Source organism: Astyanax mexicanus, chromosome 14, assembly GCF_023375975.1.
Source record: "Astyanax mexicanus isolate ESR-SI-001 chromosome 14, AstMex3_surface, whole genome shotgun sequence".
Lineage (NCBI taxonomy): Eukaryota > Metazoa > Chordata > Actinopteri > Characiformes > Acestrorhamphidae > Astyanax > Astyanax mexicanus.
Window position 1 is genome coordinate 36,888,993 of NC_064421.1, and position 72,089 is coordinate 36,961,081.

The window sequence follows — 72,089 nt, forward strand, 5'->3', positions numbered from 1 at the left end:
CAAAATAAAAAGTTTCCCGCTGGGTTTCGGAGGGGTTAGGATGTTTGAAAACTCCTAAAATTTGACAGAGCTATTTGGCCTTGGCCATACTTTGACCGTAAGTTGGAATTTCGTAAATTCGTCTTTCATCAGCTCTCTAGCGCCACCTATTTTATATCATATTTATGGAAAGCTCTCAGCCTCTTGATGATTTGCAGATTCAATAAGTCTTTGAAATGATTTAGGAATATTTTGTCGTTTTTCTCATGTGTAGCTAGAGGACTCTACAGCGCCCCCTATTTTGTTTAGGCCATTAAATTAGCTGTAGCTGTCTCAAAATTTCTCCAATATTCTCGATTTTTGGCAACAACATAGAAACTATCATCCCGCACATATTACCCTTTGGCTGGTATTAGCTCCGCCCAACAGGAAGTCGGCCATTTTGAAATTTGTGGAATTTTTACACATTTTTCACGAACTCATTCAAACTCCTCCTAGAGTCTTTGTCAGATTATCTCTAAATTGGGCATGGGTAGGCTCCAGACATACGTGGTGATAAATTGCGAAGGAATAGTCGATAGCTGAAACGATGACGTAATGGCAGGCAATTAATTTAATGGAGAAGCAACACTAAACAAAAGTGAAACCATGACACGGTCATAAAACAGATGATTGAAAATTCATGAAACTTGGCAAAAACACAAGAGACATCATAAGACACGTTTTTAGTATTGGTAAGACTGACTCCGCCCAACAGGAAGTCGGCCATTTTGAAATATGTGCATTTTACACACATTTTTTGCATACTTTGTCGAACTCCTCCTAGGGAATTTGTTGAATACTCTTGATATTTGTCTGTAATAAACTGCTAACATACTTGATTGTAAATTGCAAAGGAATAGTCGATATCTTAAACGAGGACGAAATGGCGGACAGTTGAATTGCTTGAGATGCCCCGTTAAAACAGGAAGTGAATACATTCTGGTGTTAGTAGGTGTTTGAGGAGGTTAAAAAGGTTGAAAACTCTCGAAAATTTACAGGCCTGCTTGATTTAAGCAGTAGTTTGATCTGAAATTAAAATTTCATATATACGTATTTCATTGGCTCTATAGCGCCACCTAGGTTTCAATGCATATTTGACATTACGGGAATGCTCAAAACCTCTTGAAAATTGACAGATTGCATAAGACCTAAAAACACTTTACAAATATTTTGACAATTTTTTCATGTATAGCTAGCGGACTCTACAGCGCCCCCTAATTTGTTCATTTAATAAATTAGCTGTGGATGTGTCAAAATTTGTCTAATCTTCTCAAATTTTGGTAGGAGTGTAGATAGTATGACCCTGCACATATTTGCAATTGGCTTGTATTAGCTCCGCCCAACAGGAAGTCGGCCATATTGGAATTTGTAATATTTTTACACATTTTTCACAAACTCATTTAAACTGCTCCTAAAGTCTTTGTCAGATTACCTCTTACTTCACTGTAAATGAACAACAGACATATTTGAAGATAATTGCCAAAGGATTAGTTGATCGGTAAAACGGTGACCCAATGGCGAGCAATTGAGTCACTAGAGACGCAACACTAAACCAAAGTGAAACCATGACATGGTCAGAAAACAGATTATTGAAAATTCATGAAACTTGGCAAAAACACAAAAGACATCATTACACACATTTTCAGCATTGGTAGGACTGACTCCGCCCAACAGGAAGTCGGCCATTTTGAAATATCTGCATTTTACACACATTTTTTGTGTACATTGTCAAACTACTCCTAGCAAATTTGATGAATTCTCTTAGTATTTGGTAAAAATAAACATTGAACATATCTGATGATAAATTGTGAAGGAATAGTCGATATCTCAAACGAGGACGAAATGGCAGATGGTTGAATTTTTGAGATCCCACATCAAAACAGGAGGTGAAAACCTAGGTAATGCCAGGTGTTTTGAGGAGGTTATAAACGGAGAAAAACTCACAAAATTTGACCAGCCTGCTTATCTAAGGCTGTTGTTTGATGTAGAATTAGAATTTCAAATACATGTATTTTAACAGCGCCATAGCGCCACCTGTATTTTAAATGGATATTTCACATGTTTAACAGGATAGAAAACTCTTGAAAATTGGCACACTCAATAAGACCTCAAAATTACTTTTACCGGTTTCTCGGTTTGGCCCGGTACGATTTGCGCTGTTGTGCGAGGGCCCTACGTTCCCCTGTGACAGGGGGACAACTCGTTATTATTATTATTCTGCCTCTTTGCGTCCATTTTTGAGGCATTTCCGATACTCGAAAACTCACGCATTTTGGCACAGTCCTCAAGCTCGGCGAAAATTTTAAAGTTCCATAGAGGCTGGACTTTGGCGTTGTTCAGGAGCTCTATAGCGCCCCCAAACGTCGGCAGTGGCCGGGATGAAGTTTGTCCAACATGCACCAACTTTGGTACGCTCATTGACCTCCTCATAAACAACAAGAATCACTAGGTTTTATTTGACTCCGCCCAACAGGAAGTCGGCCATTTTGACAGGAAGTTGCAAAATAAAAAGTTTCCCGCTGGGTTTCGGAGGGGTTAGGATGTTTGAAAACTCCTAAAATTTTACAGAGCTATTTGGCTTAGGCCATACTTTGACCGTAAGTTGGAATTTCGTAAATTCGTCTTTCATCAGCTCTCTAGCGCCACCTATTTTATATCATATTTATGAAAAGCTCTCAGCCTCTTGATAATTGGCAGATTCAATAAGTCTTTGAAATGATTTAGGAATATTTTGTCGTTTTTCTCATGTGTAGCTAGAGGACTCTACAGCGCCCCCTATTTTGTTTAGGCCATTAAATTAGCTGTAGCTGTCTCAAAATTTCTCCAATATTCTCGATTTTTGGCAACAACATAGAAACTATCATCCTGCACATATTACCCATTGGCTTGTACTAGCTCTGCCCAACAGGAAGTCGGCCATTTTGAAATTTGTGGAATTTTTACACATTTTTCACGAACTCATTCAAACTCCTCCTAGAGTCTTTGTCATATTACCTCTAAATTTGGTGTGGATAGGCTCCAGACATACATGGTGATAAATTGTGAAGGAATAGTCGATAGCTGAAACGAAGACGTAATGGCGGACAATTAATTTAATGGAGACGCAACACTAGACCAAAGTGAAACCATGACACTGTCATAAAACAGATGATTGAAAAATCATGAAACTTGGTAAAAACACAAGAGACATCATAAGACACGTTTTTAGTATTGGAATGATTGACTCCGCCCAACAGGAAGTCGGCCATTTTGAAATATGTGCATTTTACACACATTTTTTGCATACTTTGTCGAACTCCTCCTAGGGAATTTGTTGAATACTCTTGATATTTGTCAGCAAAAAACTACTACCATCCGTGATGATAAATTGCGAAGGAATAGTCGATATCTTAAACGAGGACGAAATGGCGGACAGTTGAACTGCTTGAGATGCCCCGTTAAAACAGGAAGTGAATACATTCTGGTGTTAGTAGGTGTTTGAGGAGGTTAAAAAGGTTGAAAACTCACAAAACTTTACAGGCCTGCTTGTTTTACGTGGTCCTTTGGTCTGAAATTGAAATTTCATATATACGCATTTCATTGGCTCTATAGCGCCATCTAGGTTTCAATGAATATTTGACATTACGGGAATAATCAAAAGCTCTTGAAAATTGTCAGATTGCATAGGACCTAAAAACACATTACAAATATTGTGATAATTTTTTCATGTGTAGCTAGCTGACTCTACAGCGCCCCCTAATTTGTTCATTTAATAAATTAGCTCTGGATGTGTCAAAATTGGTCTAATGTTCTCCAATTTTGGTAGGAATGTAGATACTGTGACCCTGCACATATTTGCAATTGGCTTGTATTAGCTCCGCCCAACAGGAAGTCGGCCATATTGGAATTTGTAAGATTTTTACACTTTTTTCACAAACTCATTTAAACTGCTCCTAAAGTCTTTGTCAGATTACCTCTTATTTCACTGTAAATGAACAACAGACATATTTGATGAAAATTGCCAAAGGATTAGTTGATCGCTAAAACAGTGACGTAATGGCGGGCAATTGATTGACTAGAGACGCAACACTAAACCAAAATGAAACCATGACACGGTCAGAACACAGATGATTGAAAATTCATGAAACTTGGCAAAAACACAAGAGAAATCATTACACACGTTTTCAGTATTGGTAGGACTGACTCCGCCCAACAGGAAGTCTGCCATTTTGAAATATCTGCATTTTACATACATTTTTTGCGTATGTTGTCAAACTACTCCTAGAAATTTTGTTGAATTCTCTTGGTATTTGGTAAAAATAAACAATGAACATATCTGATGACAAATTGTGAAGGAATAGTCGATATCTTAAACGAGGACGAAATGACGGACGGTTGAATTTTTGAGATGCCACCTCAAAACAGGAAGTTGACACCTAGGTAATGCAAGGTGTTTTGAGGAGGTTATAACTGAGGAAAACTCACAAAATTTGACCGGCCTGCTTATCTGAGGCGTTTCTTTGATCTAGAATTAAAAATTCAAATACATGTGTTTTCACAGCTCTATAGCGCCACCTATATTTTAAATGAATATTTGACATTTTTGGCAGAATAGAAAACTCTTGAAAATTGGCACACTCAATGAGACCTCAAAATTACTTTCACCGGTTTCTCGGTTTGGCCCGGTACGATTTGCGCTGGTGTGCGAGGGCCCTACGTCCCCCTGTGACAGGGGGACAACTCGTTATTATTATTAGGGCCCGAGCACCGAAGGCGCAGGCGAAGCCTGCACCGGAGGTGCAAAGCCCTATTGTTTTTGGTCCGTTTATTAGGGCCCGAGCACCGAAGGCGCAGGCGAAGCCTGCACCGGAGGTGCAAAGCCCTATTGTTTTTGGAATGTTTATTATTATTATTATTTTTATTTTTAAACTTCGCGCCCATTTTTGAGGCCTTTCTGATACTCGAAAACTCTTGCATTTTGGCACAGACGTCAAAGCCGGTGAAAAATTTAAAATTGCATTGTTCACAGGTTTGGCCGTGGATCAGGAGCTCTATAGCGCCCCCAAACGTTGCCAGTGGCCGGGATAAAGTTTGTCCAATGTGCACCAACTTTGGTACGCTCATTGACCTCATTATACCGATCAAGAATCACTTAGATTTATTTGACTCCGCCTAACAGGAAGTCGACCATTTTGGCAGGAAGTCGCAAAATAAAAAGTTTCCCGTGGTGTTTTGGGTGGGTTACGATGTTCGAAAACTCATAAAATTTCACAGGCCTATTGGGCATAGGCTGTACTTTGATGTAAAATTGGAATTTTTCATATTCATAATTTATCAGCTCTCTAGCGCCACCTATTTTATATGACATTTATAGAAAGCTCTTAGCCTCTTCTAAATTAGCAGACCCAATAATGCCTTTAAATGATTTCGAGAAATGTAATCATTTTTCTAATGTGGTGCTAAATGACTCTACAGCGCCCCCTATTTGGTTTAGGCTAATAAATTAGCGGTAGCTGTCTCAAATTTTCCCCAATGTTCAAAATTTTTGGTAGAAACATAGATATTACGATGCCACACATAATACCCATAGGCATGTATTAGCTCCGCCCAACAGGAAGTCGGCCATTTTGAAAAATGTTAAATTTTTAAACATTTTTCACATACTCATTCGAACTCCTCCTAGAGTCTTTGTCGGATTACAACTAAATTGTCTGTGGATAGTCTCCAGACATACGTGGTGCTAAATTGCGAAGGAATAGTCGATAACTGAAACGATGACGTAATGGCGGGCAATTGATTTAATGGAGACACAACACTAAACCAAATAGAAACATGAACATGGTCAGAACACAGCTGCTTGGAAATTCATGAAACTTGGCAAAAACATAAAAGACATCATTACACACATTTTCAGTGTTGATATCATTGACTCCGCCCAACAGGAAGTCGGCCATTTTGAAAAATGTGCATTTTACACACATTTTTTGCATACTTTGTCGAACTCCTCCTAGGAAATTTGTTGAATACTCTTGATATTTGTCAGCAATAAACTACTACCATCCGTGATGATAAATTGCGAAGGAATAGTTGATATCTTAAACGAGGACGAAATGGCGGACAGTTGAATTGCTTGAGATACCCCATTAAAAGAGGAAGTAAATACATTCTGGTGTTAGTAGGTGTTTGAGGAGGTTAAACAGGTTGAACACTCACGTAACTTTACAGGCCTGCTTGATTTAAGCGGTCCTTTGATTAAAAATTTAAATTTCATATATACATATTTCATTGGCTCTATAGCGCCACCTAGGTTTCAATGCATATTTGACATTACGGAAATGCTCAAAAACTCTTGAAAACTGTCAGATTCCATAAGATCTAAAAACACTTTACAAATATTGTGATGATTTTTTCATGTGTAGCTAGCGGACTCTATAGCGCCCCCTAATTCATTCGTTTAATAAATTAGCTGTGGATGTGTCACAATTTGTCTAATCTTCTCAAATTTTGGTAGGAGCGTAGATACTATGACTCTGCACATACTTGCAATTGGTTTGTATTAGCTCCGCCCAACAGGAAGTCGGCCATATTGGATTTTGTAATTTTTTTACACTTTTTTTCACAAACTCATTTAAACTGCTCCTAAAATCTTTGTCAGATTACTTCTAAATTAGCTGAGAATGAACATCAGACACAGTTGATGAAAATTGCCAAAGGAATAGTTGATCGCTAAAACGGTGACGTAATGGCGAGCAATTGATTGAATAGAGACGCAACACTAAACCAAAGTGAAACCATGACACAGTCAGAACACAGATGATTAAAAATTCATGAAACTTGGCAAAAACACAAGAGACATCATTAGACACGTTTTCAGTATTGGTAGGACTGACTCCGCCCAAAAGGAAGTCGGCCATTTTGAAATATCTGAATTTTGCATACATTTTTTGCGTATGTTGTCAAACTACTCCTAGAAATTTTGTTGAATTCTCTTGGTATTTGGTAAATATAAACATTGAACATATCTGATGATAAATTGTGAAGAAATAGTCGATATCTTAAACGAGGAGGGAATGGCGGACGGTTGAATGTTTGAGATGCCACATCAAAACTGGAGGTTGACACATAGGTAATGCTAGGAGTTTTGAGGACGTTATAAGAGAGAAAAGCTCACAAACTTTGACCGGCCTGCTTATCTGAGGCTGTTGTTTGATCTAGAATTAGAATTTCAAATATATGTGTTTTAACAGCTCTATAGTGCCACCTGTATTTTAAATGGGTATTTCACATTTTTGGCAGGATAGAAAACTCTTGCAAATTACCACACTTAATAAGACCTCAAAATTACTTTCACCGGTTTCTTGGTTTGGCCCAGTACGATTTGCGCTGTTGTGCGAGGGCCCTACGTCCCCCTGTGACAGGGGGACAACTCGTTATTAGGGCCCGAGCACCGAAGGTGCAGGCGAAGCCTGCACCGGAGGTGCAAAGCCCTATTGTTTTTGGTCCGTTTATTATTATTATTATTATTATTTTTATTTTTAAACTTCGCGCCCATTTTTGAGGCCTTTCTGATACTCAAAAACTCTTGAATTTTGGCACAGACATCAAAGCCGGTGAAAAATTTGAAATTTCACAGTTCCTGGGCTTGGGCGTTGATCAGGAGCTCTATAGCGCCCCCAAACGTTGCTAGTGGCCGGGATAAAGTTTGTCCAATGTGCACCAACTTTGGTACGCTCATTGACCTCATTATACCGATCAAGAATCACTTAGATTTATTTGACTCCGCCTAACAGGAAGTCGGCCATTTTGGCAGGAAGTCGCAAAATAAAAAGATTCCTGTGGTGTTTTGGGTGGGTTACGATGTTTGAAAACTCATAAAATTTCACAGGCATATTGGGCATAGGCTGTACTTTGATGTAAAATTGGAATTTTTCATATTCATAATTTATCAGCTCTCTAGCGCCACCTATTTTATATGACATTTATAGAAAGCTCTTAGCCTCTTCTAAATAAGCAGACCCAATAATGCCTTTAAATGATTTCGAGAAATGTAATCGTTTTTCTAATGTGGAGCTAAATGACTCTACAGCGCCCCCTATTTGGTTTAGGCTAATAAATTAGCGGTAGCTGTCTCAAATTTTCCCCAATGTTCAAGATTTTTGGTAGAAACATAGATATTACGATGCCACACATAATACCCATTGGCATGTATGAGCTCCGCCCAACAGGAAGTCGGCCATTTTGAAAAATGTTAAATTTTTACACATTTTTCACGAACTCATTCGAACTCCTCCTAGAGTCTTTGTCAGATTACAACTAAATTGTCTGTGGATAGTCTCCAGACATACGTGGTGCTAAATTGCGAAGGAATAGTCGATAGCTGAAACGATGACGTAATGGCGGGCAGTTGATTTAATACAGACACAACACTAAACCAAATAGAAACATTAGCATGGTCAGAACACAGCTGCTTGGAAATTCATGAAACTTGGCAAAAACATAAAAGACATCATTACACACGTTTTCAGTGTTGATATGATTGACTCCGCCCAACAGGAAGTCGGCCATTTTGAAAAACGTGCATTTTACACACATTTTTTGCATACTTTGTCGAACTCCTCCTAGGGAATTTGTTGAATACTCTTGATATTTGTCAGCAATAAACTACTACCATCCGTGATGATAAATTGCGAAGGAATAGTCGATATCTTAAACGAGGACGAAATGGCGGACAGTTGAATTGATTGAGATACCCCATTAAAATAGGAAGTAAATACATTCTGGTGTTAGTAGGTGTTTGAGGAGGTTAAACAGGTTGAACACTCACGAAACTTTACAGGCCTGCTTGATTTAAGCGGTCCTTTGATTAAAAATTTAAATTTCATATATACATATTTCATTGGCTCTATAGCGCCACCTAGGTTTCAATGCATATTTGACATTACGGAAATGCTCAAAAACTCTTGAAAATTGTCAGATTCCATAAGATCTAAAAACACTTTACAAATATTGTGATAATTTTTTCATGTGTAGCTAGCGGACTCTATAGCGCCCCCTAATTCATTCGTTTAATAAATTAGCTGTGGATGTGTCACAATTTGTCTAATCTTCTCAAATTTTGGTAGGAGCGTAGATACTATGACTCTGCACATATTTGCAATTGGTTTGTATTAGCTCCGCCCAACAGGAAGTCGGCCATATTGGATTTTGTAATTTTTTTACACTTTTTTTCACAAACTCATTTAAACTGCTCCTAAAGTCTTTGTCAGATTACCTCTAAATTAGCTGAGAATGAACATCAGACACAGTTGATGAAAATTGCCAAAGGAATAGTTGATCGCTAAAACGGTGACGTAATGGCGAGCAATTGATTGACTAGAGACGCAACACTAAACCAAAGTGAAACCATGACACAGTCAGAACACAGTTGATTAAAAATTCATGAAACTTGGCAAAAACACAAGAGACATCATTAGACACGTTTTCAGTATTGGTAGGACTGACTCCGCCCAACAGGAAGTCGGCCAATTTGAAATATCTTTTACATACATTTTTTGCGTATGTTGTCAAACTACTCCTAGAAATTTTGTTGAATTCTCTTGGTATTTGGTAAAAATAAACATTGAACATATCTGATGATAAATTGTGAAGAAATAGTCGATATCTTAAACGAGGAGGGAATGACGGACGGTTGAATGTTTGAGATGCCACATCAAAACTGGAGGTTGACACATAGGTAATGCTAGGAGTTTTGAGGACGTTATAAGAGAGAAAAGCTCACAAACTTTGACCGGCCTGCTTATCTGAGGCTGTTGTTTGATCTAGAATTAGAATTTCAAATATGTGTTTTAACAGCTCTATAGCGCCACCTGTATTTTAAATGGGTATTTCACATTTTTGGCAGGATAGAAAACTCTTGAAAATTGGCACACTCAATAAGACCTTAAAATTACTTTTACCGGTTTCTCGGTTTGGCCCGGTACGATTTGCACTGGTGTGCGAGGGCCCTACGTCCCCCTGTGACAGGGGGACAACTCGTTATTATTATTAGGGCCCGAGCACCGAAGGCGCAGGCGAAGCCTGCACCGGAGGTGCAAAGCCCTATTGTTTTTGGCATGTTTATTATTATTATTAGGGCCCGAGCACCGAAGGTGCAGGCGAAGCCTGCACCGGAGGTGCAAAGCCCTATTGTTTTTGGTCCGTTTATTATTATTATTATTATTATTTTTATTTTTAAACTTCGCGCCCATTTTTGAGGCCTTTCTGATACTCAAAAACTCTTGAATTTTGGCACAGACATCAAAGCCGGTGAAAAATTTGAAATTTCACAGTTCCTGGGCTTGGGCGTTGATCAGGAGCTCTATAGCGCCCCCAAACGTTGCTAGTGGCCGGGATAAAGTTTGTCCAATGTGCACCAACTTTGGTACGCTCATTGACCTCATTATACCGATCAAGAATCACTTAGATTTATTTGACTCCGCCTAACAGGAAGTCGGCCATTTTGGCAGGAAGTCGCAAAATAAAAAGATTCCTGTGGTGTTTTGGGTGGGTTACGATGTTTGAAAACTCATAAAATTTCACAGGCATATTGGGCATAGGCTGTACTTTGATGTAAAATTGGAATTTTTCATATTCATAATTTATCAGCTCTCTAGCGCCACCTATTTTATATGACATTTATAGAAAGCTCTTAGCCTCTTCTAAATAAGCAGACCCAATAATGCCTTTAAATGATTTCGAGAAATGTAATCGTTTTTCTAATGTGGAGCTAAATGACTCTACAGCGCCCCCTATTTGGTTTAGGCTAATAAATTAGCGGTAGCTGTCTCAAATTTTCCCCAATGTTCAAGATTTTTGGTAGAAACATAGATATTACGATGCCACACATAATACCCATTGGCATGTATGAGCTCCGCCCAACAGGAAGTCGGCCATTTTGAAAAATGTTAAATTTTTACACATTTTTCACGAACTCATTCGAACTCCTCCTAGAGTCTTTGTCAGATTACAACTAAATTGTCTGTGGATAGTCTCCAGACATACGTGGTGCTAAATTGCGAAGGAATAGTCGATAGCTGAAACGATGACGTAATGGCGGGCAGTTGATTTAATACAGACACAACACTAAACCAAATAGAAACATTAGCATGGTCAGAACACAGCTGCTTGGAAATTCATGAAACTTGGCAAAAACATAAAAGACATCATTACACACGTTTTCAGTGTTGATATGATTGACTCCGCCCAACAGGAAGTCGGCCATTTTGAAAAACGTGCATTTTACACACATTTTTTGCATACTTTGTCGAACTCCTCCTAGGGAATTTGTTGAATACTCTTGATATTTGTCAGCAATAAACTACTACCATCCGTGATGATAAATTGCGAAGGAATAGTCGATATCTTAAACGAGGACGAAATGGCGGACAGTTGAATTGATTGAGATACCCCATTAAAATAGGAAGTAAATACATTCTGGTGTTAGTAGGTGTTTGAGGAGGTTAAACAGGTTGAACACTCACGAAACTTTACAGGCCTGCTTGATTTAAGCGGTCCTTTGATTAAAAATTTAAATTTCATATATACATATTTCATTGGCTCTATAGCGCCACCTAGGTTTCAATGCATATTTGACATTACGGAAATGCTCAAAAACTCTTGAAAATTGTCAGATTCCATAAGATCTAAAAACACTTTACAAATATTGTGATAATTTTTTCATGTGTAGCTAGCGGACTCTATAGCGCCCCCTAATTCATTCGTTTAATAAATTAGCTGTGGATGTGTCACAATTTGTCTAATCTTCTCAAATTTTGGTAGGAGCGTAGATACTATGACTCTGCACATATTTGCAATTGGTTTGTATTAGCTCCGCCCAACAGGAAGTCGGCCATATTGGATTTTGTAATTTTTTTACACTTTTTTTCACAAACTCATTTAAACTGCTCCTAAAGTCTTTGTCAGATTACCTCTAAATTAGCTGAGAATGAACATCAGACACAGTTGATGAAAATTGCCAAAGGAATAGTTGATCGCTAAAACGGTGACGTAATGGCGAGCAATTGATTGACTAGAGACGCAACACTAAACCAAAGTGAAACCATGACACAGTCAGAACACAGTTGATTAAAAATTCATGAAACTTGGCAAAAACACAAGAGACATCATTAGACACGTTTTCAGTATTGGTAGGACTGACTCCGCCCAACAGGAAGTCGGCCAATTTGAAATATCTTTTACATACATTTTTTGCGTATGTTGTCAAACTACTCCTAGAAATTTTGTTGAATTCTCTTGGTATTTGGTAAAAATAAACATTGAACATATCTGATGATAAATTGTGAAGAAATAGTCGATATCTTAAACGAGGAGGGAATGACGGACGGTTGAATGTTTGAGATGCCACATCAAAACTGGAGGTTGACACATAGGTAATGCTAGGAGTTTTGAGGACGTTATAAGAGAGAAAAGCTCACAAACTTTGACCGGCCTGCTTATCTGAGGCTGTTGTTTGATCTAGAATTAGAATTTCAAATATGTGTTTTAACAGCTCTATAGCGCCACCTGTATTTTAAATGGGTATTTCACATTTTTGGCAGGATAGAAAACTCTTGAAAATTGGCACACTCAATAAGACCTTAAAATTACTTTTACCGGTTTCTCGGTTTGGCCCGGTACGATTTGCACTGGTGTGCGAGGGCCCTACGTCCCCCTGTGACAGGGGGACAACTCGTTATTATTATTATTATTATTTTTATTTACAAACTTCGCGCCCATTTTTGAGGCCTTTCCGATACTCGAAAACTCATGCATTTTGGCACAGACATCAAAACCCGTGAAAAATTTGAAATTCCATGGTTCATGGGTTTGGGCGTGGTTCAGGAGCTCTATAGCGCCCCCAAACGTTGCCAGTGGCCGGGATGAAGTTTGTCCAATATGCACCAACTTTGGTACACTCATTGACCTCCTCATGCAGAACAATAATCACTCGGTTTTATCAGACTCCGCTCAACAGGAAGTCTGCCATTTTGACAGGAAGTCGCAAAATAAAAAGTTTCCCGTGCTGGTTTGGAGGGGTTATGATGTTCGAAAACTCATAAAACTTGACAGGCCTATCTTGCGTAGGCCGTACTTTGAGAATTAATTCGAATTTTGTAAATTCATCTTTAACCAGCTCTCTAGCGCCACCTATTTTACATCACATTTATGGAAAGCACTGAGCCTCTTGATAATTGGCAGATTCAATAAGGCCTCAAAATTATTTAGAAACGTTTTGTCATTTTTTTTGTGTGTAGCTAAATGACTCTACAGCGCCCCCTATTTATTTTAGCTAATTAATTAACTGTGGCCTTCTCAAAAATTCTCCAATATTCATGATATTTGGTAGAAACATAGACAACATGATCCCGCACATATTACCAATAGGCATGCATTGCTCCGCCCAACAGGAAGTCAGCCATATTGGAATTTGTGACATTTTTACACATTTTTCACATACTCATTCGAACTCCTCCTAGAGTCTTTGTCAGATTACCTCAAAATTGGGCGTGGATAGGCTCCAGACATAAGTGGAGATAAATTGCGAAGGAATAGTCAATAGCTGAAACGGTGTCGTAATGGCGGGCAATTGATTAACTAGAGACGCAACACTAAACCAAAGTGAAACCATGACACGGTCAGAACACAGATGATTGGAAATTCCTGAAATTTGGCGAAAACACAAGAGACATCATTAGACACGTTTGCCGTATTGGTAGGACTGACTCCACCCAACAGGAAGTCGGCCATTTTGAAATATGTGCATTTTACACACATTTTTTGCATACTTTGTCGAACTCCTCCTAGGGAATTTGTTGAATACTCTTGATATTTGTCAACAATAAACTACTAACACACCTGATGATAAATTGCGAAGGAATAGTCGATATCTTAAACGGGGACGAAATGGCAGACAGTTGAATTGCTTGAGATACCCCAATAAAACAGGAAGTGAATACATTCATGTGTTGGTAGGTGTTTGAGGAGGTTGAAATGGATGAAAACTCACAAAACTTTACAGGCCTGCTTGTTTTACGTGGTCCTTTGGTCTGAAATTGAAATTTCATATATACGCATTTCATTGGCTCTATAGCGCCACCTAGGTTTCAATGAATATTTGACATTACGGGAATAATCAAAAACTCTTGAAAATTGTCAGATTGCATAGGACCTAAAAACACATTACAAATATTGTGATAATTTTTTCATGTGTAGCTAGCTGACTCTACAGCGCCCCCTAATTTGTTCAGTTAATAAATTAGCTCTGGATGTGTCAAAATTGGTCTAATGTTCTCCAATTTTGGTAGGAATGTAGATACTGTGACCCTGCACATATTTGCAATTGGTTTGTATTAGCTCCGCCCAACAGGAAGTCAGCCATATTGGAATTTGTAAGATTTTTACACTTTTTTCACAAACTCATTTAAACTGCTCCTAAAGTCTTTGTCAGATTACCTCTTATTTCACTGTAAATGAACAACAGACATATTTGATGAAAACTGCCAAAGGATTAGTTGATCGCTAAAACAGTGACGTAATGGCGGGCAATTGATTGACTAGAGACGCAACACTAAACCAAAGTGAAACCATGACACGGTCAGAACACAGATGATTGAAAATTCATGAAACTTGGCAAAAACACAAGAGAAATCATTACACACGTTTTCAGTATTGGTAGGACTGACTCCGCCCAACAGGAAGTCTGCCATTTTGAAATATCTGCATTTTACATACATTTTTTGCGTATGTTGTCAAACTACTCCTAGAAATTTTGTTGAATTCTCTTGGTATTTGGTAAAAATAAACACTGAACATATCTGATGACAAATTGTGAAGGAATAGTCGATATCTTAAACGAGGACGAAATGACGGACGGTTGAATTTTTGAGATGCCACCTCAAAACAGGAAGTTGACACCTAGGTAATGCAAGGTGTTTTGAGGAGGTTATAACTGAGGAAAACTCACAAAATTTGACCGGCCTGCTTATCTGAGGCAGTTCTTTGATCTAGAATTAAAAATTCAAATACATGTGTTTTAACAGCGCTAAAGCGCCACCTGTATTTTAAATGGATATTTCACGTGTTTAACAGGATAGAAAACTCTTGAAAATTGGCACACTCAATAAGACCTTAAAATTACTTTTAACGGTTTCTCGGTTTGGCCCGGTACGATTTGCGCTGTTGTGCGAGGGCCCTACGTCCCCCTGTGACAGGGGGACAACTCGTTATTTTTAGGGCCCGAGCACCGAAGGCGCAGGCGAAGCCTGCACCGGAGGTGCAAAGCCCTATTGTTTTTGGTCCGTTTATTATTATTATTATTATTATTTTTATTTTTAAACTTCGCGCCCATTTTTGAGGCCTTTCTGATACTCGAAAACTCTTGCATTTTGGCACAGACGTCAAAGCCGGTGAAAAATTTTAAATTACATTGTTCACAGGTTTGGGCGTGGATCAGGAGCTCTATAGCGCCCCCAAACGTTGCCAGTGGCCGGGATAAAGTTTGTCCAATGTGCACCAACTTTGGTACACTCATTGACCTCATTATCCCGATCAAGAATCACTTGGATTTATTTGACTCCGCCTAACAGGAAGTCGACCATTTTGGCAGGAAGTCGCAAAATAAAAAGTTTCCCGTGGTGTTTTGGGTGGGTTACGATGTTCGAAAACTCATAAAATTTCACAGGCCTATTGGGCATAGGCTGTACTTTGATGTAAAATTGGAATTTTTCATATTCATAATTTATCAGCTCTCTAGCGCCACCTATTTTATATGACATTTATAGAAAGCTCTTAGCCTCTTCTAAATTAGCAGACCCAATAATGCCTTTAAATGATTTCGAGAAATGTAATCATTTTTCTAATGTGGTGCTAAATGACTCTACAGCGCCCCCTATTTGGTTTAGGCTAATAAATTAGCGGTAGCTGTCTCAAATTTTCCCCAATGTTCAAAATTTTTGGTAGAAACATAGATATTACGATGCCACACATAATACCCATTGGCATGTATTAGCTCCGCCCAACAGGAAGTCGGCAATTTTGAAAAATGTTAAATTTTTAAACATTTTTCACATACTCATTCGAACTCCTCCTAGAGTCTTTGTCAGATTACAACTAAATGGTCTGTGGATAGTCTCCAGACATACATAGTGCTAAATTGCGAAGGAATAGTCGATAACTGAAACGATGACGTAATGGCGGGCAATTGATTTAATGGAGACACAACACTAAACCAAATAGAAACATTAGCATGGTCAGAATACAGCTGCTTGGAAATTCATGAAACTTGGCAAAAACATAAAAGACATCATTACACACATTTTCAGTGTTGATATGATTGACTCCGCCCAACAGGAAGTCGGCCATTTTGAAAAACGTGCATTTTACACACATTTTTTGCATACTTTGTCGAACTCCTCCTAGGGAATTTGTTGAATACTCTTGATATTTGTCAGCAATAAACTACTACCATCCTTGATGATAAATTGCGAAGGAATAGTCGATATCTTAAACGAGGACGAAATGGCGGACAGTTGAATTGCTGGAGATACCCCATTAAAATAGGAAGTAAATACATTCTGGTGTTGGTAGGTGTTTGAGGAGGTTAAACAGGTTGAAAACTCTCGAAACTTTACAGGCCTGTTTGATTTAAGCGGTCCTTTGATTAAAAATTGAAATTTCATATATACATATTTCATTGGCTCTATAGCACCACCTAGGTTTCAATGCATATTTGACATTACGGAAATGCTCAAAAACTCTTGAAATTTGTCAGATTCCATAAGATCTAAAAACACTTTACAAATATGTTGACAATTTTTTCATGTGTAGCTAGCGGACTCTACAGCGCCCCCTAATTCATTCGTTTAATAAATTAGCTGTGGATGTGTCAAAATTTGTGTAATCTTCTCAAATTTTGGTAGGAGTGTAGATAGTATGACCCTGCACATATTTGCAATTGGCTTGTATTAGCTCCGCCCAACACGAAGTCGGCCATATTGGAATTTGTAATATTTTTACACATTTTTCACAAACTCATTTAAACTGCTCCTAAAGTCTTTGTCAGATTACCTCTTATTTCGCTGTAAATGAACAACAGACATATTTGATGATAACTTCCAAAGGATTAGTTGATCGCTAAAACGGTGACCCAATGGCGAGCAATTGATTCACTAGAGACGCAACAGTAAACCAAAGTGAAACCATGACACGGTCAGAAAACAGATTTTTGAAAATTCATGAAACTTGGCAAAAACACAAAAGACATCATTACACACATTTTCAGCATTGGTAGGACTGACTCCGCCCAACAGGAAGTCGGCCATTTTGAAATATCTGCATTTTACACACATTTTTTGTGTACATTGTCAAACTACTCCTAGCAAATTTGTTGAATTCTCTTGGTATTTGGTAAGAATAAAAATTGAACATATCTGATGATAAATTGTGAAGGAATAGTCGATATCTCAAACGAGGACGAAATGGCAGATGGTTGAATTTGTGAGATGCCACATGAAAACAGGAGGTCAAAACCTAGGTAATGCCAGGTGTTTTGAGGAGGTTATAACGGAGAAAAACTCACAAAATTTGACCGGCCTGCTTATCTAAGGCTGTTTTTTGATGTAGAATTAGAATTTCAAATACATGTATTTTAACAGCGCTAAAGCGCCACCTGTATTTTAAATGGATATTTCACGTGTTTAACAGGATAGAAAACTCTTGAAAATTGGCACACTCAATAAGACCTTAAAATTACTTCTACCGATTTCTCGGTTTGGCCCGGTACGATTTGCGCTGTTGTGCGAGGGCCCTACGTCCCCCTGTGACAGGGGGACAACTCGTTATTATTATTATTATTTTTATTTTTAAACTTCGCGCCCATTTTTGAGGCCTTTCTGATACTCGAAAACTCTTGAATTTTGGCACAGACATCAAAGCCGGTGAAAAATTTGAAATTTCACAGTTCCTGGGCTTGGGAGTTGATCAGGAGCTCTATAGCGCCCCCAAACGTTGCCAGTGGCCAGGATAAAGTTTGTCCAATGTGCACCAACTTTGGTACGCTCATTGACCTCATTATACCGATCAATAATCACTTGGATTTATTTGACTCTGCCTAACAGGAAGTCGGCCATTTTGGCAGGAAGTCGCAAAATAAAAAGTTTCCCGTGGTGTTTTGGGTGGGTTACGATGTTCGAAAACTCATAAAATTTCACAGGCATATTGGGCATAGGCTGTACTTTGATGTAAAATTGGAATTTTTCATATTCATAATTTATCAGCTCTCTAGCGCCACCTATTTTATATGACATTTATAGAAAGTTCTTAGCCTCTTCTAAATAAGTAGACCCAATAATGCCTTTAAATGATTTTGAGAAATGTAATTGTTTTTCTAATGTGCAGCTAAATGACTCTACAGCGCCCCCTATTTGGTTTAGGCTAATAAATTAGCTGTAGCTGTCTCAAATTTTCCCCAATGTTCAAGATTTTTGGTAGAAACATAGATATTACGATGCCACACATAATACCCATTGGCATGTATTAGCTCCGCCCAACAGGAAGTCGGCCATTTTGAAAAATGTTAAATTTTTACACATTTTTCACGAACTCATTCGAACTCCTCCTAGAGTCTTTGTCAGATTACAACTAAATGGTCTGTGGATAGTCTCCAGACATACGTGGTGCTAAATTGCGAAGGAATAGTCGATAGCTGAAACGATGACGTAATGGCGGGCAGTTGATTTAATACAGACACAACACTAAACCAAATAGAAACATTAGCATGGTCAGAACACAGCTGCTTGGAAATTCATGAAACTTGGCAAAAACATAAAAGACATCATTACACACGTTTTCAGTGTTGATATGATTGACTCCGCCCAACAGGAAGTCGGCCATTTTGAAAAACGTGCATTTTACACACATTTTTTGCATACTTTGTCGAACTCCTCCTAGGGAATTTGTTGAATACTCTTGATATTTGTCAGCAATAAACTACTACCATCCGTGATGATAAATTGCGAAGGAATAGTCGATATCTTAAACGAGGACGAAATGGCGGACAGTTGAATTGCTTGAGATACCCCATTAAAATAGGAAGTAAATACATTCTGGTGTTAGTAGGTGTTTGAGGAGGTTAAACAGGTTGAACACTCACGAAACTTTACAGGCCTGCTTGATTTAAGCGGTCCTTTGATTAAAAATTTAAATTTCATATATACATATTTCATTGGCTCTATAGCGCCACCTAGGTTTCAATGCATATTTGACATTACGGAAATGCTCAAAAACTCTTGAAAACTGTCAGATTCCATAAGATCTAAAAACACTTTACAAATATTGTGATAATTTTTTCATGTGTAGCTAGCGGACTCTATAGCGCCCCCTAATTCATTCGTTTAATAAATTAGCTGTGGATGTGTCACAATTTGTCTAATCTTCTCAAATTTTGGTAGGAGCGTAGATACTATGACTCTGCACATATTTGCAATTGGTTTGTATTAGCTCCGCCCAACAGGAAGTCGGCCATATTGGATTTTGTAATTTTTTTACACTTTTTTTCACAAACTCATTTAAACTGCTCCTAAAGTCTTTGTCAGATTACCTCTAAAGTAGCTGAGAATGAACATCAGACACAGTTGATGAAAATTGCCAAAGGAATAGTTGATCGATAAAACGGTGACGTAATGGCGAGCAATTGATTGACTAGAGACGCAACACTAAACCAAAGTGAAACCATGACACAGTCAGAACACAGTTGATTAAAAATTCATGAAAGTTGGCAAAAACACAAGAGACATCATTAGACACGTTTTCAGTATTGGTAGGACTGACTCCGCCCAACAGGAAGTCGGCCATTTTGAAATATCTGAATTTTACATACATTTTTTGCGTATGTTGTCAAACTACTCCTAGAAATTTTGTTGAATTCTCTTGGTATTTGGTAAAAATAAACATTGAACATATCTGATGATAAATTGTGAAGAAATAGTCGATATCTTAAACGAGAAGGGAATGGCGGACGGTTGAATGTTTGAGATGCCACATCAAAACTGGAGGTTGACACATAGGTAATGCTAGGAGTTTTGAGGACGTTATAAGAGAGAAAAGCTCACAAACTTTGACCGGCCTGCTTATCTGAGGCTGTTGTTTGATCTAGAATTAGAATTTCAAATATATGTGTTTTAACAGCTCTATAGCGCCACCTGTATTTTAAATGGGTATTTCACATTTTTGGCAGGATAGAAAACTCTTGAAAATTACCACACTTAATAAGACCTCAAAATTACTTTCACCGGTTTCTCGGTTTGGCCCGGTACGATTTGCGCTGTTGTGCGAGGGCCCTACGTCCCCCTGTGACAGGGGGACAACTCGTTATTTTTAAACTTCGCGGCCATTTTTGAGGCCTTTCTGATACTCGAAAACTCTTGAATTTTGGCACAGACATCAAAGCCGGTGAAAAATTTGAAATTTCACAGTTCCTGGGCTTGGGAGTTGATCAGGAGCTCTATAGCGCCCCCAAACGTTGCCAGTGGCCGGGATAAAGTTTGTCCAATGTGCACCAAATTTGGTACGCTCATTGACCTCATTATACCGATCAAGAATCACTTGGATTTATTTGACTCTGCCTAACAGGAAGTCGGCCATTTTGGCAGGAATTCGCAAAATAAAAAGTTTCCCGTGGTGTTTTGGGTGGGTTACGATGTTCGAAAACTCATAAAATTTCACAGGCATATTGGGCATAGGCTGTACTTTGATGTAAAATTGGAATTTTTCATATTCATAATTTATCAGCTCTCTAGCGCCACCTATTTTATATGACATTTATAGAAAGCTCTTAGCCTCTTCTAAATAAGCAGACCCAATAATGCCTTTAAATGATTTTGAGAAATGTAATCGTTTTTCTAATGTGGAGCTAAATGACTCTACAGCGCCCCCTATTTGGTTTAGGCTAATAAATTAGCGGTAGCTGTCTCAAATTTTCCCCAATGTTCAAGATTTTTGGTAGAAACATAGATATTACGATGCCACACATAATACCCATTGGCATGTATTAGCTCCGCCCAACAGGAAGTCGGCCATTTTGAAAAATGTTAAATTTTTACACATTTTTCACGAACTCATTCGAACTCCTCCTAGAGTCTTTGTCAGATTACAACTAAATGGTCTGTGGATAGTCTCCAGACATACGTGGTGCTAAATTGTGAAGGAATAGTCGATAGCTGAAACGATGACGTAATGGCGGGCAGTTGATTTAATACAGACACAACACTAAACCAAATAGAAACATTAGCATGGTCAGAACACAGCTGCTTGGAAATTCATGAAACTTGGCAAAAACATAAAAGACATCATTACACACGTTTTCAGTGTTGATATGATTGACTCCGCCCAACAGGAAGTCGGCCATTTTGAAAAACGTGCATTTTACACACATTTTTTGCATACTTTGTCGAACTCCTCCTAGGGAATTTGTTGAATACTCTTGATATTTGTCAGCAATAAACTACTACCATCCGTGATGATAAATTGCGAAGGAATAGTCGATATCTTAAACGAGGACGAAATGGCGGACAGTTGAATTGCTTGAGATACCCCATTAAAATAGGAAGTAAATACATTCTGGTGTTAGTAGGTGTTTGAGGAGGTTAAACAGGTTGAACACTCACGAAACTTTACAGGCCTGCTTGATTTAAGCGGTCCTTTGATTAAAAATTTAAATTTCATATATACATATTTCATTGGCTCTATAGCGCCACCTAGGTTTCAATGCATATTTGACATTACGGAAATGCTCAAAAACTCTTGAAAACTGTCAGATCCCATAAGATCTAAAAACACTTTACAAATATTGTGATAATTTTTTCATGTGTAGCTAGCGGACTCTATAGCGCCCCCTAATTCATTCGTTTAATAAATTAGCTGTGGATGTGTCACAATTTGTCTAATCTTCTCAAATTTTGGTAGGAGCGTAGATACTATGACTCTGCACATATTTGCAATTGGTTTGTATTAGCTCCGCCCAACAGGAAGTTGGCCATATTGGATTTTGTAATTTTTTTACACTTTTTTTCACAAACTCATTTAAACTGCTCCTAAAGTCTTTGTCAGATTACCTCTAAAGTAGCTGAGAATGAACATCAGACACAGTTGATGAAAATTGCCAAAGGAATAGTTGATCGCTAAAACGGTGACGTAATGGCGAGCAATTGATTGACTAGAGACGCAACACTAAACCAAAGTGAAACCATGACACAGTCAGAACACAGATGATTAAAAATTCATGAAACTTGGCAAAAACACAAGAGACATCATTAGACACGTTTTCAGTATTGGTAGGACTGACTCCGCCCAACAGGAAGTCGGCCATTTTGAAATATCTGAATTTTACATACATTTTTTGCGTATGTTGTCAAACTACTCCTAGAAATTTTGTTGAATTCTCTTGGTATTTGGTAAAAATAAACATTGAACATATCTGATGATAAATTGTGAAGAAATAGTCGATATCTTAAACGAGAAGGGAATGGCGGACGGTTGAATGTTTGAGATGCCACATCAAAACTGGAGGTTGACACATAGGTAATGCTAGGAGTTTTGAGGACGTTATAAGAGAGAAAAGCTCACAAACTTTGACCGGCCTGCTTATCTGAGGCAGTTGTTTGATCTAGAATTAGAATTTCAAATATATGTGTTTTAACAGCTCTATAGCGCCACCTGTATTTTAAATGGGTATTTCACATTTTTGGCAGGATAGAAAACTCTTGAAAATTACCACACTTAATAAGACCTCAAAATTACTTTCACCGGTTTCTCGGTTTGGCCCGGTACGATTTGCGCTGTTGTGCGAGGGCCCTACGTCCCCCTGTGACAGGGGGACAACTCGTTATTAGGGCCCGAGCACCGAAGGCGCAGGCGAAGCCTGCACCGGAGGTGCAAAGCCCTATTGTTTTTGGAATGTTTATTATTAGGGCCCGAGCACCGAAGGCGCAGGCGAAGCCTGCACCGGAGGTGCAAAGCCCTATTGTTTTTGGTCCGTTTATTATTATTATTATTATTATTATTATTATTATTATTATTATTATTTTTATTTACAAACTTCGCGCCCATTTTTGAGGCCTTTCCGATACTCGAAAACTCTTGCATTTTGGCACAGACGTCAAAGCCGGTGAAAAATTTTAAATTACATTGTTCACAGGTTTGGGCGTGGATCAGGAGCTCTATAGCGCCCCCAAACGTTGCCAGTGGCCGGGATAAAGTTTGTCCAATGTGCACCAACTTTGGTACGCTCATTTACCTCATTATACCGATCAAGAATCACTTGGATTTATTTGACTCCGCCTAACAGGAAGTCGGCCATTTTGGCAGGAAGTCGCAAAATAAAAAGTTTCCCGTGGTGTTTTGGGTGGGTTACGATGTTCGAAAACTCATAAAATTTCACAGGCCTATTGGGCATAGGATGTACTTTGATGTAAAATTGGAATTTTTCATATTCATAATTTATCAGCTCTCTAGCGCCACCTATTTTATATGACATTTATAGAAAGCTCTTAGCCTCTTCTAAATTAGCAGACCCAATAATGCCTTTAAATGATTTCGAGAAATGTAATAATTTTTCTAATGTGGTGCTAAATGACTCTACAGCGCCCCCTATTTGGTTTAGGCTAATAAATTAGCGGTAGCTGTCTCAAATTTTCCCCAATGTTCAAGATTTTTGGTAGAAACATAGATATTACGATGCCACACATAATACCCATTGGCATGTATTAGCTCCGCCCAACAGGAAGTCGGCCATTTTGAAAAATGTTAAATTTTTAAACATTTTTCACATACTCATTCGAACTCCTCCTAGAGTCTTTGTCAGATTACAACTAAATGGTCTGTGGATAGTCTCCAGACATACATGGTGCTAAATTGCGAAGGAATAGTCGATAGCTGAAACGATGACGTAATGGCGGGCAATTGATTTAATGGAGACACAACACTAAACCAAATAGAAACATTAGCATGGTCAGAATACAGCTGCTTGGAAATTCATGAAACTTGGCAAAAACATAAAAGACATCATTACACACATTTTCAGTGTTGATATGATTGACTCCGCCCAACAGGAAGTCGGCCATTTTGAAAAACGTGCATTTTACACACATTTTTTGCATACTTTGTCGAACTCCTCCTAGGGAATTTGTTGAATACTCTTGATATTTGTCAGCAATAAACTACTACCATCCGTGATGATAAATTGCGAAGGAATAGTCGATATCTTAAACGAGGACGAAATGGCGGACAGTTGAATTGCTGGAGATACCCCAATAAAATAGGAAGTAAATACATTCTGGTGTTGGTAGGTGTTTGAGGAGGTTAAACAGGTTGAAAACTCTCGAAACTTTACAGGCCTGCTTGATTTAAGCGGCCCTTTGATTAAAAATTGAAATTTCATATATACATATTTCATTGGCTCTATAGCGCCACCTAGGTTTCAATGCATATTTGACATTACGGAAATGCTCAAAAACTCTTGAAAATTGTCAGATTCCATAAGATCTAAAAACACTTTACAAATATTGTGATAATTTTTTCATGTGTAGCTAGCGGACTCTATAGCGCCCCCTAATTCATTCGTTTAATAAATTAGCTGTGGATGTGTCACAATTTGTCTAATCTTCTCAAATTTTGGTAGGAGCGTAGATACTATGACTCTGCACATATTTGCAATTGGTTTGTATTAGCTCCGCCCAACAGGAAGTCGGCCATATTGGATTTTGTAATTTTTTTACACTTTTTTTCACAAACTCATTTAAACTGCTCCTAAAGTCTTTGTCAGATTACCTCTAAATTAGCTGAGAATGAACATCAGACACAGTTGATGAAAATTGCCAAAGGAATAGTTGATCGCTAAAACGGTGACGTAATGGCGAGCAATTGATTGAATAGAGACGCAACACTAAACCAAAGTGAAACCATGACACAGTCAGAACACAGATGATTAAAAATTCATGAAACTTGGCAAAAACACAAGAGACATCATTAGACACGTTTTCAGTATTGGTAGGACTGACTCCGCCCAACAGGAAGTCGGCCATTTTGAAATATCTGAATTTTGCATACATTTTTTGCGTATGTTGTCAAACTACTCCTAGAAATTTTGTTGAATTCTCTTGGTATTTGGTAAATATAAACATTGAACATATCTGATGATAAATTGTGAAGAAATAGTCGATATCTCAAACGAGGAGGAAATGGCAGACTGTTGAATTATTGAGATGCCACATCAAAACCGTAGATTGACACCTAGGTAATGCTAGGTGTTTTGAGGAAGTTATAAGAGATAAAAGCTCACAAAATTTGACCGGCCTGCTTATCTGAGGCTGTTGTTTGATCTAGAATTAGAATTTTAAATACATGTGTTTTAACAGCGGTATAGCGCCACCTGTATTTTAATTGGATATTTCACATGTTTATTTGGATAGAAAACTCTTGAAAATTGGCACACTCAATTAAGACCTCAAAATTACTTTCACCGGTTTCTCGGTTTGGCCCGGTACGATTTGCGCTGTTATGCGAGGGCCCTACGTCCCCCTGTGACAGGGGGACAACTCGTTATTATTATTCTGCCTCTTTGCGTCCGTTTTTGAGGCAGTTCCGATACTCGAAAACTCACGCATTTTGGCACAGACCTCAAGCTCGGCGAAAATTTTAAAGTTCCATAGAGGCTGGACTTTGGCGTTGTTCAGGAGCTCTATAGCGCCCCCAAACGTCGGCAGTGGCCGGGATGAAGTTTGTCCAACATGCACCAACTTTGGTACGCTCATTGACCTCCTCATAAACAACAAGAATCACTAGGTTTTATTTGACTCCGCCCAACAGGAAGTCGGCCATTTTGACAGGAAGTTGCAAAATAAAAAGTTTCCCGCTGGGTTTCGGAGGGGTTAGGATGTTTGAAAACTCCTAAAATTTTACAGAGCTATTTGGCTTAGGCCATACTTTGACCATAAGTTGGAATTTCGTAAATTCGTCTTTCATCAGCTCTCTAGCGCCACCTATTTTATATCACATTTATAAAAAGCTCTCAGCCTCTTGATAATTGGCAGATTCAATAAGTCTTTGAAATGATTTAGGAATATTTTGTCGTTTTTCTCATGTGTAGCTAGAGGACTCTACAGCGCCCCCTATTTTGTTTAGGCCATTAAATTAGCTGTAGCTGTCTCAAAATTTCTCCAATATTCTCGATTTTTGGCAACAACATAGAAACTATCATCCCGCACATATTACCCTTTGGCTTGTACTAGCTCCGCCCAACAGGAAGTCGGCCATTTTGAAATTTGTGGAATTTTTTCACATTTTTCACGAACTCATTCAAACTCCTCCTAGAGTCTTTGTCATATTACCTCTAAATTTGGTGTGGATAGGCTCCAGACATACATGGTGATAAATTGCGAAGGAATAGTCGATAGCTGAAACGATGACGTAATGGCGGACAATTAATTTAATGGAGACGCAACACTAGACCAAAGTGAAACCATGACACGGTCATAAAACAGATGATTGAAAAATCATGAAACTTGGTAAAAACACAAGAGACATCATAAGACACGTTTTTAGTATTGGAATGATTGACTCCGCACAACAGGAAGTCGGCCATTTTGAAATATGTGCATTTTACACACATTTTTTGCATACTTTGTCGAACTCCTCCTAGGGAATTTGTTGAATACTCTTGATATTTGTCAGCAATAAACTACTACCATCCGTGATGATAAATTGCGAAGGAATAGTCGATATCTTAAACGAGGACGAAATGGCGGACAGTTGAACTGCTTGAGATGCCCCATTAAAACAGGAAGTGAATACATTCTGGTGTTAGTAGGTGCTTGAGGAGGTTAAAAAGGTTGAAAACTCTCGAAAATTTACAGGCCTGCTTGAATTAAGCAGTACTTTCATCTGAATTTAAAATTTCTTGTATACGTATTTCATTGGCTCTATAGCGCCACCTAGGTTTCAATGCATATTTGACATTACGGGAATGCTCAAAACCTCTTGAAAATTGACAGATTGCATAAGACCTAAAAACACTTTACAAATATTTTGACAATTTTTTCATGTATAGCTAGCGGACTCTACAGCGCCCCCTAATTGGTTCGTTTAATAAATTAGCTGTGGATGTGTCAAAATTTGTCTAATCTTCTCAAATTTTGGTAGGATCGTAGATAGTATGACCCTGCACATATTTGCAATTGGCTTGTATTAGCTCCGCCCAACAGGAAGTCGGCCATATTGGAATTTGTAATATTTTTACAAATTTTTCACAAACTAATTTAAACTGCTCCTAAAGTCTTTGTCAGATTACCTCTTATTTCACTGTAAATGAACAACAGACATATTTGATGATAACTGCCAAAGGATTAGTTGATCGGTAAAACGGTGACCCAATGGCGAGCAATTGAGTCACTAGAGACGCAACACTAAACCAAAGTGAAACCATGACACGGTCAGAAAACAGATTATTGAAAATTCATGAAACTTGGCAAAAACACAAAAGACATCATTACACACATTTTCAGCATTGGTAGGACTGACTCCGACCAACAGGAAGTCGGCCATTTTGAAATATCTGCATTTTACACACATTTTTTGTGTACATTGTCAAACTACTCCTAGCAAATTTGATGAATTCTCTTGGTATTTGGTAAAAATAAACATTGAACATATCTGATGATAAATTGTGAAGGAATAGTCGATATCTCAAACGAGGACGAAATGGCAGATGGTTGAATTTTTGAGATGCCACATCAAAACAGGAGGTGAAAACCTAGGTAATGCCAGGTGTTTTGAGGAGGTTATAACGGAGAAAAACTCATAAAATTTGACCAGCCTGCTTATCTAAGGCTGTTGTTTGATGTAGAATTAGAATTTCAAATACATGTATTTTAACAGCGCCATAGCGCCACCTGTATTTTAAATGGATATTTCACATGTTTAACAGGATAGAAAACTCTTGAAAATTGGCACACTCAATAAGACCTCAAAATTACTTTTACCGGTTTCTCGGTTTGGCCCGGTACGATTTGCGCTGTTGTGCGAGGGCCCTACGTCCCCCTGTGACAGGGGGACAACTCGTTATTATTATTATTATTATTTTTATTTACAAACTTCGCGCCCATTTTTGAGGCCTTTCCGATACTCGAAAACTCATGCATTTTGGCACAGACATCAAAACCCGTGAAAAATTTGAAATTCCATGGTTCATGGGTTTGGTCGTGGTTCAGGAGCTCTATAGCGCCCCCAAACGTTGCCAGTGGCCGGGATAAAGTTTGTCCAATGTGCACCAACTTTGGTACGCTCATTGACCTCATTATACCGATCAAGAATCACTTGGATTTATTTGACTCTGCCTAACAGGAAGTCGGCCATTTTGGCAGGAAGTCGCAAAATAAAAAGTTTCCCGTGGTGTTTTGGGTGGGTTACTATGTTCGAAAACTCATAAAATTTCACAGGCCTATTGCGCATAGGCTGTACTTTGATGTAAAATTGGAATTTTTCATATTCATAATTTATCAGCTCTCTAGCGCCACCTATTTTATATGACATTTATAGAAAGCTCTTAGCCTCTTCTAAATTAGCAGACCCAATAATGCCTTTAAATGATTTCGAGAAATGTAATCATTTTTCTAATGTGGTGCTAAATGACTCTACAGCGCCCCCTATTTGGTTTAGGCTAATAAATTAGCGGTAGCTGTCTCAAATTTTCCCCAATGTTCAAAATTTTTGGTAGAAACATAGATATTACGATGCCACACATAATACCCATTGGCATGTATTAGCTCCGCCCAACAGGAAGTCGGCCATTTTGAAAAATGTAAAATTTTTAAACATTTTTCACATACTCATTCGAACTCCTCCTAGAGTCTTTGTCAGATTACAACTAAATGGTCTGTGGATAGTCTCCAGACATACATGGTGCTAAATTGCGAAGGAATAGTCGATAGCTGAAACGATGACGTAATGGCGGGCAATTGATTTAATGGAGACACAACACTAAACCAAATAGAAACATTAGCATGGTCAGAATACAGCTGCTTGGAAATTCATGAAACTTGGCAAAAACATAAAAGACATCATTACACACATTATCAGTGTTGATATGATTGACTCCGCCCAACAGGAAGTCGGCCATTTTGAAAAACGTGCATTTTACACACATTTTTTGCATACTTTGTCGAACTCCTCCTAGGGAATTTGTTGAATACTCTTGATATTTGTCAGCAATAAACTACTACCATCCGTGATGATAAATTGCGAAGGAATAGTCGATATCTTAAACGAGGACGAAATGGCGGACAGTTGAGTTGCTGGAGATACCCCATTAAAATAGGAAGTAAATACATTCTGGTGTTGGTAGGTGTTTGAGGAGGTTAAACAGGTTGAAAACTCTCGAAACTTTACAGGCCTGCTTGATTTAAGTGGTCCTTTGATTAAAAATTGAAATTTCATATATACATATTTCATTGGCTCTATAGCGCCACCTAGGTTTCAATGCATATTTGACATTACGGAAATGCTCAAAAACTCTTGAAAATTGTCAGATTCCATAAGATCTAAAAACACTTTACAAATATTGTGATAATTTTTTCATGTGTAGCTAGCGGACTCTATAGCGCCCCCTAATTCATTCGTTTAATAAATTAGCTGTGGATGTGTCACAATTTGTCTAATCTTCTCAAATTTTGGTAGGAGCGTAGATACTATGACTCTGCACATATTTGCAATTGGTTTGTATTAGCTCCGCCCAACAGGAAGTCGGCCATATTGGATTTTGTAATTTTTTTACACTTTTTTCACAAACTCATTTAAACTGCTCCTAAAGTCTTTGTCAGATTACCTCTTATTTCGCTGTAAATGAACAACAGACATATTTGATGATAACTGCCAAAGGATTAGTTGATCGGTAAAACGGTGACCCAATGGCGAGCAATTGATTCACTAGAGACGCAACACTAAACCAAAGTGAAACCATGACACGGTCAGAAAACAGATTTTTGAAAATTCATGAAACTTGGCAAAAACACAAAAGACATCATTACACACATTTTCAGCATTGGTAGGACTGACTCCGCCCAACAGGAAGTCGGCCATTTTGAAATATCTGCATTTTACACACATTTTTTGTGTACATTGTCAAACTACTCCTAGCAAATTTGTTGAATTCTCTTGGTATTTGGTAAAAATAAACATTGAACATATCTGATGATAAATTGTGAAGGAATAGTCGATATCTCAAACGAGGACGAAATGGCAGATGGTTGAATTTGTGAGATGCCACATCAAAACAGGAGGTCAAAACCTAGGTAATGCCAGGTGTTTTGAGGAGGTTATAACGGAGAAAAACTCACAAAATTTGACCGGCCTGCTTATCTAAGGCTGTTCTTTGATGTAGAATTAGAATTTCAAATACATGTATTTTAACAGCGCTAAAGCGCCACCTGTATTTTAAATGGATATTTCACGTGTTTAACAGGATAGAAAACTCTTGAAAATTGGCACACTCAATAAGACCTTAAAATTACTTTTACCGGTTTCTCGGTTTGGCCCGGTACGATTTGCGCTGTTGTGCGAGGGCCCTACGTCCCCCTGTGACAGGGGGACAACTCGTTATTAGGGCCCGAGCACCGAAGGCGCAGGCGAAGCCTGCACCGGAGGTGCAAAGCCCTATTGTTTTTGGTCCGTTTATTATTATTATTATTATTATTATTTTTATTTTTAAACTTCGCGCCCATTTTTGAGGCCTTTCTGATACTCGAAAACTCTTGAATTTTGGCACAGACATCAAAGCCGGTGAAAAATTTGAAATTTCACAGTTCCTGGGCTTGGTCGTTGATCAGGAGCTCTATAGCGCCCCCAAACGTTGCTAGTGGCCGGGATAAAGTTTGTCCAATGTGCACCAACTTTTGTACGCTCATTGACCTCATTATACCGATCAAGAATCACTTGGATTTATTTGACTCCGCCTAACAGGAAGTCTGCCATTTTGGCAGGAAGTCGCAAAATAAAAAGTTTCCCGTGGTGTTTTGGGTGGGTTACGATGTTCGAAAACTCATAAAATTTCACAGGCATATTGGGCATAGGCTGTACTTTGATGTAAAATTGGAATTTTTCATATTCATAATTTATCAGCTCTCTAGCGCCACCTATTTTATATGACATTTATAGAAAGATCTTAGCCTCTTCTAAATAAGCAGACCCAATAATGCCTTTAAATGATTTCGAGAAATGTAATCGTTTTTCTAATGTGGAGCTAAATGACTCTACAGCGCCCCCTATTTGGTTTAGGCTAATAAATTAGCGGTAGCTGTCTCAAATTTTCCCCAATGTTCAAGATTTTTGGTAGAAAAATAGATATTACGATGCCACACATAATACCCATTGGCATGTATTAGCTCCGCCCAACAGGAAGTCGGCCATTTTGAAAAATGTTAAATTTTTACACATTTTTCACGAACTCATTCGAACTCCTCCTAGAGTCTTTGTCAGATTACAACTAAATTGTCTGTGGATAGTCTCCAGACATACGTGGTGCTAAATTGCGAAGGAATAGTCGATAGCTGAAACGATGACGTAATGGCGGGCAATTGATTTAATGGAGACACAACACTAAACCAAATAGAAACATTAGCATGGTCAGAATACAGCTGCTTGGAAATTCATGAAACTTGGCAAAAACATAAAAGACATCATTACACACGTTTTCAGTGTTGATATGATTGACTCCACCCAACAGGAAGTCGGCCATTTTGAAAAACGTGCATTTTACACACATTTTTTGCATACTTTGTCGAACTCCTCCTAGGGAATTTGTTGAATACTCTTGATATTTGTCAACAATAAACTACTTCCATCCGGGATGATAAATTGCGAAGGAATAGTCGATATCTTAAACGAGGACGAAATGGCAGACAGTTGAATTGCTTGAGATACCCCATTAAAACAGGAAGTGAATACATTCTGGTGTTGGTAGGTGTTTGAGGAGGTAAAACAGGTTGAAAACTCACAAAACTTTACAGGCCTGCTTGATTTAAGTGGTCCTTTGATTAAAAATTGAAATTTCATATATACATATTTCATTGGCTCTATAGCGCCACCTAGGTTGCAATGAATATTTGACATTACGGGAATGCTTAAAAACTCTTGAAAATTGACAGATTGCATAGGACCTAAAAATACTTTACAAATATTGTGATAATTTTTTCATGTGTAGCTAGCGGACTCTACAGCGCCCCCTAATTCGTTTGTTTAATAAATTAGCTGTGGACTTTCCAAAATTTGTCTAATATTCCCAAATTTTGGAACGATGGAGATACTTTGACTCTGCACATATTTGCAACTGGCTTGTATTAGCTCCGCCCAACAGGAAGTCGGCCATATTGGATTTTGTAATATTTTTACTCTTTTTTTCAAAAACTCATTTAAACTGCTCCTTAGGTCTTTGTCAGATTACCTCTAAATTAGCTGTGGATGAAATTGTTGATAGCTAAAACAGTGATGTAATGGCGAGCAACTTATTTACTAGAGATGCAACACTAAACCAAAGTGAAACAATGACACGGTCTGAGCACAGATGATTGAAAATTCTTGAAACTTGGCAAAAACGCAAGAGATATCATTACACATATTTTCAGTATTGGTAGGACTGACTCCATTCAACAGGAAGTCGGCCATTTTCAAAAAATATCTGCATTTTACACACATTTTTTGCGTATGTTGTCAAACTACTTCTAGGAAATTTGTTGCATTCTCTTGGTATTTGGCAAAAATAAACAATGAACATATCTGATGATAAATTGTGAAGGAGTAGTCAATATCTCAAACGAGGAGGAAATGGTGAATGGTTTAATTTTTCAGATTCCACATCAAAACAGGAGATTGACACCTAGGTAATGCATGGTGCTGTTGGTAGGTCATGAGCTAAATGTATGTAGTGATGTTGGTTGTGTAAGATTAATTTGTCCCTTGCCTAATGAACAATAAGCTATATTATTGTGTTGAGTTGGTTGTTGTAGTAACATAAATGTTCGGAAATTAAGAAATGTGCACCATAAAAACATGGTCACCACAGGGAGTTGAACCCTATCTCAATGAATGAGAGTACCATCACTAGTGACTTTTGTTTTTATTGGCTACATTTATCATTTATATTGTTAAATTTGGGTGCATTTATGATTTAAGCAGTTTTTGGTTAAATTGGGCTATTTGGCTACATTTATGAATTATTATTATTATTATTATTATTATTAATTTCTTTTAGGAACAGGACAATTTGAGAATAAAATGGTAGAGGTGGCTGTGAACAAAACACAGCAACAGTTATAGTCTGGTACTGGTTTCACAAGGATCCAGAAGCACAGCCTAACACTGTGTTCATGGTCCATTGTCTCAACCTATTTTACAATTTTATGAAGACAATTAATGAAAATAATATTGAATATCATTATATAAATATGTAAGAGCAATTTTTTTGGGCCCGCCACCACCCCCCCCCCTCTTCGGAGGACCAATTAAGCTTTATTGTTAATACAGAGTTATATTAAAGATATAATAATTAAAAGCAAAATAACAGGCAATTTGTAAAAGTACTGTTACATATCTTTATATTACTATACAAGTTCATGTTTTTAGGTTTTTAGTGTTGTTGTGAGCAGAACACAGCAACAGTTATAGTCTGGTACTGGTTTCACAAGGATCCAGAAGCACAGCCTAACACTGTGTTCATGGTCCATTGTCTCAACCACCAAGTACACAGACCTATTTAACATTACATAAATACAATTAATTAAAGTAGTATTAAAAATCATCATAGAAATAGGTAAGTTAATATATTTAGGTTTTTAGTGTTGTGGGCAGAACACAGCAGTTTGTAAAAGTACTATTAAATTTCATAATATAATAAATATTTATGTTCGTGTTTTTAGGTTTTTAGTGTTGTTGGAAGCAGAACACAGCAGTTTGTAAAAGTACTATTAAATTTCATAATATAATAAATATTTAAGTTCATGTTTTTAGGTTTTTAGTGTTGTTGTGAGCAGAACACAGCAACAGTTATAGTCTGGTACTGGTTTCACAAGGATCCAGAAGCACAGTCTAACACTGTGTTCATGGTCCATTGTCTCAACCACCAAGTACACAGACCTACATTACATTTCATAAATACAATTAATAAAAGTAGTATTAAATATCATTACATAAATATGTAAGAGCATGTTTTTAGGTTTTTAATGTTGTTGGAAGCAGAACACAGCAGTTTGTAAAAGTACTGTTAAATTTCATAATATAATAAATATTTAAGTTCATGTTTTTAGGTTTTTAGTGTTGTTGTGAGCAGAACACAGCAACAGTTATAGTCTGGTACTGGTTTCACAAGGATCCAGAAGCACAGCCTAACACTGTGTTCATGGTCCATTGTCTCAACCACCAAGTACTCAGACCTATTTAGCATTACATAAATAAATAAAAGTAGTATTAAATAAAAGTAGTATTAAATATCATTATATAAATATGATACAGCATGTTCTTTGGTTTTTAGTGTTGTTGGAAGCAGAACACAGCAGTTTGTAAAAGTACTATTAAATTTCATAATATAATAAATATTTAAGTTCATGTTTTTAGGTTTTTAGTGTTGTTGTGAGCAGAACACAGCAACAGTTATAGTCTGGTACTGGTTTCACAAGGATCCAGAAGCACAGCCTAACACTGTGTTCATGGTCCATTGTCTCAACCACCAAGTACTCAGACCTATTTAACAATTTTAGGAAGACAATTAATGAAAATAATATTAAATATTATATAAATATTTAAGATAATTTTTGGGCCCGCCACCACCCCCCCTCTTCGGAGGACCAATTATGCTTTGTTGTTAATACAGAGTTATATTAAAGATATAATAATAAAAGCAAAATAACAGGCAATTTGTAAAAGTACTGTTACATATCTTTATATTACTATGTTAGAGCATATTTTTAGGTTTTTAATGTTGTTGGAAGCAGAATTCAGCAGTTTGTAAAAGTACTGTTAAATTTCATAATATAATAAATATTTAAGTTTATGTTTTTAGGTTTTTAGTGTTGTTGTGAGCAGAACACAGCAACAGTTATAGTCTGGTACTGGTTTCACAAGGATCCAGAAGCACAGCCTAACACTGTGTTCATGGTCCATTGTCTGAACCACCAAGTACTCAGACCTATTTAGCATTACATAAATACAATTAATTAAAGTAGTATTAAAAATATTCATAGAAATAGGTAAGTTAATATATTTAGGTTTTTAGTGTTGTGGGCAGAACACAGCAGTTTGTAAAAGTACTATTAAATTTCATAATATAATAAATATTTATGTTCGTGTTTTTAGGTTTTTAATGTTGTTGGAAGCAGAACACAGCAGTTTGTAAAAGTACTATTAAATTTCATAATATAATAAATATTTATGTTCGTGTTTTTAGGTTTTTATTGTTGTTGGAAGCAGAACACAGCAGTTTGTAAAAGTACTATTAAATTTCATAATATAATAAATATCTATGTTCGTGTTTTTAGGTTTTTAATGTTGTTGGAAGCAGAACACAGCAGTTTGTAAAAGTACTATTAAATTTCATAATATAATAAATATTTAAGTTCATGTTTTTAGGTTTTTAGTGTTGTTGTGAGCAGAACACAGCAACAGTTATAGTCTGGTACTGGTTTCACAAGGATCCAGAAGCACAGCCTAACACTGTGTTCATGGTCCATTGTCTGAACCACCAAGTACTCAGACCTATTTAGCATTACATAAATAAATAAAAGTAGTATTAAATAAAAGTAGTATTAAATATCATTATATAAATATGATACAGCATGTTCTTTGGTTTTTAGTGTTGTTGGAAGCAGAACACAGCAGTTTGTAAAAGTACTATTAAATTTCATAATATAATAAATATTTAAGTTCATGTTTTTAGGTTTTTAATGTTGTTGTGAGCAGAACACAGCAACAGTTATAGTCTGGTACTGGTTTCACAAGGATCCAGAAGCACAGCCTAACACTGTGTTCATGGTCCATTGTCTCAACCACCAAGTACTCAGACCTATTTAACAATTTTAGGAAGACAATTAATGAAAATAATATTAAATATTATATAAATATTTAAGATAATTTTTGGGCCCGCCACCACCCCCCCTCTCCGGAGGACCAATTATGCTTTGTTGTTAATACAGAGTTATATTAAAGATATAATAATAAAAGCAAAATAACAGGCAATTTGTAAAAGTACTGTTACATATCTTTATATTACTATGTTAGAGCATATTTTTAGGTTTTTAATGTTGTTGGAAGCAGAATTCAGCAGTTTGTAAAAGTACTATTAAATTTCATAATATAATAAATATTTATGTTCGTGTTTTTAGGTTTTTAGTGTTGTTGGAAGCAGAACACAGCAGTTTGTAAAAGTACTGTTAAATTTCATAATATAATAAATATTTAAGTTTATGTTTTTAGGTTTTTAGTGTTGTTGTGAGCAGAACACAGCAACAGTTATAGTCTGGTACTGGTTTCACAAGGATCCAGAAGCACAGTCTAACACTGTGTTCATGGTCCATTGTCTCAACCACCAAGTACACAGACCTATTTAACATTACATAAATACAATTAATTAAAGTAGTATTAAAAATCATCATAGAAATAGGTAAGTTAATATATTTAGGTTTTTAGTGTTGTGGGCAGAACACAGCAGTTTGTAAAAGTACTATTAAATTTCATAATATAATAAATATCTATGTTCGTGTTTTTAGGTTTTTAATGTTGTTGGAAGCAGAACACAGCAGTTTGTAAAAGTACTATTAAATTTCATAATATAATAAATATTTAAGTTCATGTTTTTAGGTTTTTAGTGTTGTTGTGAGCAGAACACAGCAACAGTTATAGTCTGGTACTGGTTTCACAAGGATCCAGAAGCACAGTCTAACACTGTGTTCATGGTCCATTGTCTCAACCACCAAGTACACAGACCTACATTACATTTCATAAATACAATTAATAAAAGTAGTATTAAATATCATTACATAAATATGTAAGAGCATGTTTTTAGGCTTTTATTGTTGTTGGAAGCAGAATTCAGCAGTTTGTAAAAGTACTATTAAATTTCATAATATAATAAATATTTAAGTTCATGTTTTTAGGTTTTTAGTGTTGTTGTGAGCAGAACACAGCAACAGTTATAGTCTGGTACTGGTTTCACAAGGATCCAGAAGCACAGTCTAACACTGTGTTCATGGTCCATTGTCTCAACCACCAAGTACACAGACCTACATTACATTTCATAAATACAATTAATAAAAGTAGTATTAAATATCATTACATAAATATGTAAGAGCATGTTTTTAGGTTTTTAATGTTGTTGGAAGCAGAACACAGCAGTTTGTAAAAGTACTGTTAAATTTCATAATATAATAAATATTTAAGTTCATGTTTTTAGGTTTTAATGTTGTTGTGGGCAGAACACAGCAACAGTTATAGTCTGGTACTGGTTTCACAAGGATCCAGAAGCACAGCCTAACACTGTGTTCATGGTCCATTGTCTCAACCACCAAGTACTCAGACCTATTTAACAATTTTAGGAAGACAATTAATGAAAATAATATTAAATATTATATAAATATTTAAGATAATTTTTGGGCCCGCCACCACCCCCCCTCTTCGGAGGACCAATTATGCTTTGTTGTTAATACAGAGTTATATTAAAGATATAATAATAAAAGCAAAATAACAGGCAATTTGTAAAAGTACTGTTACATATCTTTATATTACTATGTTAGAGCATATTTTTAGGTTTTTAATGTTGTTGGAAGCAGAATTCAGCAGTTTGTAAAAGTACTGTTAAATTTCATAATATAATAAATATTTAAGTTTATGTTTTTAGGTTTTTAGTGTTGTTGTGAGCAGAACACAGCAACAGTTATAGTCTGGTACTGGTTTCACAAGGATCCAGAAGCACAGTCTAACACTGTGTTCATGGTCCATTGTCTCAACCACCAAGTACACAGACCTATTTAACATTACATAAATACAATTAATTAAAGTAGTATTAAAAATCATCATAGAAATAGGTAAGTTAATATATTTAGGTTTTTAGTGTTGTGGGCAGAACACAGCAGTTTGTAAAAGTACTATTAAATTTCATAATATAATAAATATTTATGTTCGTGTTTTTAGGTTTTTAATGTTGTTGGAAGCAGAACACAGCAGTTTGTAAAAGTACTATTAAATTTCATAATATAATAAATATTTAAGTTCATGTTTTTAGGTTTTTAGTGTTGTTGTGAGCAGAACACAGCAACAGTTATAGTCTGGTACTGGTTTCACAAGGATCCAGAAGCACAGTCTAACACTGTGTTCATGGTCCATTGTCTCAACCACCAAGTACACAGACCTACATTACATTTCATGAATACAATTAATAAAAGTAGTATTAAATATCATTACATAAATATGTAAGAGCATGTTTTTAGGCTTTTATTGTTGTTGGAAGCAGAATTCAGCAGTTTGTAAAAGTACTATTAAATTTCATAATATAATAAATATTTAAGTTCATGTTTTTAGGTTTTTAGTGTTGTTGTGAGCAGAACACAGCAACAGTTATAGTCTGGTACTGGTTTCACAAGGATCCAGAAGCACAGCCTAACACTGTGTTCATGGTCCATTGTCTCAACCACCAAGTACACAGACCTATTTAACATTACATAAATACAATTAATTAAAGTAGTATTAAAAATCATCATAGAAATAGGTAAGTTAATATATTTAGGTTTTTAGTGTTGTGGGCAGAACACAGCAGTTTGTAAAAGTACTATTAAATTTCATAATATAATAAATATTTATGTTCGTGTTTTTAGGTTTTTAATGTTGTTGGAAGCAGAACACAGCAGTTTGTAAAAGTACTATTAAATTTCATAATATAATAAATATTTAAGTTCATGTTTTTAGGTTTTTAGTGTTGTTGTGAGCAGAACACAGCAACAGTTATAGTCTGGTACTGGTTTCACAAGGATCCAGAAGCACAGTCTAACACTGTGTTCATGGTCCATTGTCTCAACCACCAAGTACACAGACCTACATTACATTTCATGAATACAATTAATAAAAGTAGTATTAAATATCATTACATAAATATGTAAGAGCATGTTTTTAGGCTTTTATTGTTGTTGGAAGCAGAATTCAGCAGTTTGTAAAAGTACTATTAAATTTCATAATATAATAAATATTAAAGTTCATGTTTTTAGGTTTTTAGTGTTGTTGTGAGCAGAACAGAGCAACAGTTATAGTCTGGTACTGGTTTCACAAGGATCCAGAAGCACAGCCTAACACTGTGTTCATGGTCCATTGTCTGAACCACCAAGTACTCAGACCTATTTAGCATTACATAAATAAATAAAAGTAGTATTAAATAAAAGTAGTATTAAATATCATTATATAAATATGATACAGTATGTTCTTTGGTTTTTAGTGTTGTTGGAAGCAGAACACAGCAGTTTGTAAAAGTACTGTTAAATTTCATAATATAATAAATATTTAAGTTCATGTTTTTAGGTTTTTAGTGTTGTTGTGAGCAGAACACAGCAACAGTTATAGTCTGGTACTGGTTTCACAAGGATCCAGAAGCACAGCCTAACACTGTGTTCATGGTCCATTGTCTCAACCACCAAGTACACAGACCTATTTAACATTACATAAATACAATTAATTAAAGTAGTATTAAAAATCATCATAGAAATAGGTAAGTTAATATATTTAGGTTTTTAGTGTTGTGGGCAGAACACAGCAGTTTGTAAAAGTACTATTAAATTTCATAATATAATAAATATTTATGTTCGTGTTTTTAGGTTTTTATTGTTGTTGGAAGCAGAACACAGCAGTTTGTAAAAGTACTATTAAATTTCATAATATAATAAATATCTATGTTCGTGTTTTTAGGTTTTTAATGTTGTTGGAAGCAGAACACAGCAGTTTGTAAAAGTACTGTTAAATTTCATAATATAATAAATATTTAAGTTTATGTTTTTAGGTTTTTAGTGTTGTTGTGAGCAGAACACAGCAACAGTTATAGTCTGGTACTGGTTTCACAAGGATCCAGAAGCACAGTCTAACACTGTGTTCATGGTCCATTGTCTCAACCACCAAGTACACAGACCTACATTACATTTCATAAATACAATTAATAAAAGTAGTATTAAATATCATTACATAAATATGTAAGAGCATGTTTTAGGCTTTTATTGTTGTTGGAAGCAGAATTCAGCAGTTTGTAAAAGTACTATTAAATTTCATAATATAATAAATATTTAAGTTCATGTTTTTAGGTTTTTAATGTTGTTGTGAGCAGAACACAGCAACAGTTATAGTCTGGTACTGGTTTCACAAGGATCCAGAAGCACAGCCTAACACTGTGTTCATGGTCCATTGTCACAACCACCAAGTACTCAGACCTATTTAACATTACATAAATACAATTAATAAAAGTAGTATTAAATATCATTATATAAATACGTTACAGCATGTTCTTTGGTTTTTAGTGTTGTTGGAAGCAGAACACAGCAGTTTGTAAAAGTACTATTAAATTTCATAATATAATAAATATTTAAGTTCATGTTTTTAGGTTTTAATGTTGTTGTGAGCAGAACACAGCAACAGTTATAGTCTGGTACTGGTTTCACAAGGATCCAGAAGCACAGCCTAACACTGTGTTCATGGTCCATTGTCTCAACCACCAAGTACACAGACCTATTTAACATCGCATAAATACAATTAATTAAACTAGTATTAAATATCATTATATAAATATGTTACAGCATGTTTTTAGGTTTTAATGTTGTTGTGGGCAGCACACAACAACAGTTATAGTCTGGTACTGGTTTCACAAGGATCCAGAAGCACAGTCTAACACTGTGTTCATGGTCCATTGTCTCAACCACCAAGTACTCAGACTTATTAGTAAATAATAAATAAATAATTTTCATAATTTTGCAGCTGTATATATTTACATTACCTAGATACATTTTTGCTGACACGAGACAATTGGATTATGCTAAAGTTGTACACATTATATTAGCGATATACTTATGATTATAGTTTTTAATAGTTTTTTTATATTTGAGAGGAACACTTATGTTTGTGAAAATGTACAATGAATTGCTTCATGTGAACTAAAATACATTGGCATAACTTGTGTATTGATGGTGTAGTTAGATGTCATTTTTTTGTACACATGATCAATCAGTGTTCCATTTTCAGTGGTACATTCTGTTACACACTGAGAATAGCCTAGATTTTCCATAAACATAGACATGGCATGAGATTTCAGTTCATCATGGTTCCAATCGCCAATTAGAAAGATGTTATCTGACAAATTGCATAATGTATTGCATAATTGACTGATGTATTTTTGGAACAATGATAAACAATATTGTGGTGGTCTGTATATCACAACTATGATTATTTCAAGCTGGTTGAATTGACATATAATGCATTCTATATTTACACCTGAAATGTCTAAAATACTATAATCAGTATTATCTTTGCAGTACATTCCAACACCCCCATGTTGTTGTTGCTGAATTGATTTTAACAGGGGGTTGTCTGAACTGTAAGCAAGGCAACGTGGAGCACTATGAAACTGGTAACCTTCAATGTGAGTCGAATCACCTGATACATTTGCAGGTAGCCAAGTCTCTGTTACCGCTATACAAGGATAACTAAAGGATTGTGCTGAAGTAGTTAAGTCTAACAAATGACAATTTAGACCCTGAACATTCATTAAAAGAACCGAAAAAGAGTTCTGCGTTTTAATTGGACTGACATTATATAATGAAAATTGTGCCATGTTATTAATACATTCCTGGATATTACTTCTACAATAAATTGCTTTATCAGCAAAATCCTGAATGATTAACCCACTTAAAGTCTCTACTCGACTTAAAGCAACATAAGCCTGTCCAGGTGCAAAAATCTTTTTAAGTGATATAACTGCTTGTTTTACCGTTAGTCCCTGCACTTTGTGCACAGTGCAAGCCCAAGCCAATTTTAATGGAAATTGCCTGCGCAATCCTCCCTTGCTATTAACACGCTCCTCTTCCAAATTAATTGGTGTTGAATGTATGATATGTCTAGGTGGTGGTGTACACTTTCGACTATTTTGGCCAACTTTTTGATCATCAAACTGAACAAACACAGTTTTCACCAATGTGCTATTTTTATCATGTGCTATGTCTGTAACAGTACCACAGACACCATTCACAAGCCCATCAGTAACATCAATATTTTTAATTAGCATTACTCGTGCACCTTCTCCTATTAACAACTTTTCTGGTAAGCATGAATTAAATACTTTAGAAAAGTGTCCATTTTTAAGCTGCATTTTTCCAGTTTGCCGATTTTTTTCATAATCTTGTGCCTCTACACAAATATGTTCAGGGCAAGATGCAATAATTTGCTTAACATTATGCTCTTCTACCTGAGCATTTGTTGCGAAAATATGCAGCGCAGAAGATGTTTCCCCAGTTTCCCTCTGTTTAAGAGCATGTACATCCTGCAGTGATAATGGTGTAGACCTGTGATGTGTACGTAGTCTATTCAGAATTTCAGCAAAAGCAGAGTCTTTCTGTCTAACAATGGTGGTTAACTCTGACTTAGAAAACATGCCATTCCACAAATCTAATGGGGCATTTTCCAAGTATAGTGGCTTTCCCTTTACTGGAGGCAGCTGGAAAAAGTCTCCTACTGCAATTACACTAACTTTCCCAAAAGGAGAGTAGTCGCCTGTCTGCTTTATTTGTCGTAATCTACCATGAATGTAAGCTAGAAGACTGTGATTTACCATAGAAATCTCATCTATGATCAATATATGTAAATCACTAAATAAAACACGCAACGTATTCAATTTTTCTTCTCCTAAAGGTGTGTAGGGAAGTTTTACATCTGTCCCTATTGAAAAGGTAGAATGAATTGTACCAGCTCCCAAGTTAAATGCAGCAATTCCAGTAGGAGCTGTTAATAGCACTGAGACCTTGTCTGGAGCACTTGAAACCTGTGATAAAAGCCTGGTTGCTTCATAATGAATACTTCTAATTAAGTGTGTCTTCCCTGTTCCTGCACCTCCAGTAATAAACAAATGGAAAGGCTCTGGCTGTTTCCCTCTAACTTTATCTAAACACCATTGTCTAACTTGATAAAATATGTCTTTCTGCTCAGAGTTAAGAGACCTCAGCAGATTGAGAGCATCTGATCTACAAAGTACATTCAAATTTGGCTCAAAACTATGTTTTTTTACACTTGGAACAGATAAATCAGGAATTTGATCTACATGCTCCTCAGGCTCTACTGGTCTTTGTGTTTTTTCCTCCTGGCATTCTAAGCGCTCTGACTCTTGCTCCGGACACATCTCACACCATGCATCTTCTAAATTGCCATTATCAACAACAACATGCTGAACTTGAGAAAGAATTTCATCATCTTTTTCAAATAATTGCTTATTTTCATCTACTACATTTTTCACATTTTGCATTGAGCCATTTATTTCATATTGGCCATTGTGATAAAATAGTTCAAATGTTGGGAAGTCAGCTGGTTTTAAGTCATTTTCACAGCGGTATGGCAAGAATAATTGCAAAATACTTTGATAATATTTTTCCGGATTGGAATCAACAGAGAATCTTGCATACCTTACAACCGCTGGCTTTGACCTAGTTCTTTTTTTAACAAACCCTGCATTGTTTTGCAGCTGAATTTTGTCTGCACATTTCTCTGTTCTGCCCACAACACGATATTGAGACACAAATACTGCTATACACATGTCCTGAAAAGGGTCTCTTACTGGCCTTGCTTTATACCTATCAACATGGTTTGTCATCCACATGGCTTTTTCGGTGAGCTCATTTGACTGTGCTTTCTGCTGAAGCACTTTTAGTGGCAGGCTCAGCCGAACACAATTATCACCTGTGGGTATGTACTCTACTTTACGTGAAGCTTCTTTTAGATGCATATTTGTCAGTCTATACACTGCTTCTTGAGCACCTACATCCCGATTATGTAAATAAACACTGCCCAATTGTTGCAATGTGCCTTTTACATCAACATTGTTGTGCTTTGAAGCTTCACGATGGGCAGCACTTAATAACAATCCCATCTCCTTTTCAGCCTTGGAAATGTATGAAATGATGTATACAATGCATGCATATGCATCTACTATATATTGAATATCCATATTAGCATTCCAAGCCTTCAGTAAGTTTTTATTATAGGGATTTACCCACAAATCTGTAATTTCTCTTTTCAGAACAACTTGAGTTTTTCTGCCAGCAATGTTATAGGCCAGTTCAAACATTTCTTGGTTAATACCAATACTGGCAAACAACTCAGAAACTGTATTACAAGTATTTGTATCTGTAGATATAGCTGACCTTACCATAGCTAATATTTTTGTTGCCTGTTCTTTATTCATGACCTTATTTGAGACTTCACAAGCACATGTACAGGAAACTGCACTGCAACTGCACTTTTTAGTTGATTCCTCTTCTTTTGTTTTTCTAGAAATAAACGTTTTATTTGAAGGTGGTCGTGGAAAATTAAAACGACATACACTGTTGCGCTTTCGACACGTTTTTGAATGCCTCCTACTGTGCATTTGAACAGTTGAGACAATTTCAACAAGTTCATCGTCATTCCTTGGTAATTCAGATGATATATATTGGTCTATGAATTTTACCACATTATTGTCATCATCTTTATCAATTTGAGGAGCATTGTCCACCCAAAACATTGCATGTACATGGGGACTCCCTCTTTGCTGAAACTCAACACGATAAAAATAATCCAGTACTTTACCTATCGGTTGACTCGGTGACAAGATTACTTTATTTAAAAATGTATGCCATCTAAAATCAAACATGCGTGCTGCTATAACTGGGTTACGTCGCAATAGGCCACATTTATCTGCCCAATCTAAACTGTCTACACTATCAGTCCTGTTTTCCTGTTGCAGCATGCTTTCTAATAAATTGTCCCATCTCATATCTGCTGAACTGAAGGAACAAAAAAATGTAGGTATGCCAAGCTGCCTTACCATGGCAAACAAATCTTTTTGAACACCTGACCAATACACAGGAGTTCCTCTGATGGGTCGAAGAAACCTATAACCATCATCACAGTTCAGAAACTGCTTTAGGGTTTGCCTATCTTTCACTAACTCTGCAGAAAATTCCCTAGATGTGTTTGAATTATGGCCTTTGCGCATTGCTATTGATATACTAGATGAAACCTGTTCTACTTCACTCATATACTGAGCATAGAAGATGTATTCATTATTGTTAGCAAACCTACTATCTGCATTCAAAATACGATTGTTAAAATAGCGTGACAGTGTAAGCCGCTGATTTCTAAAATCATGAAATGTTGGACCACCCATTGGAAACAATGCTGGAAAACTTTTAGCCTCATTACTTTTGTCAGAAAGTAACCGAATGGGATTGTTACCTTCTGCAGGAGCTATGTTTAAAATATTATCATATTGATCTAAGATTTCTTGGCCTAAATCAACTGGCTGAAGACACGTATCCATAAACATACCATGCGTTTGTCTGTCATGTAAAGTCTCATCTGATTTGATGTGTGGTTGTTCTGTGTGGTCAGCTGTGAAATTGACATTATCTGCCTCTTCTGTGTCAACACAACTATGATTTGAAAGCGATGAGTAAATTTCATTTTCATTGATATTTTGTTGACTTGATTCTTCAAATTCATTTAACCAATTTTCGTTGTAATTTATGTTAGCATAATATGGGTTGTTTTTTTTCAAATACTGCAATGCTCTCTTTACATGCTCAGTGTTCACATATTTATATTCATAATGCCCTTTATATGTTAACTTACGTTTTAACTTAACACACAACATAGACCCCTGCATGTTAGCTCGTGGTAGCAAGTTTGTTGTATCAACAACATTTGAAGGAACACAAGTAACTGGTCCATGAACACCATTTTGTGCTCCTTTAGGTAAAGCTAAGAGCTTCATAAACGGAATATGTAAAGCTACCAAATGTTGTTCTAAACTGTTTAGACAACTGAGCTCTGGTGGTACTGTTTCAAGCTGCAAGTTATTTAAAACACTTTCTGGAGGCATTATACTTTGGCAGAGTTTAAAATCACAATTGTGACAAATCCACAACTGAGATTTGCTTGTTGCCAACCAGTTGCATGGAACATCACACCCTGGACCACACTTATGTAGATAATCTTCAGTGATACACTGCTCAGCTACTGCCTGCATTTCCTTTGTAGTCTTGTACTTATCAATTTTACAAAGAGACACTTGATGCTTAAAGAGCAACCTATGACAAACACAACATACGAAATCTGGCCCATTCCTTATGATAGAATTAAAGTCTTTTAAAACTTGAGAAAAACTTTCAAGATTTTGTTTTAAAACAGCACGTTTCTTTTTTACATTTTCCTGAACTGCACACCTAAACTTTAGGTTGTCAGCATATTTCACTTTACTGAATTTACGAACTGCTTTGCTGAATTCTGCGTCTGTAGCATATTTATCTTTACTGAATTTACGAACTGCTTTGCTGAATTCTGCATGAGTAGCATATTTATCTTTACTGAATTTACGAACTGCTTTGCTGAATTCTGGGTGAGAAGCATATTTATTTGTACTGAATTTACGAACTGCTTTGCTGAATTCTGCGTCTGTAGCATATTTATCTTTACTGAATTTACGAACTGCTTTGCTGAATTCTGGGTGAGTAGCATATTTATCTTTACTGAATTCACGAACTGCTTTGCTGAATTCTGTATCAGTCGCATATTTATGTTTGCTAAATTCATGGAGCTGTTGCCTAAAGTGTTCATTAGTAGCATATTTGCTTTTGCTGCGATTTCGAACATTAAACCTGTATTTTTCATCATTTGTGTATCTTAATTTCATACACACAATCAGTTTTGAACGATGACTGGTGTCTTTTTTGTACTTGTTGACATTATGCATCTTTATCTTGTTTCTATAGATTGTGTTTGTTTTGTAATGCACTTTCATTGCATTTTTGTACTTTTCTCTTATGTATTTAGATTTTATTTGTTTAGGACATTTTAAAACTGCTGTATGCTCTGTAGCTTCCTTACAATCAGCCTCAGTGATATTTAAACATCTCCTCTTTCTGTCTGTTTTTTCTATATCACTACCTTTGTGTTTCAGTGCACATTTGTTTATGTGGGGTTCACCTGCTGTTATCAAACTCTGACTACTAGCTTGATTGTTTCCTACAGAGCGTGTTTGCATAGGGCATGCATTATTTAACTCATGTATTTTACACAACATATGGCAATCTTGACAACTCCCACGTTTCACGCACACAACAGTTTCATAGTGGTTCCCATTTCTATGAACCAAATAAATTCCATCCTCTGTAACTTTTGAGCCCCTGCAGTTAAACTTCAGCCATTTATCACTAGTGTAAGTGTAAACATCTACACCTAGAAAATCTGCTGCAGCTTGGATTTCAATATCTGTTGCCCAACTTCCAACAAAATTCATTCTAGACCTCTCTAAGTACTCCTTCAGCGATGTGTAATCCTGTCTTATGTCTGTACTGTACTGAGCCTCATTAGCCTGCATGTGTTTTACTATAGCAAGTCTAAATCTACGGTGGTATGCTTGATTACCACTGACTACTTGTGATATACACCTGAAGAAGCAGTTTCCATCACCCACTATATTTTCTGTTTTACAAGGTTTTCCTAAATCCCCATACCTGCCTGGCACCATGCTAGACCTCTTTTCAAAACTTACATTCAGCTTATTACATATACCCTGAGCTACATCTTTACACAGTACACTAAACTGATACTTTACACTGGGCAATTCCTTCATGAAAGTAACATCATGTGTATCTTCAGATGAGTAAGAAGAACTAGAATCATCAACCAACATACACTCACTATTGTTACCAACTACTCTTTCCAAGCAACTTTCATTGTTTTCCAAATTACTCACAACAGGACAAATATCAACCCCCGTAATCTCAAAATCATTTGATTCAAGCAGTGTCTCTCTATCTAAAACCCACACATGCACCAAAGCAACAATGTCATGAAGTGAAGGAAAGTACAGAACAATGCTTTTCCCCTGACTGTTTGTCCTACCATACACATCTCGTGCGTGAGAATCAATCAAAGCAAACTGACCATTTACGTGAATTATAGCACAGGTCCTCTGATCATAAGTGAAAAAACATCTGTCATGCATTGAAAAGATTTTTTCTAGACCACTTATTAAACTATATGCAATGCCTGATCTGAGAAGTTCGCCATCCTCTACATTCACATCCCCTACCACAGGGTCACTAAATGTAAAAGTATATTCAGAATCATCAATTCTGGCTGTTTGTGGCAAGTCTGTTACAAGCAGATACTGGCTTTCACTACCATCAGTAATTAGTCCTTGTGTTTTGCAAAACGAATAAAATTTGTTTCCTGAAATGAGAACACTGTCCAAATATTTTGTATTCCACCCAATGACGTTTTTCTTTTCATGCATTACCATAGCTGCTAATGAATTAGCCACACATTGACGCCCACCGTTTCTCCCAAATCTAGAATGCCCTTGATGAAAAGAACCCTGGACACATCGAACACTGTTTATATCACACTGAACATCTGAATCATGGATAGCTTCCATTTTGACTAATTTCCTTTTTTTGGGGGTTTGCACAGTAGACTTTCCAGCTTTATCATTTGCCATCCTTTTCAAATTAACATAACACTCCTTCAGTTCAACACCTTCTGGAACACAGACTTTTTGTTCAGAGATTTTCACAGGACTTTCATGCATACCGTTAGCAGTACTTGGACAATGCATTGATGAAACCTGTTCATCAGCCAACCTCACCATTACACTAGCAACAGAGAACACCTTTGCTTTTAGCTTCTCAAGCAATGTTGTGAAAAACAGCATGGTTTCATTCAGACTAGTGTGAAATTGTGCTACACAGACGCCAAAGTCACACGGCAAACCAGAAGAATTGCAAGCGTTAAAATCCAAAACAATGAAATATTCATTGTGATACACAACTGCACAGTGATATCCATCTAAGTTTAACAAACAAGACTGTTGATCAAGCAATGTCTCTTGTAAAGCACTAGAAAACTCCAAGTAATCACAAGAACCATGTATTACTTTACCTAGAGAAACATCAGCCACTCTGTTGAAAGCATTATATCTACCAGCCAAACCCTTTTTAGGTTTCCTCTCCTCCAAAAGTATCCTTCCTTCATCACAAATTGAATCCATCACACCAGCCTTCCAAGTACACACATTTGACACTTTATGCCTAATAAGACCTAAAACACTACAAATCTCTGTTCTTTCATTGTTTCTGTCGAGCAACCTGAAATGCTTGGTACCACACACCAATCCACCAACTAATTTAGAATCGCAGCAGCACTGCACATCAACCACAGTACTCACAGTCTTGGGCGCACGCCTCATTCTGAATGACTTTTTCCGTGGCATCTGTAAAATAAAGTAAGACAATTTTCATTAATAAAATGCACTTCCAGTTACACTATTACACAATTTACAAAACATACCTCTTACAATTAGAATACAGATTATACTACAGATGCATATATAACATGGTGTGAACATTAAATATTATGTAGTTACATAAACTATAATTAAATGCTTGTCCAAAACATATTGTGTCTGAATAAACTATTAGCTAAAGGTTATCAGAATGCATCATGCATAATGACAGTTTAACCCTTTGATACTTTGCCTTTGCACACCGCTTCTAATTCACAACATGGGTCAAAAATGACCCATACATTTTTAATATATGATATATATTTGCAATAAATTAAGTGATTCAGAACTTCAGAATCTCTGAATTAACTTGTTTTTGATCACTATACATCCTTATTTAAAATGTTTCCGTCTTTTTAAATAAAAGCCCTGTTTGTATAATGCACACATGAGTCAAAAAATACCTGCATTCATTTTCTTTGTTAATTCATGTTAATTCATAAGGGTTTCTTTAGCACAATTTTTTATTACTTTATGAAGAAGCAGCTTTTATGGTTTTACATTGGGTTACACACATCAGACACAACCCACATTTACCATTTCACAACTCAGCTCAGCTCCCATCACACAGCTAACTTAGTATTGCTTTTAACATTATAACACACACACACATGCTGTCAGGTTTTTGGGGTAGTGAAGCGGATAGACCCAAATGCAGATACCATATGCAGTGGAACTTTAAATAAAGCATCTTTAATATAACTTTACAAGTAATTATTATTATTAGCTAGTTATAGTTAGCTAACTATAACTAAAAATGATAGTTAACTTTTAGTTAGAATGACTAAGTACATTAATGTCTATTATTATTATCTGTGTATAAAATTTATAATCTTTTTTTTCTTTAAATTTACTGTTATTTACAAAATCTAAATTTTGCAGATTTCTTTTTTCTACTGAATATTTTTAAACTGTTATAACTTTACCACATGCAGCTAAATGGCATACTGATGTATTTAGCTAAGAAGTTAGCTAAGCTTACTATAATAGTTAACTAGCTACAGTAGATTTAACTAACTAAAAAAGAATATGTACAATAATAATAATAATATAGCTTGAGAATAATAATAATAGCTTGTAGGAAATGTACTCACTCGCATGGTAACCTAAACCTAATCATATATTATGCACAGTTATATTTCACTACTGGAGTCAAATATTTAAGGTAATGTTATGGTAAAACATTACTGAGGTGTGTGACGGGAGCTGTGCTGAGCTGTGAAATAGCAAATACAAAAGCTGTTTTCTCATAAATTAAGACAAGTAAAAATGAATATTTCTGCTAAAGAAATCCTCAGCCATACATGATTTAACACAGAAAATGAATGCAGGTAATTTTTGACCCATGTGTACATTAGAGGGGTGGTGATACAAAAAAAGCTTTTATTCAAAAATATATAGAAATTTAAAACTTACACAGCTCACAATTGACCCATGCTGCACATCAAATTATTAAAACATACTTTTTTACCTACTGAATTCATTTAGCAAACAAATAATCTCAATAATTAAAAAAAAATCAAACACATACAAAAATGTATAGCCATCATTTTGGCTTGTATTAAACCAGTAATAATTCATTACAATGTATTATTTTTGCAGTTAAAACTTGACTAAAAGTATTTACTTATTAGCTTTACATTTATTTATTATTATCTGCTACACTCATCACTACATTGCCACATCATAGAATAGAATTTATCTGCATTTGGTCACCACCCCCCACTTCACCCCCACCCCTGTCTGTGTGTGTTGCCCAGTTAATAGTTATGCTAATCGCCCAATCAGACTCAAAGAGTGTCTTGATGGCGGCCACATTCCTTTCTCAGCTACAACAATGAGCCCTTTTTAATCCCCTCTAGGTGACAACAGCACAGTGATGGGTGCAGGTAGCAGGTTACTTGGTTAGAGAATGTGCACATATTGCACATATGTGCAAAATATTATAGTAACTCACTATTAAACAGATTATTTTCTGTATTTAAAACAAATAGTTGAAATTGAGAACAATAAAAAAATTATTCATATTTAGTTTATGTGAAAGGTTCCCTTTCCAACGTGCATGAACAATAACTAACAAAACAAGTACTTTACCAATTATGTTATAGATTTTTTTGTAAATAAAATCATGTATTGTAACATAGTTGTATTGAAAACTTGACCTTTTTTTAACTTCAATTTTTTGTAACAAACATAAATTCAAATTAAAAACTCTTTGCTCAGCCAACATGGCCACTTACAATGGATATTTACTGTAAAAAAGATTGTATGTAATTTAAATACTTTACCACTATGCAGACTTTGACCCACTAATAATTAACAACATACCAATAATCCCTCATATTAAAAAGTATAGTACATCTTGGATTCTGCATGAAACTTTCTCAGCTTACTGTCACACACATCTCTATAGAGGTTGGTGCTTAAACTTGCATGACTACAATTAAAGCAACAGCAAATAACTCAGCTAGTATTTTAGAATAACTTATATTAAATTTTACACACACACATAGGGGAATTAAAAATAAATATACCATACCTTGCACTTAGACTCTTTGTAGATTAAAGTTGTCACTGGGGATATTACTTCAGCAGCAGCAGAAATCCCTGTTATATGATAATAGAAAATAATTAATTTTAAACAATTTATCAGCAAAAAAATTAACCTTTATTACATAATGTCTTCTGAACTACAATAATACCAGCAGAGCAACAGCAAAGAACCCACTACTAATTTAGAACAAATTTAGAATAATTGTAATTAAACCATACAGCCAAAACAAAGATCACATACCTTGGATAAAGAGTGTTGGAAGAGTAGTCTGGAAGTTGGAAGTTGTCTCTGATAAAATCCCTTCAGCAACAGCAGGAGAAATTCGCAGTGCACCTTCCCTCCAAAAGCAACTGACTAATCTGACCAGTTGACCAACACCAGCTTTTGACTAGAAATCTGCCACTCCCACACCTGGTTGACACACCCCCGTCCACTCCTTCCACCACACCCACACCTGGTTGGCACACCCCCATCCACTCCTTGCACCACACCCACATCTGGCTAACATCCACCCCCTCAAACCCTCTCCTTCCCAAACAATCTTTATACTCTTGTCATACAGTAACTCACAATGTAATAATTTATTTATATTGTTAAAATAAACCATAGTGAAATACCTTCTCATCACTAAAAATAACATTTACTTTGTAACATACATTCCATTAGCATATACAACAGCAATTGGAATAAAATATTATATGTTAATATAACTCTATTAAACAAATTAAATGTAATATTCTTTAACTTTAAATTCTTTGTAATGAACTCACTCATGTTTAAAAGATTCAAACATGCTCTATTCTACAAATCAATGGCACTTTAAATAAATGTTTATCTTAATATCATATAAAAGGTTGATTAAATAAAGATAAAACGTTTTTTTTATAAATCATACATCTAATTTCTTAGAAAACACAGAATATACAAACCTTTACAAAAAGCAAACTTTTTCTTTCCAAATGTAGACAAAACCAAATCACTGTTTTCACCTGAAAAACACACACCCATCAAAAACACCTAAATACATACATAAAATACAGAAAATATTCTGAAATATCTGCATTTTACACTCATTTTATGCGTATGTTGTCAAACTACTCCTAGGAAATTTGTTGAATTCTCTTGGTATTTGGCAAAAATAAACATTAAACATATCTGATGACAAATTGTGAAAGAATTGTTGATATCTCAAACAAGGACTAAATGGCAGACAGAATTTTTGAGATGCCCCATCAAAACAGGAAGTGAATACATCTTGGTGCTAGTAGGTGTTTGAGGAGGTTACAATAGTTTAAAACTCACGAAACTTTACAGGCCTGCTTGATTTATGCTGTACTTTGATCTGAAATTGAAATTTCATATATATATATATATTTTATTGCATTTATTGCACCACCTAGGTTTCAATGCATATTTGATATTACGGGAATGCTCAAAAACTCTTAAAAAATTGGCCACTACAATATAACTGCACATTTCATGAAAAATCACACATGGGTCCAACTTTCACAATTTTCTCGGTTTGGCCCGGTACGATTTGCGCTGTTATGCGAGGGCCCTACGTCCCCCTGTGACAGGGGGACAACTCGTTATTTTTATTTTTAAACTTCGCGCCCATTTTTGAGGCCTTTCTGATACTCGAAAACTCTTGCATTTTGGCACAGACATCAAAGCCGGTGAAAAATTTGAAATTTCACAGTTCCTGGGCTTGGGCGTTGATCAGGAGCTCTATAGCGCCCCCAAACGTTGCTAGTGGCCGGGATAAAGTTTGTCCAATGTGCACCAACTTTGGTACACTCATTGACCTCATTATACCGATCAAGAATCACTTGGATTTATTTGACTCGGCCTAACAGGAAGTCGGCCATTTTGGCAGGAAGTCGCAAAATAAAAAGTTTCCTGTGGTGTTTTGGGTGGGTTACGATGTTCGAAAACTCATAAAATTTCACAGGCATATTGGGCATAGGCTGTACTTTGATGTAAAATTGGAATTTTTCATATTCATAATTTATCAGCTCTCTAGCGCCACCTATTTTATATGACATTTATAGAAAGCTTTTAGCCTCTTCTAAATAAGCAGACCCAATAATGCCTTTAAATGATTTCGAGAAATGTAATCGTTTTTCTAATGTGGAGCTAAATGACTCTACAGCGCCCCCTATTTGGTTTAGGCTAATAAATTAGCGGTAGCTGTCACAAATTTTCCCCAATGTTCAAGATTTTTGGTAGAAAAATAGATATTACGATGCCACACATAATACCCATTGGCATGTATTAGCTCCGCCCAACAGGAAGTCGGCCATTTTGAAAAATGTTAAATTTTTACACATTTTTCACGAACTCATTCGAACTCCTCCTAGAGTCTTTGTCAGATTACAACTAAATTGTCTGTGGATAGTCTCCAGACATACGTGGTGCTAAATTGCGAAGGAATAGTTGATAGCTGAAACGATGACGTAATGGCGGGCAATTGATTTAATGGAGACACAACACTAAACCAAATAGAAACATTAGCATGGTCAGAATACAGCTGCTTGGAAATTCATGAAACTTGGCAAAAACATAAAAGACATCATTACACACATTTTCAGTGTCGATAGGATTGACTCCGCCCAAAAGGAAGTCGGCCATTTTGAAAAACGTGCATTTTACACACATTTTTTGCATACTTTGTCGAACTCCTCCTAGGGAATTTGTTGAATACTCTTGATATTTGTCAGCAATAAACTACTACCATCCGTGATGATAAATTGCGAAGGAATAGTCGATATCTTAAACGAGGAAGAAATGGCGGACAGTTGAATTGCTGGAGATACCCCATTAAAATAGGAAGTAAATACATTCTGGTGTTGGTAGGTGTTTGAGGAGGTTAAACAGGTTGAACACTCACGAAACTTTACAGGCCTGCTTGATTTAAGCGGTCCTTTGATTAAAAATTGAAATTTCATATATACATATTTCATTGGCTCTATAGCGCCACCTAGGTTTCAATGCATATTTGACATTACAGAAATGCTCAAAAACTCTTGAAAATTGTCAGATTCCATAAGATCTAAAAACACTTTACAAATATTATGATAATTTTTTCATGTGTAGCTAGCGGACTCTATAGCGCCCCCTAATTTATTCGTTTAATAAATTAGCTGTGGATGTGTCACAATTTGTCTAATCTTCTCAAATTTTGGTAGGAGCGTAGATACTATGACTCTGCACATATTTGCAATTGGTTTGTATTAGCTCCGCCCAACAGGAAGTCGGCCATATTGGATCATGTAATATTTTTACACTTTTTTTCACAAACTCATTTAAACTGCTCCTAAAGTCTTTGTCAGATTACCTCTAAATTAGCTGAGAATGAACATCAGACACAGTTGATGAAAATTGCCAAAGGAATAGTTGATCGCTAAAACGGTGACGTAATGGCGAGCAATTGATTGAATAGAGACGCAACACTAAACCAAAGTGAAACCATGACACAGTCACAACACAGATGATTAAAAATTCATGAAACTTGGCAAAAACACAAGAGACATCATTAGACACGTTTTCAGTATTGGTAGGACTGACTCCGCCCAACAGGAAGTCGGCCATTTTGAAATATCTGAATTTTGCATACATTTTTTGCGTATGTTGTCAAACTACTCCTAGAAATTTTGTTGAATTCTCTTGGTATTTGGTAAATATAAACATTGAACATATCTGATGATAAATTGTGAAGAAATAGTCGATATCTTAAACGAGGAGGGAATGGCGGACGGTTGAATGTTTGAGATGCCACATCAAAACTGGAGGTTGACACATAGGTAATGCTAGGAGTTTTGAGGACGTTATAAGAGAGAAAAGCTCACAAACTTTGACCGGCCTGCTTATCTGAGGCTGTTGTTTGATCTAGAATTAGAATTTCAAATACATGTATTTTAACAGCTCTATAGCGCCACTTTTATTTTAAATGGGTATTTCACATTTTTGGCAGGATAGAAAACTCTTGAAAATTACCACACTTAATAAGACCTCAAAATTACTTTCACCGGTTTCTCGGTTTGGACCGGTACGATTTGCGCTGTTGTGCGAGGGCCCTACGTCCCCCTGTGACAGGGGGACAACTCGTTATTATTATTATTATTAGGGCCCGAGCACCGAAGGCGCAGGCGAAGCCTGCACCGGAGGTGCAAAGCCCTATTGTTTTTGGTCCGTTTATTATTATTTTTATTTTTAAACTTCGCGCCCATTTTTGAGGCCTTTCTGATACTCGAAAACTCTTGAATTTTGGCACAGACATCAAAGCCGGTGAAAAATTTGAAATTTCACAGTTCCTGGGCTTGGGCGTTGATCAGCAGCTCTATAGCGCCCCCAAACGTTGCTAGTGGCCGGGATAAAGTTTGTCCAATGTGCACCAACTTTGGTACGCTCATTGACCTCATTATACCGATCAAGAATCACTTGGATTTATTTGACTCCGCCTAACAGGAAGTCGGCCATTTTGGCAGGAAGTCGCAAAATAAAAAGTTTCCCGTGGTGTTTTGGGTGGGTTACGATGTTCGAAAACTCATAAAATTTCACAGGCATTTTGGGCATAGGCTGTACTTTGATGTAAAATTGGAATTTTTCATATTCATAATTTATCAGCTCTCTAGCGCCACCTATTTTATATGACATTTATAGAAAGCTCTTAGCCTCTTCTAAATAAGCAGACCCAATAATGCCTTTAAATGATTTCGAGAAATGTAATCGTTTTTCTAATGTGGAGCTAAATGACTCTACAGCGCCCCCTATTTGGTTTAGGCTAATAAATTAGCGGTAGCTGTCTCAAATTTTCCCCAATGTTCAAGATTTTTGGTAGAAAAATAGATATTATGATGCCACACATAATACCCATTGGCATGTATTAGCTCCGCCCAACAGGAAGTCGGCCATTTTGAAAAATGTTAAATTTTTACACATTTTTCACGAACTCATTCGAACTCCTCCTAGAGTCTTTGTCAGATTACAACTAAATTGTCTGTGGATAGTCTCCAGACATACCTGGTGCTAAATTGCGAAGGAATAGTCGATAGCTGAAACGATGACGTAATGGCGGGCAATTGATTTAATGGAGACACAACACTAAACCAAATAGAAACATTAGCATGGTCAGAATACAGCTGCTTGGAAATTCATGAAACTTGGCAAAAATATAAAAGACATCATTACACACATTTTCAGTGTTGATATGATTGACTCCGCCCAACAGGAAGTCGGCCATTTTGAAAAACGTGCATTTTACACACATTTTTTGCATACTTTGTCGAACTCCTCCTAGGGAATTTGTTGAATACTCTTCATATTTGTCAGCAATAAACTACTACCATCCTTGATGATAAATTGCGAAGGAATAGTCGATATCTTAAACGAGGACGAAATGGCGGACAGTTGAATTGCTTGAGATACCCCATTAAAATAGGAAGTAAATACATTCTGGTGTTAGTAGGTGTTCGAGGAGGTTAAACAGGTTGAACACTCACAAAACTTTTCAGGCCTGCTTGATTTAAGCAGTACTTTGATTAAAAATTGAAATTTCATATATACATATTTCATTGGCTCTATAGCGCCACCTAGGTTTCAATGCATATTTGACATTACGGAAATGCTCAAAAACTCTTGAAAATTGTCAGATTCCATAAGATCTAAAAAACACTTTACAAATATTGTGATAATTTTTTCATGTGTAGCTAGTGGACTCTACAGTGCCCCCTAATTCGTACGGTTAATAAATTAGCTTTGGATGTGTCAAAATTTGTCTAATCTTCTCAAATTTTGGTAGGAGCGTAGATACTATGACTTTGCACATATTTGCAATTGGTTTGTATTAGCTCCGCCCAACAGGAAGTCGGCCATTTTGAAATTTGTGTAATTTTTGCACATTTTTCACAAACTCATTTAAACTGCTCCTAAAGTCTTTGTCAGATTACCTCTTATTTCACTGTAAATGAACAACAGACATATTTGATGATAACTGCCAAAGGATTAGTTCATCGGTAAAATGGTGACGTAATGGCAAGCAATTGATTCACTAGAGACGCAACACTAAACCAAAGTGAAAACATGACACGGTCAGAAAACAGATTATTGAAAATTCATGAAACTTGGCAAAAACACAAGAAACATCATTAGACACATTTTCAGTATTGGTAGGACTGACTCCGCCCAACAGGAAGTCAGCCATTTTGAAATATCAGCATTTTACACACATTTTTTGCATATGTTGTCAAACTACTCCTAGGAAATTCGTTGAATTCTCTTGGTATTTGGTAAAAATAAACATTGAACATATGTGATGATAAATTGTGAAGGAATAGTCGATATCTGTAACAAGGACGAAATGGTGGACGGTTGAATTTTTTGAGATTCCACATCAAAACAGGAAGTTGACACCTAGGGAATGCTAGGTGTTTTGAGGAGGTTATAACTGAGAAAAGCTCACAAAATTTGATAGGCCTGCTTAACTGAGGCTGTTCTTTGATGTAGATTGAAAATGTCAAATATATACGTGTTTTTAGAGCTCTATAGCGCCACCTATACTTTAAATGAATATTTGATATGTTTAACTGTATAAAAAACTCATTACCACACACAATAATATCACAAAATTACTTTCACCGGTTTCTCGGTTTGGCTCGGAACGATTTGCGCTGTTGTGCGAGGGCCCTACGTCCCCCTGTGACAGGGGGACAACTCGTTATTATTATTATTCTGCCTCTTTGCGTCCATTTTTGAGGCATTTCCGATACTCGAAAACTCACGCATTTTGGCACAGACCTCAAGCTCGGCGAAAATTTTAAAGTTCCATAGAGGCTGGACTTTGGCGTTGTTCAGGAGCTCTATAGCGCCCCCAAACGTCGGCAGTGGCCGGGATGAAGTTTGTCCAACGTGCACCAACTTTGGTACGCTCATTGACCTCCTCATAAACAACAAGAATCACTAGGTTTTATTTGACTCCGCCCAACAGGAAGTCGGCCATTTTGACAGGAAGTTGCAAAATAAAAAGTTTCCCGCTGGGTTTCGGAGGGGTTAGGTTTGAAAACTCCTAAAATTTTACAGAGCTATTTGGCTTAGGCCATACTTTGACCGTAAGTTGGAATTTCATAAATTCGTCTTTCATCAGCTCTCTAGCGCCACCTATTTTATATCATATTTATGAAAAGCTCTCAGCCTCTTGATAATTGGCAGATTCAATAAGTCTTTGAAATGATTTAGGAATATTTTGTTGTTTTTCTCATGTGTAGCTAGAGGACTCTACAGCGCCCCCTATTTTGTTTAGGCCATTAAATTAGCTGTAGCTGTCTCAAAATTTCTCCAATATTCTCGATTTTTGGCAACAACATAGAAACTATCATCCCGCACATATTACCTATTGGCTTGTACTAGCTCTGCCCAACAGGAAGTCGGCCATTTTGAAATTTGTGGAATTTTTACACATTTTTCACGAACTCATTCAAACTCCTCCTAGAGTCTTTGTCATATTACCTCTAAATTTGGTGTGGATAGGCTCCAGACATACATGGTGATAAATTGTGAAGGAATAGTCGATAGCTGAAACGATGACGTAATGGCGGACAATTAATTTAATGGAGACGCAACACTAGACCAAAGTGAAACCATGACACGGTCATAAAACAGATGATTGAAAAATCATGAAACTTGGTAAAAACACAAGAGACATCATAAGACACGTTTTTAGTATTGGAATGATTGACTCCGCCCAACAGGAAGTCGGCCATTTTGAAATATGTGCATTTTACACACATTTTTTGCATACTTTGTCGAACTCCTCCTAGGGAATTTGTTGAATACTCTTGATATTTGTCAGCAAAAAACTACCACCATCCGTGATGATAAATTGCGAAGGAATAGTCGATATCTTAAACGAGGACGAAATGGCGGACAGTTGAACTGCTTGAGATGCCCCATTAAAACAGGAAGTGAATACATTCTGGTGTTAGTAGGTGTTTGAGGAGGTTAAAAAGGTTGAAAACTCTCAAAAATTTACAGGCCTGCTTGAATTAAGCAGTACTTTCATCTGAAATTAAAATTTCTTGTATACGTATTTCATTGGCTCTATAGCGCCACCTAGGTTTCAATGCATATTTGACATTACGGGAATGCTCAAAACCTCTTGAAAATTGACAGATTGCATAAGACCTAAAAACACTTTACAAATATTTTGACAATTTTTTCATGTATAGCTAACAGACTCTACAGCGCCCCCTAATTCGTTTGTTTAATAAATTAGCTGTGGATGTGTCAAAATTTGTCTAATCTTCTCAAATTTTGGTAGGATCGTAGATAGTATGACCCCGCACATATTTGCAATCGGCTTGTATTAGCTCCGCCCAACAGGAAGTCGGCCATATTGGAATTTGTAATATTTTTACAAATTTTTCACAAACTAATTTAAACTGCTCCTAAAGTCTTTGTCAGATTATCTCTTATTTCGCTGTAAATGAACAACAGACATATTTGATGATAATTGCCAAAGGATTAGTTGATCGGTAAAACGGTGACCCAATGGCGAGCAATTGAGTCACTAGAGACGCAACACTAAACCAAAGTGAAACCATGACATGGTCAGAAAACAGATTATTGAAAATTCATGAAACTTGGCAAAAACACAAAAGACATCATTACACACATTTTCAGCATTGGTAGGACTGACTCCGCCCAACAGGAAGTCGGCCATTTTGAAATATCTGCATTTTACACACATTTTTTGTGTACATTGTCAAACTACTCCTAGCAAATTTGATGAATTCTCTTGGTATTTGGTAAAAATAAACATTGAACATATCTGATGATAAATTGTGAAGGAATAGTCGATATCTCAAACGAGGACGAAATGGCAGATGGTTGAATTTTTGAGATCCCACATCAAAACAGGAGGTGAAAACCTAGGTAATGCCAGGTGTTTTGAGGAGGTTATAACGGAGAAAAACTCACAAAATTTGACCAGCCTGCTTATCTAAGGCTGTTGTTTGATGTAGAATTAGAATTTCAAATACATGTATTTTAACAGCGCCATAGCGCCACGTGTATTTTAAATGGATATTTCACGTGTTTAACAGGATAGAAAACTCTTGAAAATTGGCACACTCAATAAGACCTCAAAATTACTTTTACCGGTTTCTCAGTTTGGCCCGGTACGATTTGCGCTGTTGTGCGAGGGCCCTACGTCCCCCTGTGACAGGGGGACAACTCGTTATTATTATTATTCTGCCTCTTTGCGTCCATTTTTGAGGCATTTCCGATACTCGAAAACTCACGTATTTTGGCACAGACCTCAAGCTCGGCGAAAATTGTAAAGTTCCATAGAGGCTGGACTTTGGCGTTGTTCAGGAGCTCTATAGCGCCCCCAAACGTCGGCAGTGGCCGGGATGAAGTTTGTCCAACGTGCACCAACTTTGGTACGCTCATTGACCTCCTCATAAACAACAAGAATCACTAGGTTGTATTTGACTCCGCCCAACAGGAAGTCGGCCATTTTGACAGGAAGTTGCAAAATAAAAAGTTTCCCGCTGGTTTTCGGAGGGGTTAGGATGTTTGAAAACTCCTAAAATTTTATAGAGCTATTTGGCTTAGGCCATACTTTGACCGTAAGTTGGAATTTCGTAAATTCGTCTTTCATCAGCTCTCTAGCGCCACCTATTTTATATCATATTTATGAAAAGCTCTCAGCCTCTTGATAATTGGCAGATTCAATAAGTCTTTGAAATGATTTAGGAATATTTTGTCGTTTTTCTCATGTGTAGCTAGAGGATTCTACAGCGCCCCCTATTTTGTTTAGGCCATTAAATTAGCTGTAGCTGTCTCAAAATTTCTCCAATATTCTCGATTTTTGGCAGCAACATAGAAACTATCATCCCGCACATATTAACCATTGGCTTGTACTAGCTCTGCCCAACAGGAAGTCGGCCATTTTGAAATTTGTGGAATTTTTACACATTTTTCACGAACTCATTCAAACTCCTCCTAGAGTCTTTGTCATATTACCTCTAAATTTGGTGTGGATAGGCTCCAGACATACATGGTGATAAATTGCGAAGGAATAGTCGATAGCTGAAACGATGACGTAATGGCGGACAATTAATTTAATGGAGACGCAACACTAGACCAAAGTGAAACCATGACACGGTCATAAAACAGATGATTGAAAAATCATGAAACTTGGTAAAAACACAAGAGACATCATAAGACACGTTTTTAGTATTGGAATTATTGACTCCGCCCAACAGGAAGTCGGCCATTTTGAAATATGTGCATTTTACACACATTTTTTGCATACTTTGTCGAACTCCTCCTAGGGAATTTGTTGAATACTCTTGATATTTGTCAGCAAAAAACTACTACCATCCGTGATGATAAATTGCGAAGGAATAGTCGATATCTTAAACGAGGACGAAATGGCGGACAGTTGAACTGCTTGAGATGCCCCATTAAAACAGGAAGTGAATACATTCTGGTGTTAGTAGGTGTTTGAGGAGGTTAAAAAGGTTGAAAACTCTCGAAAATTTACAGACCTGCTTGAATTAAGCAGTACTTTCATCTGAAATTAAAATTTCTTGTATACGTATTTCATTGGCTCTATAGCGCCACCTAGGTTTCAATGCATATTTGACATTACGGGAATGCTCAAAACCTCTTGAAAATTGAAAGATTGCATAAGACCTAAAAACACTTTACAAATATTTTGACAATTTTTTCATGTATAGCTAGCAGACTCTACAGCGCCCCCTAATTCGTTTGTTTAATAAATTAGCTGTGGATGTGTCAAAATTTGTCTAATCTTCTCAAATTTTGGTAGGATCGTAGATAGTATGACCCTGCACATATTTGCATTTGGCTTGTATTAGCTCCGCCCAACAGGAAGTCGGCCATATTGGAATTTGTAATATTTTTACAAATTTTTCACAAACTAATTTAAACTGCTCCTAAAGTCTTTGTCAGATTACCTCTTATTTCACTGTAAATGAACAACAGACATATTTGATGATAATTGCCAAAGGATTAGTTGATCGGTAAAACGGTGACCCAATGGCGAGCAATTGAGTCACTAGAGACGCAACACTAAACCAAAGTGAAACCATGACATGGTCAGAAAATAGATTATTGAAAAGTCATGAAACTTGGCAAAAACACAAAAGACATCATTACACACATTTTCAGCATTGGTAGGACTGACTCCGCCCAACAGGAAGTCGGCCATTTTGAAATATCTGCATTTTACACACATTTTTTGTGTACATTGTCAAACTACTCCTAGCAAATTTGATGAATTCTCTTGGTATTTGGTAAAAATAAACATTGAACATATCTGATGATAAATTGTGAAGGAATAGTCGATATCTCAAACGAGGACGAAATGGCAGATGGTTGAATTTTTGAGATCCCACATCAAAACAGGAGGTGAAAACCTAGGTAATGCCAGGTGTTTTGAGGAGGTTATAACGGAGAAAAACTCACAAAATTTGACCAGCCTGCTTATCTAAGGCTGTTGTTTGATGTAGAATTAGAATTTCAAATACATGTATTTTAACAGCGCCATAGCGCCACCTGTATTTTAAATGGATATTTCACATGTTTAACAGGATGGAAAACTCTTGAAAATTGGCACACTCAATAAGACCTCAAAATTACTTTTACCGGTTTCTCGGTTTGGCCCGGTACAATTTGCGCTGTTGTGCGAGGGCCCTACGTCCCCCTGTGACAGGGGGACAACTCGTTATAGTTAGGGGTTCGAGCACGTAGTGCTAGAAACCCTATTGTAATTGTTCTGATTATTATTATTATTATTAGGGGTTCGAGCACGTAGTGCTAGAAACCCTATTGTAATTGTTCTGATTATTATTAGGGGTTCGAGCACGTAGTGCTAGAAACCCTATTGTAATTGTTCTGATTATTATTATTATTATTATTATTATTATTATTATTATTATTATTATTATTATTATTATTATTATAGTTCTTATTCTTTTTCTGCCATAGAAGTGATTGGGCAGAAGAAACCGTAAGGCCTACAGGGCTGAGACTTGGTCATATGGTAGTACTTCTCACCGCTACTCAGATTCAAAAGATGAGCCCGATCGGCCTCAAGGGGGCGCTATGGCGAAGGTCAACGCGTTTGGCCTCGTAACTCCTACGCCCTGATAGCTAGAGCAAAAATTCTTGCATTATATGATTCCTTGGTTAATGGCAAATCAAAAAGGTCAATAGAACCACTAAGCTCCGCCCACTTAGATTTTTTGCTATTTAGCATAATATGCAAAACCTACTTTTGAGAACTTGTCCTAGGGTCATTGACCAATCCTGTCATATTTGGTGTCAAACAACTCAGCAGAGTCCCAAACTCAATAATTATCAAAAAAATTGAGAAATTTTTAAACAATATGGCCGCCATATGTAAATTAATCTTACCGTGGCACACTCAAATTTACTCTAACAGCTGTAACTTTTGAATGCTTAAACCTACACTAATGCCACTTTACAAGTTTGATGCCAACATGATTCTGAGGTAGCCCGTCAATCTGTGTAGACATACGCCCCCAGGGGGCGGAGCCAAAGCTAAAATTCTGTTTCTCAGGAACCGTACAAGCTATGAAGATCTCCTTTGGCATGTATCATCTATGGCCTATGTCCTAATGTTTTACAGAAGGAAAATTTGATATGCAAATTTTTGCGATCGTTATTAGCCAATCAGATTCTAGCAAGCTTTTGACAGGCTAAACAATGACCAATCAGGACGATACTTATACCCTACATGTATCTCAGGGCCTTCTATCATCCTTTAAAATATGGCGTTGATTGGCCTCAAGGGGGCGCTATAGCAGAAAATCAGTTATATCTAAAGGTACAAGTGGCCTAGGCTTGTTATTCTTTTTTAGTTCTATACTTTGCTGTAGCCTTTACAACTTTGTAATTACATGTGTTTACCAAAAATGCAAAGATTTTCATCAGTGGCCAAAAGAGTAAAAATTGCTCTTTTCGAACTTGTCTTTAAGTCCTTAATCAATCATAACAAATTTGGTCTTGATGCAATCTTGAGACCCTGTAGGTAAATAATTATCAAAAAAATCTTGACATTTTAACTATTTGAGGCCCATTAACCTTGAAGAAACATGTACGTGAAAGCCTTTTCAGAGTTATTTGGCCAAAACTCTGTCAAAGTTTTAAACAGGTCAAAACTGTTGAAGCTACTAATTAACAATGACATTTCAAGCACATGTGCCAAGTATGAGACAAATAAGTCTTCAGTAGGCTCTACAGTGACAAATTAACTATTTTCAATTTATTCTATTTATCGCTATTTTCCAACCTAAATGGACAGAAGACAGGAACCTTTGACCCTATCAACACACAAGTTTATACACATATATAGACTGATAATCTGATCCTGATTGCAAATTTTCAGCCACATCGGACATGTTTTCCCTCTACAACGGCTGGAAAACTACAGCGATTTTGTAGGCCTCAAGCCTGTATTATCGCTTTTTTCAAACCTAAATGGACAGAAGTCAGGAACCTTTGACCCTATCGACACAGAAATTTACATACATATATAGACTGATATTGTGATCTTGATTGCAAATTTTGAGCCAAATCAGATATTTTTTGCCTCTAATATGGCCAAAGAGCAACAGCCATTTTGTAGGCCATAAGCCTGTATTATCGCTTTTTTCAAGCCTAAATGGACAGAAGTCAGGAACCTTTGACCCTATCGACACAGACATTTACATACATATATAGACTGATATTGTGATCTTGATTGCAAATGTTGAGCCAAATCAGATATTTTTTGCCTCTAATATGGCCAAAGAGCAACAGCCATTTTGTAGGCCATAAGCCTGTATTATCGCTTTTTTCAAGCCTAAATGGACAGAAGTCAGGAACCTTTGACCCTATCAACCCACAAATTTACCCACATATATATACAGACCACTTGATCATGAGTACGAATTTTGAGCCCAATCGGACTTTTCCTCTCTTTGTAATAAATAGAAACACACTGATAGGGAATGTTCTGTCTTACTTATAGAGTGATAGATTTCCAGCAGGTTATATGTGGTCTCTTGCTGCGCTCTGGTGGTCATTTGGTGAAACACCTACAGGTGAATTATTCTAAATTAAAGCTCTGCTGAACTTATTTAATCTTGCTTGTCTTGCTTAATTGAAGATCTTTATCCTTCTTGGTCATGCTTGTCAGCCACCTGGGTCATTCTTGTTTATGTTCCACCCACTTATTTTTTTTTTTATTTGCATAATATGCAAAACTTACTTTTGAGATCTTGTCCTTGGATCCTTGACCAATCATGACATGTTTGGTATCAAACAGTTCAGCAGAGCTTACTCCTCAATAATTATAAAAAAATCTTTACATTTATAAACAATATGGCCGCCATATGCAAATGAGTTCTACCATGGTGCAGTAAAATCTCTTTAACACTTATAACTTTTGAATGCTTAACCTGACACTAATACCACTTCAGTCCTTTGATCATTACATGATTCTCAGATACCCTGTCAGTTTAAGTAGACATACACCCCCCCAGGGGGCGGAGCCAATGCTCGATAGCTGTTTCTCTAGAACCATACAAGCTATCAAGGTCGTCCTTGCCAATTATCATCTACGGCCCATGCACTAATGGTACACCATATGAAAATTTGATATGGACACTTTTGTGGTCACTATTAGCCAATCACATTCCAGCAAGCTTTTAACAGGCGGAATGTTAATCAGGTCAAAACTTATATACTATATACGGGTTATTTATATGCCCTTTTTATGCCTTGTGTTTTTTCAATTTAAGAACTGAATTTGTTTCACCAAATGCCCACTAGAGTGCAGTAAGACACCACATAAAACCTGATGAACACTACAGCTCAATTTATCAATGCTTTTCAACTAGTTTACTCACACCACTCATCTAGCATTGCCATTATGGTCTTTATGGTCACGCTGGTCACCCAGCTTGGTTATGCTGGCCATCCAGCTTGGTCATGCTGGCCATTCACATTGGTCATTATGGTCCTGCTGGTCATTCAGCTTTGTCCTCATAGTAATGGTGGTCTTCCAGCTTGGTCATACTGGCCAACCACCTTTGCCATGCTGGTCATCCAGTTTGGTCATTATGGTCTTCCAGCTTGGTCAATATGGTCAACAAGTTTGTCATCCAGATTAGTCATGCTGGTAATCTAGCTTGGTCTTCACGGTCATGCTGGTCATCCTCATCCAGTTTGGCGATGCCGGTCAACCGGCAACATGTTTTAAGCCTAACTGGCCTCCAGGGGTCTCTTTGCCTGTAACGCTCGAACCCCGTAAATCGCCGCTTGCGGCTATATTTATTATTATTCTTATTCTTTTTCTGCCATAGAAGTGATCGGGCAGAAGAAACCGTAAGGCCTACAGGGCTGAGACTTGGTCATATGGTAGTACTTCTCACCGCTACTCAGATTCAAAAGATGAGCCAAATCGGCCTCAAGGGGGCGCTATGGCGAAGGTCAACGCGTTAGGCCTCGTAACTGCCACGCCCTGATAGCTAGAGCAAAAATTCTTGCATTATATGATTCCTTGGTTAATGGCAAATCAAAAAGGTCAATAGAACCACTAAGCTCCGCCCACTTAGATTTTTTGCTATTTAGCATAATATGCAAAACCTACTTTTGAGAACTTGTCCTAGGGTCATTGACCAATCCTGTCATATTTGGTGTCAAACAACTCAGCAGAGTCCCAACCTCAATAATTATCAAAAAAATTGTGAAATTTGTAAACAATATGGCCGCCATATGCAAATTAATCTTACCGTGGCACACCCAAATTTACTCTAACAGCTGTAACTTTTGAAAGCTTAAACCTACACTAATGCCACTTTAGACCTTTGATGCCAACATGATTCTGAGGTAGCCCGTCAATCTGTGTAGACATACGCCTCCAGGGGGCGGAGCCAAAGCTAAAAATCTGTTTCTCAAGAACCGTACAAGCTATGAAGCTCTCCTTTGGCATGTATCATCTATGGCCTATGTCCTAATGTTTTACAGAAGGAAAATTTGATATGCAAATTTTTGCGATCGTTATTAGCCAATCAGATTCCAGCAAGCTTTTGACATGCTAAACAATGACCAATCAGGACGATACTTATACCCTACATGTATCTCAGGGCCTTCTATCATCCATTAAAATATGGCGTTGATTGGCCTCAAGGGGGCGCTATAGCAGAAAATCAGTTATATCTAAAGGTACAAGTGGCCTAGGCTTGTTATTCTTTTTTACTTGTATACTTTGCTGTAGCCTTTACAACTTTGTAATTACATATGTTTACCAAAAATGCAAAGATTTTCGTCAGTGGCCAAAAGAGTAAAAATTGCTCTTTTCGAACTTGTCTTTAAGTCCTTAATCAATCAAAACAAATTTGGTCTTGATGCAATCTTGAGACCCTGTAGGTAAATAATTATCAAAAAAATCTTGACATTTTAACTATTTGAGGCCCATAAACCTTGATCAAACATGTACGTGAAAGCCTTTTCAGAGTTATTTGGCCAAAACTCTGTCAAAGTTTAAAACATGCCAAAACTGTTGAAGCTACTAATTAACAATGACATTTGAAGTACATGTGCCAAGTATGAGCCAAATAAGTCTTCAGTAGGCTCTACAGTGAAAAAATAACTATTTTCAATTTATTCTATTTATCGCTATTTTCCAACCTAAATGGACAGAAGACAGGAACCTTTCACCCTATCAACACACACATTTATACACATATATAGACTGATAATCTGATCTTGATTGCAAATTTTCAGCCAAATCGGACATGTTTTGCCTCTACAACGGCTGGAAAACTACAGCGATTTTGTAGGCCTCAAGCCTGTATTATCGCTTTTTTCAAATCTAAATGGACAGAAGTCAGGAACCTTTGACCCTATTGACACAGAAATTGACGTACATATATAGACTGATATTGTAATCCTGATTGCAAATTTTGAGCCAAATCAGATATTTTTTGCCTCTAATATGGCCAAAGAGCAACAGACATTTTGTAGGCCATAAGCCTGTATTATCACTTTTTTCAAACCTAAATGGTCAGAAGTCAGGAACCTTTGACCCTATCAACACACAAATTTACATACATGTATATACAGACCACTTGATCATGAGTACCAATTTGGAGCCCAATCGGACTTTTCTTCTCTTTTTAATAAATAGAAACACACTGATAGGGAATGTTCTGTCTTACTTATAGAGTGATAGATTTCCAGCAGGTTATATGTGGTCTCTTGCTGCGCTCTGGTGGTCATTTGGTGAAACAGCTACAGGTGAATTATTCTAAATTAAAGCTCTGCTGAACTTATTCAATCTTGCTTGTCTTGCTTAATTGAACATATTTATCCTTCTTGTTCATGCTGGTCAGCCGCCTGGGTCATTCTTGTTTATGCTCCACCCACTTAATTTTTTTTAAATTTGCATAATATGCAAAACCTACTTTTGAGATCTTGTCCTTGGATCCTTGACCAATCATGACATGTTTGGTGTCAAACAGTTCAGCAGAGCTTACTCCTCAATAATTATTAAAAAAATCTTTACATTTATAAACAATATGGCCGCCATATGCAAATGAGTTCTACCATGGTGCAGTAAAATGTCTTTAACACTTATAACTTTTGAATGCTTAACCTGACACTAATACCACTTCAGTCCTTTGATCATTACATGATTCTCAGATACCCTGTCAGTTCAAGTAGACATACACCCCCCAGGGGGCGGGGCCAATGCTCGATAGCTGTTTCTCTAGAACCATACAAGCTATCAAGGTCATCCTAGCCAATTATCATCTATGGCCCATGCACTAATGGTACACCAAATGAAAATTTGATATGGACACTTTTGTGGTCACTATTAGCCAATCACATTCCAGCAAGCTTTTAACAGGCGGAATGTTAATCAGGTCAAAACTTATATACTATATACGGGTTATTTATATGCCGTTTTTATGCCTTGTGTTTTTTTCAATTTAAGAACTGAATTTGTTTCACCAAATGCCCACTAGAGTGCAGTAAGACACCACATAAAACCTGATGAACACTACAGCTCAATTTATCAATGCTTTTCAACTTGTTTACTCACACCACTCATCTAGCATTGCCATTATGGTCTTTATGGTCACGCTGGTCACCCAGCTTGGTTATGCTGGCCATCCAGCTTGGTCATGCTGGCCATTCACATTGGTCATTATGGTCCTGCTGGTCATTCAGCTTTGTCCTCATAGTAATGGTGGTCTTCCAGCTTGGTCATACTGGCCAACGACCTTTGCCATGCTGGTCATCCAGTTTGGTCATTATGGTCTTCCAGCTTGGTCAATATGGTCAACAAGTTTGTCATCCAGATTAGTCATGCTGGTAATCTAGCTTGGTCTTCACGGTCATGCTGGTCATCCTCATCCAGTTTGGCGATGCCGGTCAACCGGCAACATGTTTTAAGCCTAACTGGCCTCCAGGGGTCTCTTTGCCTGTAACGCTCGAACCCCGTAAATCGCCGCTTGCGGCTATATTTATTATTATTAGGGGTTCGAGCACGTAGTGCTAGAAACCCTATTGTAATTGTTCTGATTATTATTATTATTATTATTATTATTATTATTATTATTATTATTATTATTATTATTATTATTATAGTTCTTATTCTTTTTCTGCCATAGAAGTGATTGGGCAGAAGAAACCGTAAGGCCTACAGAGCTGAGACTTGGTCATATGGTAGTACTTCTCACCGCTACTCAGATTCAAAAGATGAGCCCGATCGGCCTCAAGGGGGCGCTATGGCGAAGGTCAACGCGTTTGGCCTCGTAACTCCTATGCCCTGATAGCTAGAGCAAAAATTCTTGCATTATATGATTCCTTGGTTAATGAGAAATCAAAAAGGTCAATAGAACCACTAAGCTCCGCCCACTTAGATTTTTTGCTATTTAGCATAATATGCAAAACCTACTTTTGAGAACTTGTCCTAGGGTCATTGACCAATCCTGTCATATTTGGTGTCAAACAACTCAGCAGAGTCCCAACCTCAATAATTATCAAAAAAATTGTGAAATTTGTAAACAATATGGCCGCCATATGCAAATTAATCTTACCGTGGCACACCCAAATTTACTCTAACAGCTGTAACTTTTGAATGCTTAAACCTACACTAATGCCACTTTAGAACTTTGATGCCAACATGATTCGGAGGTAGCCCGTCAATCTGTGTAGACATACGCCCCCAGGGGGCGGAGCCAAAGCCAAAAATCTGTTTCTCAGGAACCGTACAAGCTATGAAGCTCTCCTTTGGCATGTATCATCTATGGCCTATGTCCTAATGTTTTACAGAAGGAAAATTTGATATGCAAATTTTTGCGATCGTTATTAGCCAATCAGTTTCCAGCAAGCTTTTGACAGGCTAAACAATGACCAATCAGGACGATACTTATACCCTACATGTATCTCAGGGCCTTCTATCATCCATTAAAATATGGTGTTGATTGGCCTCAAGGGGGCGCTATAGCAGAAAATCAGTTATATCTGAAGGTACAAGTGGCCTAGGCTTGTTATTCTTTTTTAGTTGTATACTTTGCTGTAGCCTTTACAACTTTGTAATTACATATGTTTACCAATAATGCAAAGATTTTCATCAGTGGCCAAAAGAGTAAAAATTGCTCTTTTCGAACTTGTCTTTAAGTCCTTAATCAATCAAAACAAATTTGGTCTTGATGCAATCTTGAGACCCTGTAGGTAAATAATTATTAAAAAAATCTTGACATTTAAACTATTTGAGGCCCATAAACCTTGATCAAACATGTACGTGAAAGCCTT

At 36.8% G+C, this 72,089-nt stretch overlaps 1 protein-coding gene and 2 long non-coding RNA genes across 3 annotated transcripts; 1 reads left to right on the forward strand and 2 right to left on the reverse strand.

The window, feature by feature from the left end:
* Nucleotides 1–33,297: 33,297 nt before the first annotated feature.
* LOC125780985 (uncharacterized) lies at nucleotides 33,298–39,516 on the reverse strand. Its single transcript, XR_007424026.1, has 3 exons — nucleotides 39,447–39,516; nucleotides 38,071–38,470; nucleotides 33,298–33,461 (listed from the first exon to the last, which is right to left on the reverse strand). It is a non-coding gene; the product is annotated as an uncharacterized LOC125780985 (long non-coding RNA).
* On the forward strand, nucleotides 39,464–40,500 carry LOC125780984 (uncharacterized). The gene is made up of 3 exons (XR_007424025.1): nucleotides 39,464–39,536; nucleotides 39,833–39,920; nucleotides 40,398–40,500. It is a non-coding gene; the product is annotated as an uncharacterized LOC125780984 (long non-coding RNA).
* Nucleotides 40,501–40,558: 58 nt separating this feature from the next.
* Nucleotides 40,559–52,637, reverse strand: LOC125780983 (uncharacterized). Its single transcript, XM_049463506.1, has 3 exons — nucleotides 52,470–52,637; nucleotides 52,215–52,282; nucleotides 40,559–49,603 (listed from the first exon to the last, which is right to left on the reverse strand). The coding sequence occupies exon 3, from the start codon at nucleotides 49,601–49,603 to the stop codon at nucleotides 41,201–41,203; it is 8,403 nt and encodes a 2,800-aa protein (XP_049319463.1). The 5' UTR covers nucleotides 52,215–52,282; nucleotides 52,470–52,637; the 3' UTR covers nucleotides 40,559–41,200.
* Between the last annotated feature and the right edge of the window lie 19,452 nt (nucleotides 52,638–72,089).

Excerpts from the sequence above, each read along its gene's own strand:
- LOC125780983 (XM_049463506.1), bottom strand. The coding sequence starts at position 49,603 with ATGCCACGGAAAAAGTCATTCAGAATGAGGCGTGCGCCCAAGACTGTG.